The sequence below is a fragment of the Oncorhynchus masou genome, unplaced genomic scaffold (assembly GCF_036934945.1).
Source record: "Oncorhynchus masou masou isolate Uvic2021 unplaced genomic scaffold, UVic_Omas_1.1 unplaced_scaffold_1988, whole genome shotgun sequence".
Lineage (NCBI taxonomy): Eukaryota > Metazoa > Chordata > Actinopteri > Salmoniformes > Salmonidae > Oncorhynchus > Oncorhynchus masou.
Genome location: NW_027008479.1, coordinates 1 through 51767, shown reverse-complemented (window position 1 = coordinate 51767; position 51767 = coordinate 1). Strand labels below are relative to the sequence as shown.

General features: G+C 48.5%; 1 protein-coding gene across 1 annotated transcript; it reads right to left on the bottom strand.

The window, feature by feature from the left end:
• Positions 1-9280: 9280 nt before the first annotated feature.
• On the bottom strand, positions 9281-47112 carry LOC135532688 (intersectin-2-like). Its single transcript, XM_064960158.1, has 10 exons — positions 47024-47112; positions 44419-44482; positions 34214-34389; positions 31805-31966; positions 27166-27259; positions 20727-20869; positions 12616-12679; positions 12399-12536; positions 11928-12034; positions 9281-9531 (listed from the first exon to the last, which is right to left on the bottom strand). Exons 1-10 carry the CDS (start codon positions 47103-47105, stop codon positions 9281-9283), a joined length of 1281 nt encoding a protein of 426 aa, XP_064816230.1. The 5' UTR covers positions 47106-47112.
• Between the last annotated feature and the right edge of the window lie 4655 nt (positions 47113-51767).

The window sequence follows — 51767 nt, the reverse complement described above, 5'->3', positions numbered from 1 at the left end:
GTGGCCACTAAACCTCCAGATAATGACTGTTTCACCCAGTGATGTAGTGGAGTCACTAAACCTCCAGATAATGACTGTTTCACCCAGTGATGTAGTGGTCACTAAACCTCCAGATAATGACTGTTTCACCCAGTGATGTAGTGGTCACTAAACCTCCAGATAATGACTGTTTCACCCAGTGAAGTAGTGGAGCCACTAAACCTCCAGATAATGACTGTATCACCCAGTGATGTAGTGGTCACTAAACCTCCAGATAATGACTGTTTCACCCAGTGATGTAGTGGGGTCACTAAACCTCCAGATAATGTCTGTTTCACCCATTGATGTAGTGGTCACTAAACCTCCAGATAATGACTGTATCACCCAGTCATGTAGTGGTCACTAAACCTCCAGATAATGAGTGTTTCACCAGTGATGTAGTGGTCACTAAACCTCCAGATAATGACCGTATCACCCAGTGATGTAGTGGGGTCACTAAACCTCCAGATAATGACTGTATAACCCAGTGATGTAGTGGTCACTAAACCTCCAGATAATGACCGTATCACCCAGTGATGTAGTGGTCACTAAACCTCCAGATAATGACTGTATCACCCAGTGATGTAGTGGTCACTAAACCTCCAGATAATGACTGTATCACCCAGTGATGTAGTGGTCACTAAAACCTCCAGATAATGTCTGTTTCACCCATTGATGTAGTGGTCACTAAACCTCCATATAATGACTGTATCACCCAGTGATGTAGTGGTCACTAAACCTCCAGATAATGACCGTTTCACCCAGTGATGTAGTGGAGTCACTGAACCTCCAGATAATGACCGTATCACCCAGTGATGCAGTGGTCACTAAACCTCCAGATAATGACCGTATCACCCAGTGATGCAGTGGTCACTAAACCTCCAGATAATGACTATCACCCAGTGATGTAGTGGTCACTAAACCTCCAGATAATGACTATCACCCAGTGATGTAGTGGTCACTAAACCTCCAGATAATGACTGTATCACCCAGTGATGTAGTGGTCACTAAACCTCCAGATAATGACTATCACCCAGTGATGTAGTGGTCACTAAACCTCCAGATAATGACTGTATCACCCAGTGATGTAGTGGTCACTAAACCTCCAGATAATGACTATCATCCAGTGATGTAGTGGTCACTAAACCTCCAGATAATGACTATCACCCAGTGATGTAGTGGTCACTAAACCTCCAGATAATGACTGTTTCACCCAGTGATGTAGTGGTCACTAAACCTCCAGATAATGACTGTATCACCCAGTGATGTAGTGGTCACTAAACCTCCAGATAATGACTGTATAATCCAGTGATGTAGTGGTCACTAAACCTCCAGATATTGGTCTTTCAACCATTGATGTAGTGGTCACTAAACCTCCAGATATTGGTCTTTCAACCATTGATGTAGTGGTCACTAAACCTCCAGAAAATGACTGTATCACCCAGGGATGTAGTGGTCACTAAACCTCCAGATAATGACTGTATCAACCAGTGATGTAGTGGAGTCACAAAACGTCCAGATAATGACAGTATCACCCAGTGATGTAGTGGAGTCACTAAACCTCCAGATAATGACTGTATCACCCAGTGATGAAGTGGTCACTAAACCTCCAGATAATGAATGTTTTACCGAGTGATGTAGTGGTCACTAAACCTCCAGATAATGACTGTTTCACCCAGTGATGTAGTGGTCACTAAACCTCCAGATAATGACTGTTTTACCCAGTGATGTAGTGGTCAGTAAACCTCCAGATAATGACTGTTTCACCCAGTGATGTAGTGGCCACTAAACCTCCAGATAATGACTGTTTCACCCAGTGATGTAGTGGAGTCACTAAACCTCCAGATAATGTATGTTTCACCCAGTGATGTAGTGGTCACTAAACCTCCAGATAATGACTGTTTTACCCAGTGATGTAGTGGAGTCACTAAATCTCCAGATAATGTCTGTTTCACCCAGTGATGTAGTGGTCTCTAAACCTCCAGATAATGACTGTTTTACCCAGTGATGTAGTGGCCACTAAACCTCCAGATAATGACTGTATAACTCAGTGATGTAGTGGCCACTAAACCTCCAGATAATGACTGTTTCACCCAGTGATGTAGTGGGGTCACTAAACCTCCAGATAATGACTGTTTCACCCAGTGAAGTAGTGGAGCCACTAAACCTCCAGATAATGACTGTTTCACCCAGTGATGTAGTGGTCACTAAACCTCCAGATAATGACTGTTTCACCCAGTGATGTAGTGGAGTCACTAAACCTCCAGATAATGACTGTTTCACCCAGTGAAGTAGTGGAGCCACTAAACCTCCAGATAATGACTGTATCACCCAGTGATGTAGTGGTCACTAAACCTCCAGATAATGACTGTTTCACCCAGTGATGTAGTGGGGTCACTAAACCTCCAGATAATGTCTGTTTCACCCATTGATGTAGTGGTCACTAAACCTCCAGATAATGACTGTATCACCCAGTCATGTAGTGGTCACTAAACCTCCAGATAATGAGTGTTTCACCAGTGATGTAGTGGTCACTAAACCTCCAGATAATGACCGTATCACCCAGTGATGTAGTGGGGTCACTAAACCTCCAGATAATGACTGTATAACCCAGTGATGTAGTGGTCACTAAACCTCCAGATAATGACCGTATCACCCAGTGATGTAGTGGTCACTAAACCTCCAGATAATGACTGTATCACCCAGTGATGTAGTGGTCACTAAACCTCCAGATAATGACTGTATCACCCAGTGATGTAGTGGTCACTAAAACCTCCAGATAATGTCTGTTTCACCCATTGATGTAGTGGTCACTAAACCTCCATATAATGACTGTATCACCCAGTGATGTAGTGGTCACTAAACCTCCAGATAATGACCGTTTCACCCAGTGATGTAGTGGAGTCACTGAACCTCCAGATAATGACCGTATCACCCAGTGATGCAGTGGTCACTAAACCTCCAGATAATGACCGTATCACCCAGTGATGCAGTGGTCACTAAACCTCCAGATAATGACTATCACCCAGTGATGTAGTGGTCACTAAACCTCCAGATAATGACTATCACCCAGTGATGTAGTGGTCACTAAACCTCCAGATAATGACTGTATCAGCCAGTGATGTAGTGGTCACTAAACCTCCAGATAATGACTATCACCCAGTGATGTAGTGGTCACTAAACCTCCAGATAATGACTGTATCACCCAGTGATGTAGTGGTCACTAAACCTCCAGATAATGACTATCATCCAGTGATGTAGTGGTCACTAAACCTCCAGATAATGACTATCACCCAGTGATGTAGTGGTCACTAAACCTCCAGATAATGACTGTTTCACCCAGTGATGTAGTGGTCACTAAACCTCCAGATAATGACTGTATCACCCAGTGATGTAGTGGTCACTAAACCTCCAGATAATGACTGTATAATCCAGTGATGTAGTGGTCACTAAACCTCCAGATATTGGTCTTTCAACCATTGATGTAGTGGTCACTAAACCTCCAGATATTGGTCTTTCAACCATTGATGTAGTGGTCACTAAACCTCCAGAAAATGACTGTATCACCCAGGGATGTAGTGGTCACTAAACCTCCAGATAATGACTGTATCAACCAGTGATGTAGTGGAGTCACAAAACGTCCAGATAATGACAGTATCACCCAGTGATGTAGTGGAGTCACTAAACCTCCAGATAATGACTGTATCACCCAGTGATGAAGTGGTCACTAAACCTCCAGATAATGACTGTATCACCCAGTGATGTAGTGGTCACTAAACCTCCAGATAATGACTATCACCCAGTGATGTAGTGGTCACTAAACCTCCAGATAATGACTGTATCACCCAGTGATGTAGTGGTCACTAAACCTCCAGATAATGACTATCATCCAGTGATGTAGTGGTCACTAAACCTCCAGATAATGACTATCACCCAGTGATGTAGTGGTCACTAAACCTCCAGATAATGACTGTTTCACCCAGTGATGTAGTGGTCACTAAACCTCCAGATAATGACTGTATCACCCAGTGATGTAGTGGTCACTAAACCTCCAGATAATGACTGTATAATCCAGTGATGTAGTGGTCACTAAACCTCCAGATATTGGTCTTTCAACCATTGATGTAGTGGTCACTAAACCTCCAGATATTGGTCTTTCAACCATTGATGTAGTGGTCACTAAACCTCCAGATAATGACTGTATCACCCAGTGATGTAGTGGAGTCACTAAACCTCCAGATAATGACTGTATCACCCAGTGATGAAGTGGTCACTAAACCTCCAGATAATGAATGTTTTACCGAGTGATGTAGTGGTCACTAAACCTCCAGATAATGACTGTTTCACCCAGTGATGTAGTGGTCACTAAACCTCCAGATAATGACTGTTTTACCCAGTGATGTAGTGGTCAGTAAACCTCCAGATAATGACTGTTTCACCCAGTGATGTAGTGGCCACTAAACCTCCAGATAATGACTGTTTCACCCAGTGATGTAGTGGAGTCACTAAACCTCCAGATAATGTCTGTTTCACCCAGTGATGTAGTGGTCACTAAACCTCCAGATAATGACTGTTTTACCCAGTGATGTAGTGGAGTCACTAAATCTCCAGATAATGTCTGTTTCACCCAGTGATGTAGTGGTCTCTAAACCTCCAGATAATGACTGTTTTACCCAGTGATGTAGTGGCCACTAAACCTCCAGATAATGACTGTATAACTCAGTGATGTAGTGGCCACTAAACCTCCAGATAATGACTGTTTCACCCAGTGATGTAGTGGGGTCACTAAACCTCCAGATAATGACTGTTTCACCCAGTGAAGTAGTGGAGCCACTAAACCTCCAGATAATGACTGTTTCACCCAGTGATGTAGTGGTCACTAAACCTCCAGATAATGACTGTTTCACCCAGTGATGTAGTGGAGTCACTAAACCTCCAGATAATGACTGTTTCACCCAGTGAAGTAGTGGAGCCACTAAACCTCCAGATAATGACTGTATCACCCAGTGATGTAGTGGTCACTAAACCTCCAGATAATGACTGTTTCACCCAGTGATGTAGTGGGGTCACTAAACCTCCAGATAATGTCTGTTTCACCCATTGATGTAGTGGTCACTAAACCTCCAGATAATGACTGTATCACCCAGTCATGTAGTGGTCACTAAACCTCCAGATAATGAGTGTTTCACCAGTGATGTAGTGGTCACTAAACCTCCAGATAATGACCGTATCACCCAGTGATGTAGTGGGGTCACTAAACCTCCAGATAATGACTGTATCACCCAGTGATGTAGTGGTCACTAAACCTCCAGATAATGACCGTATCACCCAGTGATGTAGTGGTCACTAAACCTCCAGATAATGACTGTATCACCCAGTGATGTAGTGGTCACTAAACCTCCAGATAATGACTGTATCACCCAGTGATGTAGTGGTCACTAAAACCTCCAGATAATGTCTGTTTCACCCATTGATGTAGTGGTCACTAAACCTCCATATAATGACTGTATCACCCAGTGATGTAGTGGTCACTAAACCTCCAGATAATGACCGTTTCACCCAGTGATGTAGTGGAGTCACTAAACCTCCAGATAATGACCGTATCACCCAGTGATGCAGTGGTCACTAAACCTCCAGATAATGACCGTATCACCCAGTGATGCAGTGGTCACTAAACCTCCAGATAATGACTATCACCCAGTGATGTAGTGGTCACTAAACCTCCAGATAATGACTATCACCCAGTGATGTAGTGGTCACTAAACCTCCAGATAATGACTGTATCACCCAGTGATGTAGTGGTCACTAAACCTCCAGATAATGACTATCACCCAGTGATGTAGTGGTCACTAAACCTCCAGATAATGACTGTATCACCCAGTGATGTAGTGGTCACTAAACCTCCAGATAATGACTATCACCCAGTGATGTAGTGGTCACTAAACCTCCAGATAATGACTATCACCCAGTGATGTAGTGGTCACTAAACCTCCAGATAATGACTGTTTCACCCAGTGATGTAGCGGTCACTAAACCTCCAGATAATGACTGTATCACCCAGTGATGTAGTGGTCACTAAACCTCCAGATAATGACTGTATAATCCAGTGATGTAGTGGTCACTAAACCTCCAGATATTGGTCTTTCAACCATTGATGTAGTGGTCACTAAACCTCCAGATATTGGTCTTTCAACCATTGATGTAGTGGTCACTAAACCTCCAGATAATGACTGTTTCACCCAGTGATGTAGTGGAGTCACTAAACCTCCAGATAATGACTGTTTCACCCAGTGAAGTAGTGGAGCCACTAAACCTCCAGATAATGACTGTATCACCCAGTGATGTAGTGGTCACTAAACCTCCAGATAATGACTGTTTCACCCAGTGATGTAGTGGGGTCACTAAACCTCCAGATAATGTCTGTTTCACCCATTGATGTAGTGGTCACTAAACCTCCAGATAATGACTGTATCACCCAGTCATGTAGTGGTCACTAAACCTCCAGATAATGAGTGTTTCACCAGTGATGTAGTGGTCACTAAACCTCCAGATAATGACCGTATCACCCAGTGATGTAGTGGGGTCACTAAACCTCCAGATAATGACTGTATCACCCAGTGATGTAGTGGTCACTAAACCTCCAGATAATGACCGTATCACCCAGTGATGTAGTGGTCACTAAACCTCCAGATAATGACTGTATCACCCAGTGATGTAGTGGTCACTAAACCTCCAGATAATGACTGTATCACCCAGTGATGTAGTGGTCACTAAAACCTCCAGATAATGTCTGTTTCACCCATTGATGTAGTGGTCACTAAACCTCCATATAATGACTGTATCACCCAGTGATGTAGTGGTCACTAAACCTCCAGATAATGACCGTTTCACCCAGTGATGTAGTGGAGTCACTAAACCTCCAGATAATGACCGTATCACCCAGTGATGCAGTGGTCACTAAACCTCCAGATAATGACCGTATCACCCAGTGATGCAGTGGTCACTAAACCTCCAGATAATGACTATCACCCAGTGATGTAGTGGTCACTAAACCTCCAGATAATGACTATCACCCAGTGATGTAGTGGTCACTAAACCTCCAGATAATGACTGTATCACCCAGTGATGTAGTGGTCACTAAACCTCCAGATAATGACTATCACCCAGTGATGTAGTGGTCACTAAACCTCCAGATAATGACTGTATCACCCAGTGATGTAGTGGTCACTAAACCTCCAGATAATGACTATCACCCAGTGATGTAGTGGTCACTAAACCTCCAGATAATGACTATCACCCAGTGATGTAGTGGTCACTAAACCTCCAGATAATGACTGTTTCACCCAGTGATGTAGCGGTCACTAAACCTCCAGATAATGACTGTATCACCCAGTGATGTAGTGGTCACTAAACCTCCAGATAATGACTGTATAATCCAGTGATGTAGTGGTCACTAAACCTCCAGATATTGGTCTTTCAACCATTGATGTAGTGGTCACTAAACCTCCAGATATTGGTCTTTCAACCATTGATGTAGTGGTCACTAAACCTCCAGAAAATGACTGTATCACCCAGGGATGTAGTGGTCACTAAACCTCCAGATAATGACTGTTTCACCCATTGATGTAGTGGTCACTAAACCTCCAGAAAATGACTGTATCACCCAGTGATGTAGTGGAGTCACTAAACCTCCAGATATTGGTCTTTCACCCAGTCAAGGTGTTGCCCCGCCTGCCAACGAACCATAGAAAGGAAAATATGTTGTATTATTACTATTATGGGTAATATCTTTCAAACTGTAATTTGTCAAGCAGTTCTCTCCGAGGGAAATGTGAGGACTTGTTGGCTACAGAACCTGGCTAAGAAAGGCAGTCGGCTAAGTGGGAGGGTTGAGTGAGACTACAAATTGAAAGACAGCCTAATTTTCTAGACTCAAGGGAGAGAAACACATACCTGGACTGTTGTTCCTCAACGCTGCTATTGTTTTTAAATTTCATAAAGCAATTTGTGTTTCTTAACGTAGAAAGCTTGGTGTTGACTGGTGAGCTACGGGGAAGCAAGAGAGTATAATTAGGAGCCGTTCTGCCCACACTCATCGCTAACTCCCCCGTAGCTCACCGGCTGATCGCTAACTCCCCCGTAGCTCACCAGCTCATCGCTAACTCCCCCGTAGCTCACCAGCTCATCGCTAACTCCCCCGTAGCTCACCAGCTCATCGCTAACTCCCCCGTAGCTCACCGGCTGATCGCTAACTCCCCCGTAGCTCACCGGCTGATCGCTAACTCCCCCGTAGCTCACCAGCTCATCGCTAACTCCCCCGTAGCTCACCGGCTGATCGCTAACTCCCCCGTAGCTCACCGGCTGATCGCTAACTCCCCCGTAGCTCACCGGCTCATCGCTAACTCCCCCGTAGCTCACCGGCTCATCGCTAACTCCCCCGTAGCTCACCGGCTCATCGCTAAATCCCCCGTAGCTCACCGCTAACTCCCCCGTAGCTCACCGCTAACTCCCCCGTAGCTCACCGGCTCATCGCTAACTCCCCCGTAGCTCACCAGCTCATCGCTAACTCCCCCGTAGCTCACCGGCTCATCGCTAAATCCCCCGTAGCTCACCGCTAACTCCCCCGTAGCTCACCGCTAACTCCCCGTAGCTCACCGGCTCATCGCTAACTCCCCCGTAGCTCACCGGCTCATCGCTAACTCCCCCGTAGCTCACCGGCTCATCGCTAAATCCCCCGTAGCTCACCAGCTCATCGCTAACTCCCCCGTAGCTCACCGGCTCATCGCTAACTCCCCCGTAGCTCACCGGCTCATCGCTAAATCCCCCGTAGCTCACCAGCTCATCGCTAACTCCCCCGTAGCTCACCGCTAACTCCCCCGTAGCTCACCGGCTCATCGCTAACTCCCCCGTAGCTCACCGGCTCATCGCTAACTCCCCCGTAGCTCACCAGCTCATCGCTAACTCCCCCGTAGCTCACCAGCTGATGAAGGCTGTGCGTGGCGGCTGTGACGTGTCTTTGCTAACTGCTGAACAGATTTGCACTGTGCATCTGTGATGCTAATATTAATTGTGTTTATCAATGGAAAAACGTGCATTCTCTCTACTCCACTCTTGTCCAGTCCACTTAGGTGGTAGATTTTGGTCAGAGATCATAAAGTCTCGTTTCAGTCAAGAAATTAAACATTATTTTGGTTTAGTTATAGTTTTTTTCTGGGTCTATTCAGTCAGTTAAAGTCCTGTCAATTGCCACTGAAATGTGGTGTTAAATATTTGAGTCTATTTTTGTTGACAAAATGAACACGGGTCCCACCTCCTTTCTCTCTCTCTGTCTCTCCTCTTCTTGTTGTCTCTTGTTCTCCTGCTCCCACACCTCTCTCATCCCCTGCACCTCACTGGCCCTCCTCTCTCTCATCTCCACCTCCCTCCTCTGTTCATCTTCTAGAGCCAGACGTCGCTTCTCCAGCTCAGCGCTGCCTCGCGCAAAGTTTTCCTTCAGACGGTCCTCATACGATACTACAGGAGGAGGAAGGAGGGGAGAGGAGAGGAGGAGGGATGGGAGAGGAGAGGGGAGGAGGAGGGATGGGAGAGGAGAGGGGAGGGAGGGGAGAGGGGTGGAGGAGGGATGGGAGAGGAGAGGAGGAGGGAGGGGAGAGGGGAGGAGGAGGGAGGGGAGAGGAGGAGGGGAAGGAGAGGGGAGGAGGAGGGAGGGGAGAGGAGAGGGGAGGGGAGAGTAGGAGGGAGGGGAGATGAGAGGGGAGGAGGAGGGAGGGGAGAGGGGAGGAGGAGGGTGGGGAGAGGAGGAGGGAAAGGAGAGGGGAGGAGGGAGGGAGGGGAGAGGAGAGGTGAGGGAGGAGGGAGGGATGGGAGAGGAGGAGGGATGGGAGAGGAGAGGGGAAGAGGAGGGAGGGGAGAAGAGAGGGGATGAGGGAGGGGAGAGGAGAGGGGAGGAGGAGGGAGGAGAGAGGAAGAGGGATGGGAGAGGAGAGGGGAGGAGGAGGGAGGGGAGAGGAGGAGGGATGGGAGAGGGAGGGGAGGAGGAGGGAGGGGAGAGGAGGAGGGATGGGAGAGGAGAGGGGGGGGAGGAGGAGGGAGGGGAGAGGAGGAGGGATGGGAGAGGAGAGGGGAGGGGAGGAGGGATGGGAGAGGAGAGGGGGGAGGAGGAGGAGGGAGGGGGAGAGGAGGAGGGATGGGAGAGGAGAGGGGAGGAGGAGGAGGGAGGGGAGAGGAGGAGGGATGGGAGAGGAGAGGGGAGGAGGCGGCAGGGGAGAGGAGAGGAGAGGGGAGAGGGATGGGATGGGAGAGGAGAGGGGAGGCGGAGGATGGGGAGGGGAGAGTAGGAAGGGAAGGAGGGGAGAGGAGAGGGGAGTAGGAGGGAGGGGAGAGGAGAGGGGAGTAGGAGGGAGGGGAGAGGAGAGGGGACTAGGAGGGAGTGGAGAGGAGAGGGGAGGAGGAGAGGGGAAGAGAGGGGAGGAGGAGGGAGGGGAGGGGAGGAGGGAGGGGAGGGGAGAGGAGAGTAGGAAGGAGGTGAGAGGGGGGGGAGGAGGGAGGGGAGAGGAGGGATGGGGAGGAGGAGGGAGGGGGAGAGGAGGGATGGGAGAGGAGAGGAGGGATGGGAGAGGAGAGTAGGAAGGAGGTGAGAGGGGGGGAGGGAGGGGAGAGGAGGGATGGGGGAAGAGAGGGGAGGAGGAGGGAGGGGAGAGGAGGGAGAGGAGAGAAGGGGGAGAAGAGATCAGGGGGGAGACAGAAGGAGAGAGTACATAAAGTCAGCATCATTGAAGGGGTAAGAGAGACAGTTGTCTCCTCTTGTAACGACCTATAACCCCTCATAATATAGTTAGGGTTATGGTTATGCCAGGGTTATGGTTATGTTAGGGTTATGTTAGGGTTATGGTTATGTTAGGGTTATGGTTATGTTAGGGTTATGGTTATGTTAGGGTTATGTTAGGGTTATGGTTATGTTAGGGTTATGGTTATGTTCGGGTTATGTTAGGGTTATGGTTATGTTAGGGTTATGGTTATGTTCGGGTTATGTTAGGGTTATGCCAGGGTTATGGTTATGTTAGTGTTATGTTAGGGTTATGGTTATGTTAGTGTTATGTTAGGGTTATGGTTATGTTAGGGTTATGTTATGTTAGGGTTATGTTATGGTTATGTTATGTTAGGGTTATGGTTCTGTTAGGGTTATGGTTATGTTATGCCAGGGTTATGCCAGGGTTATGCCAGAGTTATGCCAGGGTTATGGTTATGTTAGTGTTATGTTAGGGTTATGGTTATGTTAGGGTTATGGTTATGATAGGGTTATGGTTATGTTAGGGTTATGTTAGGGTTATGTTAGAGTTATGGATAAGGTTATGTTATGTTAGGGTTATGTTATGGTTATGTTATGGTTATGTTAGGGTTATGTTATGTTAGGGTTATGTTATGGTTATGTTAGGGTTATGTTAGGGTTATGTTATGTTAGGGTTATGTTATGTTAGGGTTATGGTTATGATAGGGTTATGTTATGATAGAGTTATGTTATGTTATGTTAGGGTTATGTTATGTTAGGGTTATGGTTATGTTAGGGTTATGTTATGTTAGGGTTATGGTTATGTTAGGGTTATGTTATGTTAGGGTTATGGTTATGTTAGGGTTATGTTATGTTAGGGTTATGTTAGGGTTAGGGTTATGTTAGGGTTATGGTTATGTTATGGTTCTGTTAGGGTTATGTTATGTTAGGGTTATGTTATGTTAGGGTTATGTTATGTTAGGGTTATGGTTATGTTAGGGTTATGTTATGGTTATGTTATGGTTATGTTAGGGTTATGTTATGTTAGGGTTATGTTATGTTAGGGTTATGTTATGTTAGGGTTATGGTTATGTTAGGGTTATGTTAGGGTTATGTTAGAGTTATGGATAAGGTTATGTACCGTTGTTCTTGTTCTTGTGTGCAGGTTCAAGCTCTGCTGTCCCATCTATCAGGCCAGTGGAGAGGTAGGGCCCAGTTCCATTCAACATCTCTACTGGCCTGCTATCTCTACAGAAGGCAGAGAAAAAATAATTACACCTGAGACAACGCTGAAAGACTACATTCAAAACACCAATCAGAGAGACAGTGTGTGTTACCTAAGACAGGGGGGTACCAGCTCTGAGGGCAGGGTGTGTGTGTGTGTGTGTGTGTGTGTGTGTGTGTGTGTGTGTGTGTGTGTGTGTGTGTGTGTGTGTGTGTGTGTGTGTGTGTGTGTGTGTGTGTTACCTAAGACAGGGGGGTACCAGCTCTGAGGGCAGGGTGTGTGTGTGTGTGTGTTACCCGAGACAGGGGGGTACCAGCTCTGAGGGTGTGTGTGTGTGTGTGTGTGTGTGTGTGTGTGTGTGTGTGTGTGTGTGTGTGTGTGTGTTACCTAAGACAGGGGGGTACCAGGTCAGAGGGCAGGGTGAGGGGTAGCGGACATCCTGTCGTAACCATGTCTACCAGGTGCATGGCCAGAATAAACTCCTCAGCTCTCAGCTGACCGTCCTTATCCACGTCAGCCAGGGTCCTGCACCCACACCAATAAAATACACACACATTCAGAAAGACGAACACACACAGAGACAGACAGCCACTCACAAACTCACCAGATGGTAGCTAGCTGTGTCTGGGTCAGGTTGGAGGCAGTCAGGGCGTTCCTCACCTGAGGGCCTGAGAAACACAACACAACAACGTATTACAAACTAAGATACTACCTATAGACCTGACCTGAACCAGAAACAAGGTCACAGACCTGATCTGAACGAGAAACAAGGTCACTGACCAAAAGTACTGACCACAAACACACAATTACCGAAAACAAAACTACTGAACCAGAAGCACACAACCACTGACCACAATTACTGACCAAACACACAACCACAACTACACAATTACTGGCTACACAACTACCGACCATAACAACACAACTACAGATTATAGCTTCTGACCACAACTACCGACCACAACAACACACTTAACACATTCTAAAGCGAATACTGGAATAATATTTCTCGGAAGGGGGAGAATGGTCATTAGTGATGAACACTAATGTCATATGGGTTGTTATTTTGTGATGTCATTAAAAAGTGTTATAAAGGAAATACTGTAACTTGAAAAGTATAGATACAACCTGGAAGATCTGCGTGATCAAAATAAAGAAAGTGCTACAGTATGATGTGCTTTGCTAGGTTTTACCAATATACTGTAGCCTGGTACTATATTGAACTAGCTATGTGCAAATATAATACGTAGGCTGTTTCCTGAAATGTTCTTACATTTTAATGATTCAATATATAATAATATTTATTTTTATTTTTGTAAGATCAGTACTGTTTGTTGCATGAATAGACGTCAAGACTATAATCCTCAGCCGCATTGGATCTCTGAGGGAACCAGTTTTGATCTGAATCAAAGCGTAGTAGATACAGCTCCTACAGCTCCTACAGCTCCTACAGCTCCTACATCTCATACAGCTCCTACAGCTCCTACATCTCCTACATCTCCTACAGCTCCTACATCTCATACAGCTCCTACATCTCCTACAGCTCCTACAGCTCCTACAGCTCCTACAGCTCCTACATCTCATACAGCTCCTACATCTCCTACAGCTCCTACAGCTCCTACAGCTCCTACAGCTCCTACATCTCATACAGCTCCTACAGCTCCTACAGCTCCTACAGCTCCTACAGCTCCTACAGCTCATACATCTCATACATCTCATAAGCTCATACAGCTCCTACAGCTCCTACATCTCCTACAGCTCCTACAGCTCCTACAGCTCCTACTGCTCCTACTGCTCCTACTGCTCCTACAGCTCCTACAGCTCCTACAGCTCCTACAGCTCCTACAGCTCCTACATCTCCTACAGCTCCTACAGCTCCTACATCTCCTACATCTCCTACAGCTCCTACATCTCCTACAGCTCCTACATCTCCTACAGCTCCTACATCTCATACAGCTCCTACATCTCCTACAGCTCCTACAGCTCCTACATCTCCTACATCTCCTACAGCTCCTACATCTCCTACAGCTCCTACATCTCCTACAGCTCCTACAGCTCCTACATCTCATACAGCTCCTACAGCTCCTACAGCTCCTACAGCTCCTACAGCTCCTACATCTCCTACATCTCCTACATCTCCTACAGCTCCTACAGCTCCTACAGCTCCTACAGCTCCTACAGCTCCTACACCCCCTACATCTCATACAGCTCCTACATCTCCTACATCTCATACAGCTCCTACAGCTCCTACAGCTCCTACATCTCCTACAGCTCCTACAGCTCCTACATCTCATACAGCTCCTACAGCTCCTACATCTCATACAGCTCCTACAGCTCCTACAGCTCCTACAGCTCCTACATCTCATACAGCTCCTACATCTCATACAGCTCCTACAGCTCCTACTGCTCCTACATCTCATACAGCTCCTACAGCTCCTACAGCTCCTACAGCTCCTACAGCTCATACAGCTCATACAGCTCCTACAGCTCCTACATCTCATACAGCTCCTACAGCTCCTACAGCTCCTACATCTCCTACAGCTCCTACAGCTCCTACATCTCCTACATCTCATACAGCTCCTACAGCTCCTACAGCTCCTACAGCTCCTACAGCTCATACAGCTCCTACAGCTCCTACAGCTCCTACATCTCATACATCTCATACAGCTCCTACATCTCATACAGCTCCTACAGCTCCTACAGCTCCTACATCTCCTACAGCTCCTACATCTCCTACAGCTCCTACATCTCCTACAGCTCCTACATCTCCTACAGCTCCTACTGCTCCTACAGCTCCTACAGCTCCTACATCTCATACAGCTCCTACAGCTCCTACAGCTCCTACTGCTCCTACTGCTCCTACTGCTCCTACAGCTCCTACAGCTCCTACAGCTCCTACAGCTCCTACAGCTCCTACATCTCCTACAGCTCCTACAGCTCCTACATCTCCTACATCTCCTACAGCTCCTACATCTCCTACAGCTCCTACAGCTCCTACATCTCCTACAGCTCCTACAGCTCCTACATCTCCTACAGCTCCTACAGCTCCTACATCTCCTACATCTCCTACAGCTCCTACAGCTCCTACAGCTCCTACATCTCCTACAGCTCCTACAGCTCCTACATCTCATACAGCTCCTACAGCTCCTACAGCTCCTACAGCTCCTACAGCTCCTACATCTCCTACATCTCCTACAGCTCCTACAGCTCCTACAGCTCCTACAGCTCCTACATCTCCTACACCCCCTACATCTCATACAGCTCCTACATCTCCTACATCTCATACAGCTCCTACAGCTCCTACAGCTCCTACATCTCCTACAGCTCCTACAGCTCCTACATCTCATACAGCTCCTACAGCTCCTACATCTCATACAGCTCCTACAGCTCCTACAGCTCCTACAGCTCCTACATCTCATACAGCTCCTACATCTCATACAGCTCCTACAGCTCCTACTGCTCCTACATCTCCTACAGCTCCTACAGCTCCTACAGCTCCTACAGCTCCTACAGCTCATACAGCTCATACAGCTCCTACATCTCATACAGCTCCTACAGCTCCTACAGCTCCTACATCTCCTACAGCTCCTACAGCTCCTACATCTCCTACATCTCATACAGCTCCTACAGCTCCTACAGCTCCTACAGCTCCTACAGCTCCTACAGCTCATACAGCTCCTACAGCTCCTACAGCTCCTACATCTCATACATCTCATACAGCTCTACATCTCATACAGCTCCTACAGCTCCTACAGCTCCTACAGCTCCTACAGCTCCTACAGCTCCTACAGCTCCTACAGCTACATCTCCTACAGCTCCTACAGCTCCTACAGCTCCTACAGCTCCTACAGCTCCTACACAGCTCACAGCTCCTACAGCTCCTACAGCTCCTACATCTCCTACAGCTCCTACATCTCCTACAGCTCCTACATCTCCTACAGCTCCTACAGCTCCTACAGCTCCTACAGCTCCTACATACAGCTCCTACAGCTCCTACATCTCCTACAGCTCCTACAGCTCCTACAGCTCCTACAGCTCATCTACAGCTCCTACAGCTCCTACAGCTCCTACAGCTCCTACAGCTCCACAGCTCCTACAGCTCCTACAGCTCATACAGCTCCTACAGCTCCTACAGCTCCTACAGCTCCTACAGCTCATACAGCTCATACAGCTCCTACATCTCATACAGCTCCTACAGCTCCTACAGCTCATACAGCTCCTACAGCTCCTACAGCTCATACAGCTCTTACAGCTCTTACAGCTCCTACAGCTCATACAGCTCCTACAGCTCCTACAGCTCCTACATCTCATACAGCTCCTACAGCTCCTACATCTCATACAGCTCCTACAGCTCCTACATCTCCTACATCTCCTACAGCTCCTACATCTCCTACATCTCATACAGCTCCTACAGCTCCTACATCTCATACAGCTCCTACAGCTCCTACATCTCATACAGCTCCTACAGCTCCTACAGCTCATACAGCTCCTACAGCTCCTACAGCTCCTACAGCTCCTACATCTCATACAGCTCCTACATCTCATACAGCTCCTACATCTCATACAGCTCCTACAGCTCATACAGCTCCTACAGCTCCTACAGCTCCTACATCTCATACAGCTCCTACAGCTCCTACAGCTCCTACAGCTCATACAGCTCCTACAGCTCCTACAGCTCCTACAGCTCATACAGCTCATACAGCTCCTACATCTCATACAGCTCCTACAGCTCCTACAGCTCATACAGCTCCTACAGCTCCTACAGCTCATACAGCTCTTACAGCTCTTACAGCTCCTACAGCTCATACAGCTCCTACAGCTCCTACAGCTCCTACATCTCATACAGCTCCTACAGCTCCTACATCTCATACAGCTCCTACAGCTCCTACATCTCCTACATCTCCTACAGCTCCTACATCTCCTACATCTCATACAGCTCCTACAGCTCCTACATCTCATACAGCTCCTACAGCTCCTACATCTCATACAGCTCCTACAGCTCCTACAGCTCATACAGCTCCTACAGCTCCTACAGCTCCTACAGCTCCTACATCTCATACAGCTCCTACATCTCATACAGCTCCTACATCTCATACAGCTCCTACAGCTCATACAGCTCCTACAGCTCATACAGCTCCTACATCTCATACAGCTCCTACAGCTCCTACAGCTCCTACAGCTCATACAGCTCCTACATCTCATAGAGCTCCTACAGCTCCTACAGCTCATACAGCTCATACAGCTCATACAGCTCATACATCTCATACAGCTCCTACATCTCATACAGCTCCTACATCTCATACAGCTCCTACAGCTCCTACAGCTCCTACAGCTCATACAGCTCCTACAGCTCATACAGCTCATACAGCTCCTACAGCTCCTACAGCTCCTACAGCTCCTACATCTCATACAGCTCCTACAGCTCCTACATCTCATACATCTCATACAGCTCCTACAGCTCCTACATCTCATACATCTCCTACAGCTCCTACAGCTCCTACAGCTCCTACAGCTCCTACAGCTCCTACATCTCATACAGCTCCTACAGCTCCTACATCTCATACATCTCCTACAGCTCCTACAGCTCATACAGCTCATACAGCTCATACAGCTCCTACAGCTCCTACAGCTCCTACAGCTCATACAGCTCCTACAGCTCCTACAGCTCCTACATCTCATACAGCTCCTACAGCTCCTACAGCTCTGGAACCGTTAATTAACTTCTCCAGACAAAGAGGGCTCCATTGGAAAACTCATCTGGGACGAACTGCGTTAGCTTGACGGCTAACGTTAGAGGCTTAGCTAGGTTAGCGGCTCTTTCAAGCAGACGTTAGCCTGTCAGTTCATCGGGATTCCAGAATAAGAAATAGCGGTCCTAGCTATTAAAAGCTAACCGCGTCAGGGGAACACACGCAAAAACAAGTTTGTTATTTATGTTTAACAAAGACTGGTTGTTTTAGTTAAAATAACAAACCGGAGTGTTTTCAGCACACAGTGTTCAGCTACGCACTCTGACGATGTCAGATTTGAAAAAGAGATGTCGTCTCACATCACTAGATGCACCATCCTATTTATACAGTGCCTTGCGAAAGTATTCGCCCCCCTTGAACTTTGCAACCTTTTGCCACATTTCAGGCTTCAAACATAAAGATATAAAACTGTATTTTTTTGTGAAGAATCAACAACAAGTGGGACACAATCATGAAGTGGAACGATATTTATTGGATATTTCAAACTTTTTTAACAAATCAAAAACTGAAAAATTGGGCGTGCAAAATTATTCAGCCCCCTTAAGTTAATACTTTGTAGCGCCACCTTTTGCTGCGATTACAGCTGTAAGTCACTTGGGGTATGTCTCTATCAGTTTTGCACATCGAGAGACTGAAATGTTTTCCTCATCAATCTACACAGAATAATCCATAATGACAAAGCAAAAACAGTTTTTTAGAAATCTTTACAAATGTATTCAAAATAAATGACTGAAATATCACATTTACTTAAGTATTCAGACCCTTTACTCAGTACTTTGTTGAAGCACCTTTGGCAGCGATTACAGAATGGAGTCTCCTTGGGTATGATGCTACCAGCTTGGCACACATGTATTTGGGTAGTTTCTCCCATTTTTCTCTGCAGATCCTCTCAAGCTCTGTCAGGTTGGATGTGGAACATCGCTGCGTCGCTATTTTCAGGTCTCTCCAGAGATGTTGAATAGGGTTCAAGTCTGGGCTCTGGCTGGGCCACTCAAAGACAACCAGAGACGTGTCCCAAAGCCACTCCTGCGTCGTCTTGGCTGTGTGCTTAGGTTGTCCTGTTGGAAGGTGAACTTTTGCCCCAGTCTGAGGTTTTCATCAAGGATCTCTCTGTACATTGCTCTGTTCATCTTTCCCTCGATCCTGACTAGTCTCCCAGTCCCTGCCGCCGAAACACATCCTCACATCACGATGCTGCCACCACCATGCTTCACCGTAGGGATGGTGACAGACGTGATGCTTGTCATTCAGAATAAAGAGTTCAATATTGGTTTCATCAGACCAGAGAATCTTGTTTCTCATGGTCTGAGAGTCTTTAGGTGCCTTTTTGTAAACTCCAAGCGGGCTGTCATATGTCATTTACTGAGGAGCGACTTCCGTCTGGCAACTCTACCATAAAGGCCTGATTGATGGAGTTCTGCAGAGATGGTTGTCCTTCTGGAAGGTTCTCCCATCTCCAAATAAGAAATCTGGAGCTCTGTCCGAGTGACCATCGGGTTCTTGGCCACCTCCCTGACCAAAGCCTTTCTCCCCTGATTGGTCAGTTTGGCCGGGCGACCAGCTCTAGGCAGAGTCTTGGTGGTTACAAACTTCTTAAGAATGATGGAGGCCACTGTGTTCTTGGGGACCTTCAATGCTGCAGAAATGTTTTGGCTTCCCCAGATCTGTGCCTCAACACAATCCTGTCACAATCCTGTCTCGGAGCTCTACGGACAATTCCTTTGACCTCATGACATGGGACCTTATATAGACAGGTGTGTGCCTTTCCAAATCATGTCCAATCAATTGCATTTACCACAGGTGGACTCCAATCAAGTTGCAGAAACATCTAAAGGACAATCAGTGGAAACATGATGCACCTCAGCTCAATTTCGAGGGTTCTCAATACTTTCCGAAGGTACTGTATGTTAGTTACAGATACCTTTAAAAAAAACTGTGATTTGACTCAATCAGCGCGACACATCTCCTTCACATAGAGTTGATCTGTTGATTGTGGCCTGTTGTATAAGCAGTTTGCTGATGTCAACGTAGGTTGCGGTGGGGCAGGAATAAGACAACGAACACAATTGCATTTTATCGAGATCCATCCCCCACCATCACCTCATGTTTCAGCATAATGCCCCCATGTCGCAAGGATCTGTACACAATTCCAGGAAGCTGAAAATGGCCTGCATACTCACCAGACATGTTACCCATTGAGCATGTTTGGGATGCTCTGGATCGACGTGTACGACAATGTGTTCCAGTTCCTGCCAATATCCAGCAACTTCGCACAGCCAATGAAGAGGAGTGGGACAACATTCCACAGGCCACAATCACCAGCCTGATCAACTCTATGTGAAGGAGACGTGTCACGCTGCATGAGGCAAATGGTGGTCACACCAGATACTGACTGATGCATATTTGAATTCCCAGTCATGTCAAATCCATAGATTAAGGCCTATTGAATTCATTTCAATTGACTGAATTCCTTATATGAACTGTAACTCAAGTAAAATCTTTGAAATTGTTGCATTTTGCGTTTTTTTGTTCTGTGTATAACCGACAGGGCCAAGAACGGTCGGGTTCTGTAAGTGCAAAGAGAAGGAAGCTCGTTCTCCAACCATCAACTAGAGATTCAGCATCTCTTAGAAGACAAGTTAATAAACAAGTTACATCAGGTACGGTTAGTGGTCGAAGGGTCAGGAACATTAGTTGTAACCACTCATCAGCTTGGAGAGAGAAGAGAAAGAGACGAGAGAGAGAGAAGAGAGAAGAGAGAGAAGAGAGGAGAGAGAAACGAGAGAGTAGAGAGTGAAGAAAAAAGAGAGAGAGAGAGAAGAGAGAAGAGAAAGAAGAGAAAAGAGAGAAACGAGAGAGAAGAGAAAGAAGAGAAAAGAGAGAGAAACGAGAGTAGAAAGAGTAGAGAGAAAAGAGTGCAAGAAAAAAAATTGCGAGAGAGAATAGACAGGTAGTTGTAACTCACCAGAGAGGTATCCACTCATCAGCTTGTCCAGACTGTTAAACTGTTGTCTGTACTTCAGCCTGGTGGACTGGGGAACGGACCAATCACAGGAGCACGTCTTGGGAGAGTTACTGGCCAGGGAGGTGGTGGAGGAGGAGTTAGAACTGGAGTAGGAGAAAGAGAGAGAGAGAGGGAGAGAGGGGAGTAGGAGAAAGAGAGAGAGAGAGAGAGAGAGAGAGACAGAGAGAGAGAGAGAGAGAGAGAGACAGAGAGAGAGGGGAGTAGGAGAAAGAGAGAGAGACAGAGAGAGAGAGGGGAGTAGGAGAAAGAGAGAGAGAGAGAGAGACAGAGAGAGAGAGAGAGACAGAGACAGAGACAGAGACAGAGAGAGAGAGAGAGAGAGAGAGAGAGAGAGAGAGAGAAAAAAAAGAGAGAGATTTGTTTTCACATTGATTTCAGAAAAAAGCAGAGCCCAGTCTGGCAGAAGAGAGGCAGAAGAGAGGTAGAAGAGAGACAGAGAGAGGCAGAGAGAGGCAGAAGAGAGGCAGAGAGAGGCAGAAGAGAGGCAGAAGAGAGGTAGAAGAGAGGCAGAGAGAGGCAGGAGAGGGGCAGAAGAGAGGCAGAAGAGAGGCAGAGAGGGGCAGAAGAGAGGCAGAAGAGAGGCAGAAGAGAGGCAGAAGAGGCAGAGAGAGGCAGAGAGGGGCAGAAGAGAGGCAGAAGAGGCAGAGAGAGGCAGAGAGGGGCAGAAGAGAGGCAGAAGAGGGGCAGAAGAGAGGCAGAAGAGAGGCAGAAGAGAGGCAGAGAGAGGCAGAGAGGGGCAGAATAGTGGCAGAGAGGGGCAGAAGAGAGGCAGAAGAGATGCAGAGAGAGGCATAGAGAGGCAGAAGAGGGGCAGAAGAGAGGCAGAAGAGAGGCAGAGAGAGGCAGAGAGGGGCAGAATAGTGGCAGAGAGGGGCAGAATAGTGGCAGAGAGGGGCAGAAGAGAGGCAGAAGAGATGCAGAGAGAGGCATAGAGAGGCAGAAGAGGGGCAGAAGAGAGGCAGAAGAGAGGCAGAGAGAGGCAGAGAGGGGCAGAATAGTGGCAGAGAGGGGCAGAAGAGAGGCAGAAGAGATGCAGAGAGAGGCATAGAGAGGCAGAAGAGATGCAGAGAGGGGCAGAAGAGAGGCAGAAGAGATGCAGAGAGAGGCATAGAGAGGCAGAAGAGATGCAGAGAGGGGCAGAAGAGAGGCAGAAGAGATGCAGAGAGAGGCATAGAGAGGCAGAAGAGATGCAGAGAGGGGCAGAAGAGAGGCAGAAGAGATGCAGAGAGAGGCATAGAGAGGCAGAAGAGGGGCAAAAGAGAGGCAGAGAGAGGCAGAGAGGGGCAGAAGAGAGGCAGAAGAGATGCAGAGAGAGGCATAGAGAGGCAGAAGAGGGGCAGAAGAGAGGCAGAAGAGAGGCAGAAGAGGGGCAAAAGAGAGGCAGAGAGAGGCAGAGAGGGGCAGAAGAGAGGCAGAAGAGATGCAGAGAGAGGCATAGAGAGGCAGAAGAGGGGCAGAAGAGAGGCAGAAGAGATGCAGAGAGAGGCAGAGAGATGCAGAGAGAGGCAGAAGAGAGGCAGAAGAGAGGCAGAAGAGAGGCAGAGAGGGGCAGAAGAGAGGCAGAAGAGAGGCAGAGAGGGGCAGAAGAGAGGCAGAAGAGAGGCAGAGAGGAATATTACAGTGTATTATGATGTCATATTACCTTCCAGCTTTATTGTTTCTGTGAGAAACTTCAACCAGTTGCTAGTGGTGTAAAGTGTAAATACTTTAAAGCACTACTTAGATCATTTGGGGGGGGGGGGTATCTGTACTTTTGCCTCACTACATTCCTAAATAAAACAATGTACTTTTTACTTCATACCTTTTCCCTGACACCTAAAAGTACTCATTACATTTGGAATGCTTAACAGGACAGGAAAATGGTCCAATTCTCTTATCAAGAGAACATCCCTGGTCGTCCCTACTGCCTCTGATCTGGAGGACTCACTAATCAAGAGAACATCCCTGGTCATCTCTACTGCCTCTGATCTGGAGGACTCACTAATCAAGAGAACATCCCTGGTCATCTCTACTGCCTCTGATCTGGAGGACTCACTAAACAGAGAACATCCCTGGTCGTCCCTACTGCCTCTGATCTGGAGGACTCACTAATCAAGAGAACATCCCTGGTCATCTCTACTGCCTCTGATCTGGAGGACTCACTAATCAAGAGAACATCCCTGGTCATCTCTACTGCCTCTGATCTGGAGGACTCACTAAACAGAGAACATCCCTGGTCATCTCTACTGCCTCTGATATGGAGGACTCACTAATCAGAGAACATCCCTGGTCATCCCTACTGCCTCTGATCTGGAGGACTCACTAATCAAGAGAACATCCCTGGTCATCTCTACTGCCTCTGATCTGGAGGACTCACTAAACAGAGAACATCCCTGGTCATCTCTACTGCCTCTGATATGGAGGACTCACTAATCAGAGAACATCCCTGGTCATCCCTACTGCCTCTGATCTGGAGGACTCACTAAACAGAGAACATCCCTACTGCCTCTGATCTGGAGGACTCACTAAACAGAGAACATCCCTACTGCCTCTGATCTGGAGGACTCACTAAACAGAGAACATCCCTGGTCATCCCTACTGTCTCTGATCTGGAGGACTCACTAAACAGAGAACATCCCTGGTCATCCCTACTGCCCGTGATCTAGAGGACTCACTAAACAGAGACCATCCCTGGTCATCCCTACTGTCTCTGATCTGGAGGACTCACTAAACAGAGAACATATCTGGTCATCCCTACTGCCTCTGATCTGGAGGACTCACTATACAGAGAACATCACTGGTCATCCCTACTGCCTCTGATCTGGAGGACTCACTAAACAGAGAACATCCCTGGTCATCCCTACTGCCTCTGATCTGGAGGACTCACTAAACAGAGAACATCCCTGGTCATCCCTACTGCCTCTGATCTGGAGGACTCACTAAACAGAGAACATCCCTGGTCATCACTACTGCCTCTGATCTGGAGGACTCACTAAACAGAGAACATCCCTGGTCATCCCTACTGCCTCTGATCTGGAGGACACACTAAACAGAGAACATCCCTGGTCATCACTACTGCCTCTGATCTGGAGGACTCACTAAACAGAGAACATCCCTGGTCATCCCTACTGCCTCTGATCTGGAGGACTCACTAAACAGAGAACATCCCTGGTCATCCCTACTGCCTCGGATCTGGAGGACTCACTAAACAGAGAACATATCTGGTCATCTCTACTGCCTCTGATCTGGAGGACTCACTAAACAGAGAACATATCTGGTCATCACTACTGCCTCTGATCTGGAGGACTTACTAAACAGAGAACATCTCTGGTCATCCCTACTGCCTCTGATCTGGAGGACTCACTAAACAGAGAACATCCCTGGTCATCACTACTGCCTCGGATCTGGAGGACTCACTAAACAGAGAACATATCTGGTCATCTCTACTGCCTTTGATCTGGAGGACTCACTAAACAGAGAACATCCCTGGTCATCCCTACTGCCTCTGATCTGGAGGACTCACTAAACAGAGAACATCCCTGGTCATCCCTACTGCCTCTGATCTGGAGGACTCACTAAACAGAGAACATCCCTGGTCATCCCTACTGCCTCTGATCTGGAGGACTCACTAAACAGAGAACATCCCTGGTCATCCCTACTGCCTCTGATCTGGAGGACTCACTAAACAGAGAACATCCCTGGTCATCACTACTGCCTCTGATCTGGAGGACTCACTAAACAGAGAACATCCCTGGTCATCCCTACTGCCTCTGATCTGGAGGACACACTAAACAGAGAACATCCCTGGTCATCACTACTGCCTCTGATCTGGAGGACTCACTAAACAGAGAACATCCCTGGTCATCCCTACTGCCTCTGATCTGGTGGACTCACTAAACAGAGAACATCCCTGGTCATCCCTACTGCCTCTGATATGGAGGACTCACTAAACAGAGAACATCCCTGGTCATCCCTACTGCCCGTGATCTGGAGGACTCACTAAACAGAGAACATCCCTGGTCATCCCTACTGCCTCTGATCTGGAGGACTCACTAAACAGAGAACATCCCTGGTCATCTCTACTGCCTCTGATCTGGAGGACTCACTAAACAGAGAACATCCCTACTGTCTCTGATCTGGTGGACTCACTAAACACAAAGGCATCTTTTGTAAATGATGTCTGTTGTGTTGGAGTGCCTCTGGCTATCCATGAATTAAAAAACAAGTGAATTGTGGATGTCTGGTTTGCTTAATATAAGGAATTTGAAATGTGTTGTGGTGTGGTGTGGTGTGGTGTGTGTCTGTTGTGGTGTGTGTGTGTTGTGGTGTGGTGTGTGTCTGTGTTGTGTGTGTGTTGTGGTGTGTTGTGTGTGTGTTGTGGTGTGTGTGTGTTGTGGTATGTGTGTGTTGTGGTATGTGTGTTGTGGTATGTGTGTCTTGTGTTGTGTCTTGTGTTGTGTGTGTGTGTGTTGTGTGTGTATGTTGTGGTGTGGTGTGTTGTGGTGTGTGTGTGGTGTGTTGTGGTGTGCGTGTGTTGTGGTGTGGTGTGTGTGTGTTGTGGTGTGGTGTGTGTTGTGTTGTGTGTGTGTTGTGGTGTGGTGTGTGTGTGTTGTGGTGTGTGTGTGTGTGTTGTGGTGTGTGTGTTGTGGTATGTGTGTCTTGTGTTGTGTGTGTTGTGTGTGTATGTTGTGGTGTGGTGTGGTGTGTTGCGGTGTGTGTGTGTGTTGTGGTGTGGTGTGTGTGTTGTGGTGTGTGTGTGTTGTGGTGTGGTGTGTGTGTGTTGTGGTGTGATGTGTGTGTGTGTGTTGTGGTGTGGTGTGTTGTGGTGTGTGTGTGTTGTGGTGTGTGTGTGTGGTGTGTGTGTTGTGTGTATGTTGTGTGTGTGTTATGTGTGTCTGTTGTGTGTGTGTTGTGTGTGTCTGTTGTGTGTGTGTGTGTGGTGTGTTGTGTGTGTGGTGTGGTGTGTGTGGTGTGGTGTGTGTGTTGTAGTGTGTTGTGTGTGTCTGTTGTGGTGTGTGGTGTGGTGTGGTGTGTGGTGTGGTGTGGTGTGTGTTGTGGTGTGTGTTGTGGTGTGTGGTGTGGTGTGGTGTGTGTTGTGGTGTGTGTTGTGGTGTGTGGTGTGTTGTGTGTGTGTTGTGTGTGTGTTGTGTTGTGGTGTTTGTTGTGTTGTGGTGTGTGTTGTGGTGTGTGTTGTGGTGTGATGTGTGTTGTGGTGTGTGTTGTGCTGTGTGTTGTGGTGTGTGGTGTGGTGTGTGTTGTGGTGGTGTGTAGTGTGCTGTGTGTTGTGCTGTGTGTTGTGGTGTTGTGGTGTGTGTAGTGGTGTGTGTTGTGGTGTGTGTTGTGGTGTGTGTAGTGGTGTGTGTTGTGGTGTGTGTTGTGGTGTGTTGTGTGTGTCTGTTGTGTGTGTTGTGTGTCTGTTGTGTGTGTGTGTGTTGGGGTGTGTTGTGTGTGTGTTGTGTGTGTATGTTGTGTGTGTGTGTGTGTTGTGATGTGTTGTGTGTGTCTGTTGTGTGTGTGTGTGTGTGTTGTGTTGTGTTGTGGCGTGTGTTGTGGTGTGTGTTGTGTTGTCGTGTGTGTGTTGTGGTGTGTGTTGTGGTGTGTGTGTGTTGTGGTGTGTGTTGTGTGTTGTGGTGTGTGTGGTGTGTTGTGGTGTGTGTTGTGTGTTGTGGTGTGTGTTGTGTGTTGTGGTGTGCGTTGTGATGTGCATTGTGGTGTGTGTTGTGGTGTGTGTGTGTTGTGGTGTGTGGTGTGTTGTTGAGTTTAAGTTGAGTTTATTTTTATTTTTACAGGGACAGTGCACATTAATCAACGTTTCAGTAAAAGTGCCGGTTTTAGTGGTGTGTGTTGTGGTGTGTGGTGTGTTGTGTGTTGTGGTGTGTGTTGTGGTATGTGTTGTGTGTTGTGTTGTGGTGTGTTTGGTGTGTGTTGTGGTGTGGTGTGTGTGTGTGTTGTGGTGTGTGTTGTGGTATGTGTTGTGTGTTGTGTTGTGGTGTGTGTTGTGGTGTGGTGTGTGTGTGTGTGTTGTGGTGTGTGTGTGTTGTGTGTGGAGAAATGTTTTTTGAGCTTTTCAATGTTTTTACCGCCAGTGCTAACCCTGGTGCGTGTGCGCATATTTGTGTACACACACACACACACACACACACACACACACACACACACACACACACACACACACACACACACCTGGTGGGTTGAGTCAAACTGTCTGCTGATGTTTACACACTTTCACTTCCTGCTAGTGGACAGATCCAATCTGGGGTTAGCTTGTTGTTACCTGCTAGAGGACAGATCCGATAGGGACTTAGCTTGTTGTTACCTGCTAGAGGACAGATCCGATAGGGACTTAGCTTGTTGTTACCTGCTAGAGGACAGATCTGATAGGGACTTAGCTTGATGTTACCTGCTAGAGGACAGATCCAATAGGGAGTTAGCCTTGGAGATCCCAGCGGATGGAGAGAATGCCATTGGAGAGGAGAAGCAGGACAGAGGGAGTGCTGGAGGGAGGGAGAGAGAGAGTTATCCATCGAAAACGGAGATGTGTGGGTAAACCACTTCTTGTTGGCTCTATAACAAAGAACAAACAAAACAAATAAAAATGAGATTTGATTTAGATTTTTTTTTTTTTAAAGCATGATGAAAAAAATATAAAGACCACTAAATCTAATTGGCTATACTCTTTATCATCCTCAGCTCTGGCATCTTGAAACCAAGGACAGGACATCCTGTGGTGACAAATTTGACCCCAATAACTGCCGTGGGATATGTCAAAAGCAACTTTTGGAAAATCCTCTGCATTGTCATTGACAGCAGACTAGTTCATTTCCTCAGTGAAAACAATGTACCGACCAGATTACCTTACGACAGACCATGTATTCACCCTGCACACCCTAATTGACAAACAAACAAACAAACCAAAACAAAGGCAAAGTCTCCTCATGCTTTGTTGATTTCAAAAAAATGTGTGACTCAATTTGGCATGAGGTTCTACTAAACAAATTGATTGAAAGTGGGGGAAAAATATTAGGGCTCCCGAGCATCTGAATCAGATCCGGCCCACAAAGTGTTGTCATTGTAAAGATTTGTTCTTAACTGACTTGTTAAATAAACACACAAAGTGTTATTTGACGTGTATCTTTTTTGACACGCAAACACCTTCCCATAGTCATGAAGCTAGTAGCAGTGACGCTATTACTGTGTAACTCCAGTAGGGCAACATCTGAACAATAGCTCCCTTGGTAGTGTGTACCGGGGCTCAACCAGTCGGAGAAGGCCAACATCACCCACTACAAAGGACGGTTGATTATCAAGGGCAGTGAATTCCATTATCTTTGCACTAATGGATTTCACCTTAGAGTTGTCTCGCTGAAATGTTGTTACTCTTTCAAATGACTGCTGGACTTGTTGACTGCTCGATCCACACAGCAGACATTGTGGGCGAGGTTAGGAATGCTGTGTTGCGCCACATTTTATATGGAGTCATTACGTCATGTGTGTGTGTCTGTTGTGGTGTGGTGTGTGTATATGAAAATTACAGGCCTCTCATCTTTTTAAGTGGGAGAACTTGCACAATAGGTGGCTGACTAAATACTTTTTTTGCCCCACTGTATATATATATACAGTATATATGTATTGTGCAAGTTCTCCAACTTAAAAAGATGAGAGAGGCCTGTAATTCTCATCATAGGTACACTTCAACTATGACAGACAAAATGACGAAAAAAAATCCAGAAAATCACATCGTAGTATTTTTAATGAATTTAGGTGCAAATTCTGGTGGAAAATAAGTACTTGGTCAATAACCAAAGTTTATCTCAATACTTGGTTATATAACCTTTGTTGGCAATGACAGAAGTCAATCATTTTCTGTAAGTCTTCACAAGGTTTTCACACACTGTTGCTGGTATTTTGGCCCATTCCTCCATGCAGATCTCCTCTAGAGCAGTGATGTTTTTGGGCTGTTGCTGGGCAACACAGATTTTCAACTCCCTCCAAAGATTTTCTATGGGGTTGAGATCTGGAGACTGGCTAGGCCACTCCAGGACCTTGAAATGCTTCTAACGAAGCCACTCCTTCGTTGCCAGGGCGGTGTGTTTGGGATCATTGTCATGCTGAAAGACCTAGCCACATTTCATCTTCAATGCCCTTGCTGATGGAAGGAGGTTTTCACTCAAAATCTCACGATACATGGCCCCATTCATTCTTTCCTTTAAACGGATCAGTCGTCCTAGTCCCTTTGCAGAAAAACAGCCCCAAAGCATGATGTTTCCACCCCCATGCTTAACAGTAGGTATGGTGTTCTTTGGATGCAACTCAGCATTCTTTGTTATATATTGGTTATATTATAAAATATATAAAAGTTATATTTTGATTTCATCTGACCATATGACATTCTCCCAATCTTCTTCTGGATCATCCAAATGCTCTCTAGCAAACTTCAGACGGGCCTGGACATGTGCTGGATTAAGCAGGGGGACACATCTGGCAATGCAGGATTTGAGTCCCTGGCGGTGTAGTGTGTTACTGATGGTAGGCTTTGTTACTTTGGTCCCAGCTCTCTGCAGGTCATTCACTAGGTCCCCCCCGTGTGGTTCTGGGATTTTTGCTCACCGTTCTTGTGATCATTTTGACCCCACGGGGTGAGATCTTGCATGGAGCCCCAGATCCAGGGAGATTATCAGTGGTCTTGTATGTATTCCCTTTCCTAATAATTGCTCCCACAGTTGATTTCTTCAAACCAAGCAGCTTACCTATTACAGATTCAGTCTTCCCAGCCTGGTGCAGGTCTACAATTTTGTTTCTGGTGTCCTTTGACAGCTCTTTGGTCTTGGCCATAGTGGAGTTTGGAGTGTGACTGTTTGAGGTTGTGGACAGGTGTATTTTATACTGATAACAAGTTCAAACAGGTGCCATTAAAACAGGTAACGAGTGGAGGACAGAGGAGCCTCTTAAAGAGGAAGTTACAGGTCTGTGAGAGCCAGAAATCTTGCTTGTTTGCAGGTGACCACATACTTATTTTCTACCATAATTTGCAAATAAATTAATAAAAAATCGTACAATGTGATTTCCTGGACAGTCTGTGGTGCAACGTGGCCTGGGGAACGGGCTTTTACATTGTACAACCTTCAATGTTATGTCATAATTACGTAAAATTCTGGAAAATTAGTTCGCAACGAGCCAGGCGGCCCACACTGTTGCATATACCCTGACTCTGTGTGCAATGAACACTAGAGAAGTGACACAATTTCACCTGGTTTATATTGCCTGCTAACCTGGATTTCTTTTAGCTAAATATGCAGGTTTAAAAATACACAGCCCAAAAAAATAAAGGGAACACGCTCCTGATGAGGTGATCTCCTCCCAGACCTGGATTAAAGCATCCGCCAACTCCTGGACAGTCTGGTGTAACGTGGCGTTGGTGGATGGAGCGAGACATGATGCCCCAGATGTGCTCAATTGGATTCAGGTCTGGGGAACGCGCGGGCCAGTCCATAGCATCAATGCCTTCCTCTTGCAGGAACTGCTGACACACTCCAGCCACATGAGGTCTAGCATTGTCTTGCATTAGGAGGAACCCAGGGCCAACCGCACCAGCATATGGTCTCACAAGGGGTCTGAGGATCTCATCTCGGTACCTAATGGCAATCAGGCTACCTCTGGCGAGCACATGGAGGGCTGTGCGGCCCCCAAAAGAAATGCCACCCCACACCATGACTGACCCACCGCCAAACCGGTCATGCTGGAGGATGTTGCAGGCAGCAGAACGTTCTCTACGGCGTCTCCAGACTCTGTCACTTCTGTCACATGTGCTCAGTGTGAACCTGCTATCATCTGTGAAGAGCACAGGGCGCCAGTGGCGAATTTGCCAATCTTGGTGTTCTCTGGCAAATGCCAAACGTCCTGCACGGTGTTGGGCTGTAAGCACAACCCCCACCTGTGGACGTCGGGCCCTCATACCACCCTCATGGAGTCTGTTTCTGACCGTTGAAGCAGACACATGCACATTTGTGGCCTGCTGGAGGTCATTCTGATTACATCCTAACAGCCAGTATATATATATATATATATAAAAATCAGGTCTGATTACATCCTAACTGGACTATATAACACCATACATAACCCCTCTCTACTATACTGGACTGTATAACACCATACATAACCCCTCTCTACTATACTGGACCATACATTACCCCTCTCTACTATACTGGACCATACATTACCCCTCTCTACTATACTGGACTGTATAACACCATACATAACCCCTCTATACTATACTGGACCATACATAACCCCTCTCTACTATACTGAACCATACATAACCCCTCTCTACTATACTGGACCATACATAACCCCTCTCTACTATACTGGACTGTATAACACAATACATAACCCCTCTACTATACTGGACCATACATAACCCCTCTCTACTATACTGAACCATACATAACCCCTCTCTACTATACTGGACTGTATAACACAATACATAACCCCTCTACTATACTGGACCATACATAACCCCTCTCTACTATACTGGACTGTATAACACAATACATAACCCCTCTACTATACTGGACCATACATAACCCCTCTCTACTATACTGGACCATACATAACCCCTCTCTACTATACTGGACTGTATAACACAATACATAACCCCTCTCTACTATACTGGACTATATAACACCATACATAACCCCTCTCTACTATACTGGACTGTATAACACCATACATAACCCCTCTCTACTATACTGGACTGTAAAACACCATACATAACCCCTCTCTACTATACTGGACCATACATAACCCCTCTCTACTATACTGGACTGTATAACACCATACATAACCCCCCTATACTATACTGAACCATACATAACCCCTTCATATTTCACTGTATGATACAATGAATACCTTGTGGCCGAGTCCCAGATGTAGAAAACGATATGTTTACTACTATGTCCCTTGCCGAACCGACCCTTATCCCCTTTTTAAATAGTGCATTTCAAAGCCCTGTGAAGGTAACTATTATCTTGCACTATATTTACCTGGAGTGGTGCTAAATGGAGATGGGTTGAGGAGGCTGGAGTTGCCATTGGCCAGGGGCATCGTCATGGGAACCAGGGAGGGCACAGAAGTCAGGGTGGGGATAACGGGCATCGGGGTCAGGACGGGCATGCCGACGAACACATTTGGCATCGAGCCCATACCTGTGGAGGTAGAGAGAATGACATTATCCCACTGTCCCACATATTCTCAAATCAGCACTCCTGAGACTATGACCTGATCCTAGATCAGCACTCCTACTGAGACTCTTTATGACCTGATCCTAGATCACCACTCCTACTGAGACTATGACCTGATCCTAGATCACCACTCCTACTGAGACTATGACCTGATCCTAGATCACCACTCCTACTGAGACTATGACCTGATCCTAGATCACCACTCCTACTGAGACTATGACCTGATCCTAGATCACCACTCCTACTGAGACTATGACCTGATCCTAGATCACCACTCCTACTGAGACTCTTTATGACCTGATCCTAGATCACCACTCCTACTGAGACTATGACCTGATCCTAGATCACCACTCCTACTGAGACTATGACCTGATCCTAGATCACCACTCCTACTGAGACTATGACCTGATCCTAGATCACCACTCCTGAGACTATGACCTGATCCTAGATCACCACTCCTACTGAGACTATGACCTGATCCTAGATCACCACTCCTACTGAGACTATGACCTGATCCTAGATCACCACTCCTACTGAGACTATGACCTGATCCTAGATCAGCACTCCTGAGACTATGACCTGATCCTAGATCAGCACTCCTGAGACTATGACCTGATCCTAGATCACCACTCCTACTGAGACTATGACCTGATCCTAGATCACCACTCCTACTGAGACTCTGTATGACCTGATCCTAGATCACCACTCCTACTGAGACTCTGTATGACCTGATCCTAGATCAGCACTCCTGAGACTATGACCTGATCCTAGATCACCACTCCTACTGAGACTATGTCCTGATCCTAGATCACCACTCCTACTGAGACTCTTTATGAACTGATCCTAGATCACCACTCCTACTGAGACTATGACCTGATCCTAGATCACCACTCCTACTGAGACTATGACCTGATCCTAGATCAGCACTCCTACTGAGACTCTTCATGACCTGATCCTAGATCAGCACTCCTACTGAGACTATGACCTGATCCTAGATCACCACTCCTACTGAGACTATGACCTGATCCTAGATCACCACTCCTACTGAGACTATGTATGACCTGATCCTAGATCACCACTCCTACTGAGACTATGACCTGATCCTAGATCACCACTCCTACTGAGACTCTGTATGACCTGATCCTAGATCACCACTCCTACTGAGACTATGTATGACCTGATCCTAGATCACCAATCCTACTGAGACTCTGTATGACCTGATCCTAGATCACCACTCCTACTGAGACTCTGACCTGATCCTAGATCACCACTCCTAATGAGACTATGACCTGATCCTAGATCACCACTCCTAATGAGACTATGACCTGATCCTAGATCACCACTCCTACTGAGACTATGACCTGATCCTAGATCACCACTCCTACTGAGACTATGACCTGATCCTAGATCACCTCTCCTACTGAGACTCTGTATGACCTGATCCTAGATCACCACTCCTACTGAGACTCTTTATGACCTGATCCTAGATCACCACTCCTACTGAGACTCTGTATGACCTGATCCTAGATCACCACTCCTACTGAGACTCTGTATGACCTGATCCTAGATCACCACTCCTACTGAGACTATGACCTGATCCTAGATCACCACTCCTACTGAGACTCTTTATGACCTGATCATAGATCACCACTCCTACTGAGACTATGACCTGATCCTAGATCACCACTCCTACTGAGACTATGACCTGATCCTAGATCACCACTCCTACTGAGACTCTGTATGACCTGATCCTAGATCACCACTCCTACTGAGACTATGACCTGATCCTAGATCACCACTCCTACTGAGACTATGACCTGATCCTAGATCACCACTCCTACTGAGAGACTGTATGACCTGATCCTAGATCACCACTCCTACTGAGACTATGACCTGATCCTAGATCACCACTCCTACTGAGACTATGACCTGATCCTAGATCACCACTCCTACTGAGACTATGACCTGATCCTAGATCACCACTCCTACTGAGACTATGTCCTGATCCTAGATCACCACTCCTACTGAGACTCTGTATGACCTGATCCTAGATCACCACTCCTACTGAGACTATGACCTGATCCTAGATCACCACTCCTACTGAGACTATGACCTGATCCTAGATCACCACTCCTACTGAGACTATGACCTGATCCTAGATCACCACTCCTACTGAGACTATGACCTGATCCTAGATCCATCTGGCCCTACCAAAGCATGCTGAAGACTTCATAATGGAGGTGGGCGTGGCAGTGGGTGGCTGCTTCATGCTGATTGGTAGAGAGGGGGGAAGGCCCCGGCCCTGCAGCCTCAGTTTAATCAGCTTCATGGCAATCGAGAACTCTAGTTGGTCCATCCTCCCATCACTACCCATATCAGCTAGGGACCTGGGGGGAGAAGAGGGGAGGAGAGAAAGAAGAGAGAGAGAGGAGGTGAGAGAGAGTAGGGGGAGAGAGAGAGGGCAAGAGGGGGACGTTATAAAGCCTAGATAAACACTGATTTAGTATATATCCGCACTAACGACAGGACACACAGCACCACTCTAACAACAGGACACACAGCACCACTCTAACAACAGGACACACAGCACCACTCTAACAACAGGACACACAGCACCACTCTAACAACAGGACACACAGCACCACTCTAACAACAGGACACACAGCACCGCTCTAACGACAGGACACACAGCACCACTCTAACAACAGGACACACAGCACCACTCTAACAACAGGACACACAGCACCGCTCTAACAACAGGACACACAGCACCGCTCTAATGACAGGACACACAGCACCACTCTAATGACAGGACACACAGCACCACTCTAAAGACAGGACACACAGCACCGCTCTAATGACCGGGCACACAGCACCGCTCTAATGACAGGACACACAGCACCACTCTAATGACAGCACAGCTCTAACAACAGGACACACAGCACCGCTCTAACGACAGGACATACAGCACCACTCTAACAACAGGACACACAGCACCACTCTAACAACAGGACACACAGCACCACTCTAACGACAGGACACACAGCACCACTCTAACAACAGGACACACAGCACCGCTCTAACAACAGGACACACAGAACCGCTCTAACAACAGGACACACAGCACCACTCTAATGACAGGACACACAGCACCGCTCTAACGACAGGACACACAGCACCGCTCTAACAACAGGACACACAGCACCACTCTAACAACAGGACACACAGCACCGCTCTAATGACAGGACACACAGCACCGCTCTAATGACAGGACACACAGCACCGCTCTAACAACAGGACACACAGCACCACTCTAACAACAGGACACACAGCACCGCTCTAACGACAGGACACACAGCACCACTCTAACAACAGGACACACAGCACCACTCTAACAACAGGACACACAGCACCACTCTAATGACAGGACACACAGCAAAGCTCTAATGACAGGACACACAGCAAAGCTCTAATGACAGGACACACAGCACCGCTCTAATGACAGGACACACAGCACCACTCTAATGACAGTACCACTCTAATGACAGGACACACAGCACCGCTCTAATGACAGCACCACTCTAACAACAGGACACACAGCACCGCTCTAATGACAGTACCACTCTAACAACAGGACACACAGCACCGCTCTAATGACAGCACCACTCTAATGACAGGACACACAGCACCGCTCTAATGACATCACCACTCTAACAACAGGACACACAGCACCGCTCTAATGACAGGACACACAGCACCGCTCTAATGACAGCACCACTCTAATGACAGGGCACACAGCACCGCTCTAATGACAGGACACACAGCAAAGCTCTAATGACAGGACACACAGCACCGCTCTAATGACAGGACACACAGCACCACTCTAATGACAGGACACACAGCACCGCTCTAATGACAGGACACACAGCACCGCTCTCACGACAGGACACACAGCACCGCTCTAATGACAGGACACACAGCACCACTCTAACGACAGCACCACTCTAATGACAGGACACACAGCATCGCTCTAACAACAGGACACACAGCACCACTCTAACAACAGGACACACAGCACCACTCTAACAACAGGACACACAGCACCGCTCTAATGACAGGACACACAGCACCGCTCTAATGACAGCACCACTCTAACAACAGGACACACAGCACCGCTCTAATGACAGGACACACAGCACCGCTCTAATGACAGCACCACTGTAATGACAGGACACACAGCACCGCTCTAATGACAGCACCACTGTAATGACAGGACACACAGCACCGCTCTAATGACAGCACCACTCTAATGACAGGACACACAGCAAAGCTCTAATGACAGGACACACAGCACCGCTCTAATGACAGGACACACAGCACCACTCTAATGACAGTACCACTAATGACAGGACACACAGCACCGCTCTAATGACAGCACCACTCTAACAACAGGACACACAGCACCGCTCTAATGACAGTACCACTCTAACAACAGGACACACAGCACCGCTCTAATGACAGCACCACTCTAATGACAGGACACACAGCACCGCTCTAATGACAGCACCACTCTAACAACAGGACACACAGCACCGCTCTAATGACAGGACACACAGCACCGCTCTAATGACAGCACCACTCTAATGACAGGGCACACAGCACCGCTCTAATGACAGGACACACAGCAAAGCTCTAATGACAGGACACACAGCACCGCTCTAATGACAGGACCCACAGCACCACTCTAATGACAGGACACACAGCACCGCTCTAATGACAGGACACACAGCACCACTCTAACAACAGGACACACAGCACCGCTCTAACGACAGGACACACAGCACCGCTCTAATGACAGGACACACAGCACCACTCTAACAACAGCACCACTCTAACAACAGGACACACAGCACCACTCTAACAACAGGACACACAGCACCGCTCTAATGACAGGACACACAGCACCGCTCTAATGACAGCACCACTCTAATGACAGGGCACACAGCACAGCTCTAATGACAGGACACACAGCAAAGCTCTAATGACAGGACACACAGCACCACTCTAATGACAGGACACACAGCACCGCTCTAATGACAGCACCACTCTAATGACAGGGCACACAGCACAGCTCTAATGACAGGACACACAGCAAAGCTCTAATGACAGGACACACAGCACCACTCTAATGACAGGACACACAGCACCACTCTAATGACAGTACCACTCTAATGACAGGACACACAGCACCGCTCTAATGACAGCACCACTGTAATGACAGGACACACAGCACCGCTCTAATGACAGCACCACTGTAATGACAGGACACACAGCACCGCTCTAATGACAGCACCACTCTAATGACAGGACACACAGCAAAGCTCTAATGACAGGACACACAGCACCGCTCTAATGACAGGACACACAGCACCACTCTAATGACAGTACCACTAATGACAGGACACACAGCACCGCTCTAATGACAGCACCACTCTAACAACAGGACACAGAGCACCGCTCTAATGACAGTACCACTCTAACAACAGGACACACAGCACCGCTCTAATGACAGCACCATTTTAATGACAGGACACACAGCACCGCTCTAATGACAGCACCACTCTAACAACAGGACACACAGCACCGCTCTAATGACAGGACACACAGCACCGCTCTAATGACAGCACCACTCTAATGACAGGGCACACAGCACCGCTCTAATGACAGGACACACAGCAAAGCTCTAATGACAGGACACACAGCACCGCTCTAATGACAGGACACACAGCACCACTCTAATGACAGGACACACAGCACCGCTCTAATGACAGGACACACAGCACCACTCTAACAACAGGACACACAGCACCGCTCTAATGACAGGACACACAGCACCGCTCTAATGACAGGACACACAGCACCACTCTAACAACAGCACCACTCTAATGACAGGACACACAGCACCGCTCTAACAACAGGACACACAGCACCACTCTAACAACAGGACACACAGCACCGCTCTAATGACAGGACACACAGCACCGCTCTAATGACAGCACCACTCTAATGACAGGGCAAACAGCACAGCTCTAATGACAGGACACACAGCAAAGCTCTAATGACAGGACACACAGCACCACTCTAATGACAGGACACACAGCACCACTCTAATGACAGCACCACTCTAATGACAGGACACACAGCACCGCTCTAATGACAGCACCACTCTACTGACAGGACACACAGCACCGCTCTAATGACAGCACCACTCTAATGACAGGACACACAGCACTGCTCTAATGACAGGACACACAGCACCACTCTAACAACAGGACACACAGCACCACTCTAACAACAGAACACACAGCACCGCTCTAACGACAGAACACACAGCACCACTCTAATGACAGGACACACAGCACCACTCTAATGACAGGACACACAGCACCACTCTAATGACAGGACACACAGCACCACTCTAACGACAGCACCACTCTAATGACAGGACACACAGCACCGCTCTAACGACAGGACACACAGCACCGCTCTAATGACAGCACCACTCTAACAACAGGACACACAGCACCAGTCTAACAACAGGACACACAGCACCGCTCTAACAACAGGACACTAAGCACCGCTCTAATGACAGGACACACAGCACCACTCTAACGACAGGACACACAGCACCACTCTAACAACAGGACACACAGCACCGCTCTAATGACAGGACACACAGCACCACTCTAATGACAGGACACACAGCACCACTCTAACAACAGGACACACAGCACCACTCTAACAACAGGACACACAGCAAAGCTCTAATGACAGGACACACAGCACCACTCTAATGACAGGACACACAGCACCACTCTAATGACAGTACCACTCTAATGACAGGACACACAGCACCGCTCTAATGACAGCACCACTGTAATGACAGGACACACAGCATCGCTCTAATGACAGCACCACTCTAATGACAGGACACACAGCACCGCTCTAATGACAGCACCACTCTACTGACAGGACACACAGCACCGCTCTAATGACAGCACCACTCTAATGACAGGACACACAGCACCGCTCTAATGACAGGACACACAGCACCACTCTAACAACAGGACACACAGCACCACTCTAACAACAGAACACACAGCACCGCTCTAACGACTGAACACACAGCACCACTCTAATGACAGGACACACAGCACCACTCTAATGACAGGACACACAGCACCACTCTAATGACAGGACACACAGCACCACTCTAACGACAGCACCACTCTAATGACAGGACACACAGCACCGCTCTAACGACAGGACACACAGCACCGCTCTAATGACAGCACCACTCTAACAACAGGACACACAGCACCACTCTAACAACAGGACACACAGCACCGCTCTAACAACAGGACACACAGCACCGCTCTAACAACAGAACACACAGCACCGCTCTAACGACAGGACACACAGCACCGCTCTAATGACAGGACACACAGCACCACTCTAATGACAGGACACACAGCACCACTCTAACAACAGGACACACAGCACCACTCTAACAACAGGACACACAGCAAAGCTCTAATGACAGGACACACAGCACCACTCTAATGACAGGACACACAGCACCACTCTAATGACAGTACCACTCTAATGACAGGACACACAGCACCGCTCTAATGACAGCACCACTGTAATGACAGGACACACAGCATCGCTCTAATGACAGCACCACTCTAATGACAGGACACACAGCACCGCTCTAATGACAGCACCACTCTACTGCCAGGACACACAGCACCGCTCTAATGACAGCACCACTCTAATGACAGGACACACAGCACCGCTCTAATGACAGGACACACAGCACCACTCTAACAACAGGACACACAGCACCGCTCTAACAACAGAACACACAGCACCGCTCTAACGACTGAACACACAGCACCACTCTAATGACAGGACACACAGCACCACTCTAATGACAGGACACACAGCACCACTCTAATGACAGGACACACAGCACCACTCTAACGACAGCACCACTCTAATGACAGGACACACAGCACCGCTCTAACGACAGGACACACAGCACCGCTCTAATGACAGCACCACTCTAACAACAGGACACACAGCACCACTCTAACAACAGGACACACAGCACCGCTCTAACAACAGGACACACAGCACCGCTCTAATGACAGGACACACAGCACCACTCTAACGACAGGACACACAGCACCACTCTAACAACAGGACACACAGCACCGCTCTAATGACAGGACACACAGCACCACTCTAATGACAGGACACACAGCACCACTCTAACAACAGGACACACAGCACCACTCTAACAACAGGACACACAGCAAAGCTCTAACGACAGGACACACAGCACCACTCTAATGACAGGACACACAGCACCACTCTAATGACAGGACACACAGCACCACTCTAATGACAGTACCACTCTAATGACAGGACACACAGCACCGCTCTAATGACAGCACCACTGTAATGACAGGACACACAGCATCGCTCTAATGACAGCACCACTCTAATGACAGGACACACAGCACCGCTCTAATGACAGCACCACTCTACTGACAGGACACACAGCACCGCTCTAATGACAGCACCACTCTAATGACAGGACACACAGCACCGCTCTAATGACAGGACACACAGCACCACTCTAACAACAGGACACACAGCACCACTCTAACAACAGAACACACAGCACCGCTCTAACGACTGAACACACAGCACCACTCTAATGACAGGACACACAGCACCACTCTAATGACAGGACACACAGCACCACTCTAATGACAGGACACACAGCACCACTCTAACGACAGCACCGCTCTAATGACAGGACACACAGCACCGCTCTAACGACAGGACACACAGCACCGCTCTAATGACAGCACCACTCTAACAACAGGACACACAGCACCACTCTAACAACAGGACACACAGCACCGCTCTAACAACAGGACACACAGCACCGCTCTAATGACAGGACACACAGCACCACTCTAACGACAGGACACACAGCACCACTCTAACAACAGGACACACAGCACCGCTCTAAGGACAGGACACACAGCACCGCTCTAATGACAGGACACACAGCACCACTCTAACAACAGGACACACAGCACCACTCTAACAACAGGACACACAGCACCACTCTAACAACAGGACACACAGCACCGCTCTAACAACAGGACACACAGCACCACTCTAACAACAGGACACACAGCACCGCTCTAACAACAGGACACACAGCACCGCTCTAACAACAGGACACACAGCACCACTCTAACAACAGGACACACAGCACCACTCTAACAACAGGACACACAGCACCGCTCTAACAACAGGACACACAGCACCGCTCTAACAACAGGACACACAGCACCGCTCTAACGACAGGACACACAGCACCACTCTAACAACAGGACACACAGCACCACTCTAACAACAGGACACACAGCAAAGCTCTAATGACAGGACACACAGCACCACTCTAATGACAGGACACACAGCACCACTCTAATGACAGTACCACTCTAATGACAGGACACACAGCACCGCTCTAATGACAGCACCACTGTAATGACAGGACACACAGCATCGCTCTAATGACAGCACCACTCTAATGACAGGACACACAGCACCGCTCTAATGACAGCACCACTCTACTGCCAGGACACACAGCACCGCTCTAATGACAGCACCACTCTAATGACAGGACACACAGCACCGCTCTAATGACAGGACACACAGCACCACTCTAACAACAGGACACACAGCACCGCTCTAACAACAGAACACACAGCACCGCTCTAACGACTGAACACACAGCACCACTCTAATGACAGGACACACAGCACCACTCTAATGACAGGACACACAGCACCACTCTAATGACAGGACACACAGCACCACTCTAACGACAGCACCACTCTAATGACAGGACACACAGCACCGCTCTAACGACAGGACACACAGCACCGCTCTAATGACAGCACCACTCTAACAACAGGACACACAGCACCACTCTAACAACAGGACACACAGCACCGCTCTAACAACAGGACACACAGCACCGCTCTAATGACAGGACACACAGCACCACTCTAACGACAGGACACACAGCACCACTCTAACAACAGGACACACAGCACCGCTCTAATGACAGGACACACAGCACCACTCTAATGACAGGACACACAGCACCACTCTAACAACAGGACACACAGCACCACTCTAACAACAGGACACACAGCAAAGCTCTAACGACAGGACACACAGCACCACTCTAATGACAGGACACACAGCACCACTCTAATGACAGGACACACAGCACCACTCTAATGACAGTACCACTCTAATGACAGGACACACAGCACCGCTCTAATGACAGCACCACTGTAATGACAGGACACACAGCATCGCTCTAATGACAGCACCACTCTAATGACAGGACACACAGCACCGCTCTAATGACAGCACCACTCTACTGACAGGACACACAGCACCGCTCTAATGACAGCACCACTCTAATGACAGGACACACAGCACCGCTCTAATGACAGGACACACAGCACCACTCTAACAACAGGACACACAGCACCACTCTAACAACAGAACACACAGCACCGCTCTAACGACTGAACACACAGCACCACTCTAATGACAGGACACACAGCACCACTCTAATGACAGGACACACAGCACCACTCTAATGACAGGACACACAGCACCACTCTAACGACAGCACCGCTCTAATGACAGGACACACAGCACCGCTCTAACGACAGGACACACAGCACCGCTCTAATGACAGCACCACTCTAACAACAGGACACACAGCACCACTCTAACAACAGGACACACAGCACCGCTCTAACAACAGGACACACAGCACCGCTCTAATGACAGGACACACAGCACCACTCTAACGACAGGACACACAGCACCACTCTAACAACAGGACACACAGCACCGCTCTAAGGACAGGACACACAGCACCGCTCTAATGACAGGACACACAGCACCACTCTAACAACAGGACACACAGCACCACTCTAACAACAGGACACACAGCACCACTCTAACAACAGGACACACAGCACCGCTCTAACAACAGGACACACAGCACCACTCTAACAACAGGACACACAGCACCGCTCTAACAACAGGACACACAGCACCGCTCTAACAACAGGACACACAGCACCGCTCTAACGACAGGACACACAGCACCACTCTAACGACAGGACACACAGCACCGCTCTAACGACAGGACACACAGCACCGCTCTAACGACAGGACACACAGCACCTCTCTAACAACAGGACACACAGCACCTCTCTAACGACAGGACACACAGCACCGCTCTAACGACAGGACACACAGCACCGCTCTAACGACAGGACACACAGCACCGCTCTAACGACAGGACACACAGCACCGCTCTAACGACAGGACACACAGCACCACTCTAACGACAGGACACACAGCACCACTCTAACGACAGGACACACAGCACCACTCTAACGACAGGACACACAGCACCACTCTAACGACAGGACACACAGCACCACTCTAACAACAGGACACACAGCACCACTCTAACAACAGGACACACAGCACCACTCTAACGACAGGACACACAGCACCACTCTAACGACAGGACACACAGCACCACTCTAACAACAGGACACACAGCACCACTCTAACAACAGGACACACAGCACCGCTCTAACAACAGGACACACAGCACCGCTCTAACAACAGGACACACAGCACCACTCTAACAACAGGACACACAGCACCACTCTAACAACAGGACACACAGCACCACTCTAACGACAGGACACACAGCACCACTCTAATGACAGGACACACAGCACCACTCTAACAACAGGACACACAGCACCACTCTAACAACAGGACACACAGCACCACTCTAACAACAGGACACACAGCACCGCTCTAACAACAGGACACACAGCACCGCTCTAACAACAGGACACACAGCACCACTCTAATGACAGGACACACAGCACCACTCTAACAACAGGACACACAGCACCACTCTAACAACAGGACACACAGCACCACTCTAACAACAGGACACACAGCACCGCTCTAACAACAGGACACACAGCACCGCTCTAATGACAGGACACACAGCACCACTCTAATGACAGGACACACAGCACCACTCTAACAACAGGACACACAGCACCACTCTAACAACAGGACACACAGCACCACTCTAACAACAGGACACACAGCACCACTCTAATGACAGGACAGTGCTTCCACCTAGGGGGGGGGGACAGGGTGTTTCCACCCAGGGGGGGCCGGGATGTGTGTTTTCTCACCAGATCTCAGCCAGGACTGAAGGAGGAAGACCAGACTGGAGGAAGAACTGACTCGCCTGTTCACCTACACAACACAACACACACCTGTTAGACACACACACACCTGTTAGACACACACACACCTGTTAGACACACACACACCTGTTAGACACACACACACCTGTTAGACACACACACACCTGTTAGACACACACACACACCTGTTAGACACACACACACACCTGTTTGACACACACACGCACCTGTTAGACACACACGCACCTGTTAGACACACACACGCACCTGTTAGACACACACGCACCTGTTAGACACACACACACGCACCTGTTAGACACACACACACGCACCTGTTAGACACACACACACACCTGTTAGACACACACACACCTGTTAGACACACACACGCACCTGTTAGACACACACACGCACCTGTTAGACACACACACACACACACACCTGTTAGGTACACACACACCTGTTAGATACACACACACACACCCATTAGATACACACACACACACACACACTTGTTAGATACACACACACACAATATCACACACACTGTACATATACACACACAATATCACACACACACACACCTGTTAGAAACACACACACACGCCTGTTAAACACACACACACACACACACACATGTTAGATACACACACACACATACACACCTGTTAGATACACACACACACACACCTGTTAGATACACACACACACACACCTGTTAGATACACACACACACACACCTGTTAGATACACACACACACACACACACCTGTTAGATACACACACACACACACCTGTTAGATACACACACACACCTGTTAGATACACACACACACCTGTTAGATACACACACACACACACACACACACACACACACACACACACACACACACACACACACACACACACACACACCTGTTAGATACACACACATACCTGTTAGATAAACACACACACACACACCTGTTAGATACACACGCACCCCTGTTAGATACACACGCACACCTGTTAGATACACACACACACACACTTGTTGGATACACACACACACATACACACACCTGTTAGATACACACACACACACCTGTTAGACACACACACGCACCTGTTAGACACACACGCACCTGTTAGACACACACACACACACACACCTGTTAGGTACACACACACCTGTTAGATACACACACACACACCCATTAGATACACACACACACACACACACTTGTTAGATACACACACACACAATATCACACACACTGTACATATACACACACAATATCACACACACACACACCTGTTAGAAACACACACACACGCCTGTTAAACACACACACACACACACACACACACATGTTAGATACACACACACACATACACACCTGTTAGATACACACACACACACACCTGTTAGATACACACACACACACACCTGTTAGATACACACACACACACACACCTGTTAGATACACACACACACACACCTGTTAGATACACACACACACCTGTTAGATACACACACACACACACCTGTTAGATACACACACACACACACACACACACACACACACACACACCTGTTAGATACACACACATACCTGTTAGATAAACACACACACACACACCTGTTAGATACACACGCACCCCTGTTAGATACACACGCACACCTGTTAGATACACACACACACACACTTGTTGGATACACACACACACATACACACACCTGTTAGATACACACACACACACACCTGTTAGACACACACACACACCGGTTATATATACACACACTTGTTAGATACACACACACACACACACACACACACACACTTGTTAGATACACACACACACACACACACCTGTTAGACACACACCTGTTATACACACACACACACCTGTTAGATACACACACACACACACACACACACACACACACACACACACACCTGTTAGATACACACACACCTGTTAGATACACACACACACGCACCAGTTAGATACACACCTGTTATATAAACACACCTGTTATATACACACACACACACCTGTGAGATACACACACACACCTGCTAGATACACACACACACACCAGTTAGATACACACCTGTTATATACACACACACACCTGTTATATACACACACACACCTGTTAGATACACACACACACCTGCTAGATACACACACACACCTGTTAGATACACACACTTGTTAGATACACACACACACACACACACACACACACCTGTTAAATGCATATAAACATGTTACACACACACCTGTTATAAACACACACACACACACACTCACACACACCTACACTTGTTAGATACACATACACACACACACCTGTTAGATACACATACACACACACACCTGTTAGATACACACACACCTGCTAGATACACACACACACGTTAGATACACACACTTGTTAGATACACACACACACACACCTGTTAAATGCATATAAACATGTTACACACACTTGTTATAAACACACACACACACACACTCACCTACACCTGTTAGATACACAAACACACACACACACCTGTTAGATACACGGTCAGGTCAGGTATGTGATTTGGAGACTCACCCGATATGTATCCCAGGACAGGTGTCAGAGAGTTAAACTGTTTATCATGTTTCAGTCTCTCCTCTGGACTGATGTTCCACATGCTGACTGCATCTATAGAGACAGGAGGGAGGGGGAGAGAGGGAAGGGGGAGAGAGGAGAGGACGGGGAGAGAGAGGGACGGGGAGAGAGAGGAGGAGGGGGAGAGAGAGGAGGAGGGGGAGAGAGGGACGGGGAGAGAGAGGAGGAGGGGGAGAGAGAGGAGGAGGGGGAGAGAGAGGAGGAGGGGGAGAGAGGGACGGGAGAGAGAGAGGGACGGGGAGAGAGGGACGGGGAGAGAGAGAGGGACGGGGAGAGAGGGAGGACGGGGAGAGAGGGGAGGGACGGGGAGAGAGAGGGACGAGGGAGAAAGAGGAGGAGGGGGAGAGAGAGAGGAGGGAGGGGGAGAGAGGAGGAGGGGGAGAGGGAGGAGGGGGAGAGAGGGAGGAGGGGGAGAGAGAGGAGGAGGGGGAGAGAGGGACGGGGGAGAGAGAGAGGGACGGGGAGAGAGGGGAGGGACGGGGAGAGAGGGGAGGACGGGGGGAGAGAGAGGGACGGGGGAGAGAGGGACGGGGGAGAGAGGAGGAGGGGAGAGAGAGGAGGGGGGAGAGAGGAGGGGAGGGGGAGAGAGGAGGAGGGGGAGAGAGAGGAGGGGGGGAGAGAGGAGGAGGGGGAGAGAGAGGAGGAGGAGGGGGAGAGAGGGACGGGGAGAGAGGGAGAGGATGGGGAGAGAGAGGGACGGGGGAGAGAGAGGAGGAGGGGGGAGAGAGAGGAGGAGGGGGAGAGAGAGGAGGAGGGGGAGAGAGAGGAGGAGGGGGAGAGAGAGGAGGAGGGGGAGAGAGGAGGAGGGGGAGAGAGAGGAGGAGGGGGAGGAGAGAGAGGGACAGGGATAGAGAGAGAGTTGGGGAGAGAGGGGAGGACGGGGAGAGAGGGGAGGACGGGGAGAGAGGGGAGAGAGAGGGACGGGGAGGGAGGAGGGACAGAGGGTAGGGGGAGTAGAAAATGAATATATCAGAAGAATCTTTCATACTATATAATCAATTGTAATGGTTCATATGAAGCCAATTTGTGTATTTATTTTTGAATTATTAGGTAAAGTGAGTTTTACATTATTGTTGAGGGGATCAGATGGGAGTCAGGGACTGAGTCCCCAATGGCACCCTACTCCCCATAGGCTTAGACCAAAGTAGTGCACCCTACTCCCTATGGGCTTAGACCAAAGTAGTGCACCCTACTCCCTATAGGCTTAGACCAAAGTAGTGCACCCTATTCCCTATAGGCGTAGACCAAAGTAGTGCACCCTATTCCCTATAGGCCCTGGACCAAAGTAGTGCAACGTATTCCCTATAGGCCCTGGATCAAAGTAGTGCACTATATAGCGAATAGGGTCTTGGACAAAAGTATTGCCTTACATGTACATAGGGCATAGGGGGCCATTTGGGAGGCAGACAGGATCAGGCATCACTAATTGATCCAGATAGCAAAAATGCATGATGAAGTCTATTTCCAGACTTTACTGTAGAAACCCGAGTGGATGGGAAATATATCTCTGACTCTGATGGACATTTCTGCTCCTCCTTACGAGTTGTGTATATTGGGTTGTCTACTCCAGTGCTTGGTTTGTGCTGCTGTAACCTACTAATGCTCCTTGTCTGTGGATGGGGAGGCTGTGGAGTGCTGAAGTATGGGGAGGCTGTGGACTGTTGAAGTATGGGGAGGCTGTGGACTGTTGAAGTATGGGGAGGCGGTGGACTGTTGAAGTATGGGGAGGCTGTGGACTGCTGAAGTATGGGGAGGCTGTGGACTGTTGAAGTATGGGGAGGCTGTGGAGTGCTGAAGTATGGGGAGGCTGTGGACTGCTGAAGTATGGGGAGGCTGTGGACTGTTGAAGTATGGGGAGGCTGTGGACTGCTGAAGTATGGGGAGGCGGTGGACTGTTGAAGTATGGGGAGGCTGTGGAGTGCTGAAGTATGGGGAGGCTGTGGACTGTTGAAGTATGGGGAGGCGGTGGACTGTTGAAGTATGGGGAGGCGGTGGACTGTTGAAGTATGGGGAGGCTGTGGACTGTTGAAGTATGGGGAGGCGGTGGACTGTTGAAGTATGGGGAGGCGGTGGACTGTTGAAGTATGGGGAGGCTGTGGACTGTTGAAGTATGGGGAGGCGGTGGACTGTTGAAGTATGGGGAGGCGGTGGACTGTTGAAGTATGGGGAGGCTGTGGACTGTTGTGAAGTACGGGGAGGCTGTGGACTGTTGTGAAGTACGGGGAGGCTGTGGACTGTTGAAGTATGGGGAGGCTGTGGGCTGTTGAAGTACGGGGAGGCTGTGGACTGTTGTGAAGTATGGGGAGGCTGTGGACTGTTGTGAAGTATGGGGAGGCTGTGGACTGTTGAAGTATGGGGAGGCTGTGGACTGTTGTGAAGTATGGGGAGGCTGTGGACTGTTGAAGTATGGGGAGGCTGTGGACTGTTGTGAAGTATGGGGAGGCTGTGGACTGTTGAAGTACGGGGAGGCTGTGGACTGTTGTTGAAGTATAGGGAGGCTGTGGACTGTTGAAGTATGGGGAGGCGGTGGACTGTTGAAGTATGGGGAGGCTGTGGGCTGTTGAAGTATGGGGAGGCTGTGGACTGTTGTGAAGTATGGGGAGGCTGTGGACTGTTGAAGTATGGGGAGGCGGTGGACTGTTGAAGTATGGGGAGGCTGTGGGCTGTTGAAGTATGGGGAGGCTGTGGACTGTTGTGAAGTATGGGGAGGCTGTGGACTGTTGAAGTATGGGGAGGCTGTGGACTGTTGAAGTATGGGGAGGCTGTGGACTGTTGTGAAGTACGGGGAGGCGGTGGACTGTTGAAGTATGGGGAGGCTGTGGACTGTTGTGAAGTATGGGGAGGCTGTGGACTGTTGAAGTATGGGGAGGCGGTGGACTTTTGTGAAGTACGGGGAGGCTGTGGACTGTTGAAGTATGGGGAGGCTGTGGACTGTTGAAGTATGGGGAGGCTGTGGACTGTTGAAGTATGGGGAGGCTGTGGACTGTTGAAGTATGGGGAGGCTGTGGACTGTTGTGAAGTACGGGGAGGCTGTGGGCTGTTGAAGTACGGGGAGGCTGTGGACTGTTGATGTATGGGGAGGCTGTGAACTGTTGAAGTATGGGGAGGCTGTGGACTGTTGATGTATGGGGAGGCTGTGAACTGTTGAAGTACGGGGAGGCTGTGGACTGCTGAAGTATGGGGAGGCTGTGGACTGTTGAAGTATGGGGAGGCTGTGGACTGTTGAAGTATGGGGAGGCTGTGGACTGTTGAAGTATGGGGAGGCTGTGGAGTGCTGAAGTATGGGGAGGCTGTGGACTGTTGATGTATGGGGAGGCTGTGGACTGTAGTGAAGTATGGGGAGGCTGTGGACTGTTGAAGTATGGGGAGGCTGTGGACTGTTGAAGTATGGGGAGGCGGTGGACTGTAGTGAAGTATGGGGAGGCGGTGGACTGTAGTGAAGTATGGGGAGGCTGTGGACTGTTGAAGTATGGGGAGGCTGTGGACTGTTGTTGAAGTATGGGGAGGCTGTGGACTGTTGAAGTATGGGGAGGCTGTGGACTGTTGAAGTATGGGGAGGCTGTGGACTGTTGAAGTATGGGGAGGCTGTGGACTGTTGAAGTATGGGGAGGCTGTGGACTGTTGAAGTATGGGGAGGCGGTGGACTGTTGAAGTATGGGGAGGCTGTGGACTGTTGAAGTACGGGGAGGCGGTGGACTGTTGAAGTATGGGGAGGCTGTGGACTGTTGTGAAGTATGGGGAGGCTGTGGACTGTTGAAGTATGGGGAGGCTGTGGACTGTTGAAGTATGGGGAGGCTGTGGACTGTTGAAGTATGGGGAGGCTGTGGACTGTTGAAGTATGGGGAGGCTGTGGACTGTTGAAGGATAGGGAGGCTGTGGACTGTTGTTGAAGTATGGGGAGGCTGTGGACTGTTGCACCATCCAGACGCTGCAATTGATGAATCTATGAAATTGCTTCTTCCAATTATTGCTAAACATTCACCTGTTAAGGAACTGACTGTTAGAACTTCAGGCTCCAGGGTAGCCATCTACTCTTTTCTATTGTTTTACCAAAGACTTGTCACTGGCATTAAACAAAGCATGCTGTTGGCACTGGGGCATTATCTGAGCAGACACCTGCCTACTGCTGTTTTCGTCCATCCACTTGACATTTTGCCTTGGCTGTTTTTGGACATCTGCCAAACTTTAACTCCACTTGACCGGAGTCTTTTGGACTCTCCCGCTGCCTGGTGTAGCGCTTACCACCCTCTCTGCTTTCCACCGGCCTGTACTGAAAACTACCTCCCCTCCAAGGTGCTTCTCTGCTCAGCTCCTCGTTGGCAGGGTGTTCTGCCCGCCCCTCGTTGGCAGGGTGTTCTGCCCGCCCTTCGTTGGCAGGGTGTTCTGCCCGCCCCTCGATGGCAGGGTGTTCTGCCCGCCCCTCGTTGGCAGGGTGTTCTGCCCGCCCCTCGTTGGCAGGGTGTTCTGCCCGCCCCTCGTTGGCAGGGTGTTCTGCCCGCCCCTCGTTGGCAGGGTGTTCCGCCCGCCCCTCGTTGGCAGGGTGTTCCGCCTGCCCCTCGTTGGCAGGGTGTTCCACCCAGCCCCTCGTTGGCAGGGTGTTCTGCCCGCCCCTCGTTGGCAGGGTGTTCCGCCCGCCCCTCGTTGGCAGGGTGTTCTGCCCCTCGTTGGCAGGGTCTTCTACCCA

What these genes read in the sequence shown, in the direction of transcription:
- LOC135532688 (XM_064960158.1), bottom strand. Translation starts at nt 47,105, where the DNA reads ATGTGGAACATCAGTCCAGAGGAGAGACTGAAACATGATAAACAGTTT. An exon ending in TGTCCTGGGATACATATCGG is followed by an intron (nt 44,483 to 47,023) that starts GTGAGTCTCCAA and finishes TGTGTTGTGTAG; the next exon opens with GTGAACAGGCGAGTCAGTTC. An exon ending in ACACAGCTAGCTACCATCTG is followed by an intron (nt 12,537 to 12,615) that starts GTGAGTTTGTGA and finishes GTGTGGGTGCAG; the next exon opens with GACCCTGGCTGACGTGGATA.